Here is a 72,089-nt window from a genome sequence, read left to right on the forward strand (position 1 = left end):
CAAAAGGACCAGAATACCCCCACGGTATTCTGGTGTACATTATTCTAACACTCCCCCTCACGCTGGATTATACAAATATGAAAGAAGGAAGATCCAATGTGGACTAAAGAAAAAAAACTCTCTACTAAAGAAAAACTCTCTCCATAACAATGCTAACACTCCCCCTCAAGTTGGCGCATACAAGGTACTAATGCCCAACTTGAATGAAAAATGGGAAAAATAAATTGTAGCAGAATCCAGCTCCAAAAGGAATGCAGCTCCCAAATAGACCTTCAAGAACTTGAAAAAAAATAGACCTTCAAACTTGGGCAGACTTGATCAATTGTTACCAATCTTCAACAATTGTCTAGGGATGAATCTTTGACTGATAATCTTGAAGGTAAGTAACTAGGGTAGCAAGCAGATGAGTCAGGCAGCAATAAAGATCCAGCAGCGGAAACAACCAAACTGTAGGACCTCATATGGGCAGGCAATAACCAAACATCTTCAAAACTTTTAACACCAGCCTCCCCCTTATGGCAAACGTAACCCAATAACAAGGTAGATACTTATTGGCAATGGTGAAACCTCTGACCTTCTATGTTTTGCACCAAATGTCCTTGCATGTTCTGCTCTCTGCAATGGCTGCAGGTATACTGTATATAATCCCCCCCTCACATGTAGTGCACGTGGACATAAGAGAGATTAGGTTAGAGATAGGGCAAAACATAACATTCCAGAATGGTTAAGTGGCTGCCAAGTGTAATTGGAAAAAGAAGAAATGGTAAAGAAGGGAATACCATTAGCTTCCAAGGGTGTTATGGGTAATGCCAAAGGTATGTTTTGGGAGGTGGTGAAGGAAAAACAGCAGTGGGATAATGGAGTAGGATTAACTTGGGTAACATAGAAAGCTCCAACATTCTTCCATCAATCAAACAAACACTTTGAATGGAAACCCCTACAGGGGAGAACTCCTAACCCCAATATTGAGATCTGAAAAAGATACAAATCTGATTCGAAGTAAGGAAATGCTCCAATTGTCAAGGCTTGTTCAATCTTCAAACAGGGAGGAGCAATTGTGCAAAAGTTTCCATGGTAGAAACTCCCACATGCTAGATAGTACTAAGAAGATATCCGGACAGCAATGAATGGAAGTAGCCTCAACAAAACTGGATCAGATCTGAATCTGTAACAATGCTAGTATGCAAGCTCCAAAGTATGCCGGATATTAACTAGAAAAGCTTCACATAACTGAATAGGTTCGTAGGTGCAGCCAAATAATCGTGGAACACACTCTGGTAATCCTAAATAGGCTGATCTCTAGCGTAGTAGATTCAAGTCTTCAATAATGAGAGAAATTCAATCTCCAATAAGAGGAAACACAGTCACAATTATAGGGCAGCAGTATTCCACATGAAGGCAGCAGTAACACATCAACCAGTCATGCTTACAGAAGCCAATCAATAACACCAGCCAGGTAGGTAGTGAAGCTCATAATAACCAACCAAATAAGATAAATAACCAGACAAATCCATAGGTAGTTGAAGCAGCCAGCCATATAGGAACAAGAAAAACAGCTTGATAATTGAAGAAACCAAGCCAACAGAATGAACTGGAATTTTTTTACTAAAAAACCTGATGTAAGATGCTAAATAATGGGCTGTATACTCCTCTGATGTTGATAAAACTCTCCTAAAAAAATTAGCAACTGTGGACTGCCCTACCCCATAGATTGATTATAGTCAGGGTTTTTTACAAAACCCTGAAAGTGAATATCGATTGTAGGGAAGGGGTCTTCAACAAAGGTAAGGCTGACATGTCAAAGGTGCTTGCTTATTGTAATACTTGCTGACCAAAAACTGGTGAAATGGATCTCCAGTTCGAATGACCAATCTCCTTGGTAATGGAGACTTGATCTTCACATGGGAGAAGTACCTAAAAATCGTAGATAATGAGGGCAGCAGCTATCTTGGGTAGTAGACCTTCTTCAAACCATAAATAGTTGAAGTAGAATGTCCTTTGTGATGGTAGAAACACCAACAAAAAAAATTCCAAATAGCAACAAACAACCCTAACCCAAAATCGATATGGGCAGGGTTTTGAAAAAAACCCTGAAAAGAAGGATCGATTGGGGTTAGGGGTCTTCAAATTCTTGGAAAGAGGCAAAAACTGAGGTCGAGTGTTTTCTGTAGGTGGAGTAATCATCCCTCAAAAAAAGGTAGCAAGCATTCAAACCTGCACCCCTAAGGTCGATTCAATTAGGGTTTTAACAGGGAACCATCAAAGGCAGGGTGAGAAGATTTTGCTGTAGGGACAGATCCAACCATCAGATTGTGTTCAAACTGAGTCGATTAAGGCTTGGATCAAGTGGGAAATATCCATGAAATATTGGCTGCATCTGACAAAGGAAACCCCAACATCGATTGGAGTCAGGGTTTTTCAAAACCTTGACAAGGTGAAATCGATTTGGGGATCTAGGCTGGAAAAAATAATAATTGATGGAGAGAAAGAAAAGAGGGAAGTTAGGTGTAGGAATAGGGTAACAGAGGGCTGAAAAAAGGCTGCATAGGATGTTCCTCTATTAGAGGATCAGGTTTATCGAGATCTGATCTCAAAGAAGGAGGAACCCTAAAATCGCAGAAGAGGCTTCCAGCTGTTTTTTTTAATAAAAAACGATAGGAGAGAAAGGGGGCAGCACTAAATCATCAATATGATGTTTACCTCATTAGTGCTGCCCCTGTTTTTGTGCCGAAAAGGAGAAAAACAGGAGCAGGAAAAAACGAGAAAAAGGGAGAAGAAGAGGAGAGATCGATTGGAAGGAAAGGAGGGAGAAATTAGGGTTAGTCTCTCTAACCTAGATCAGACCAGCTCTGATACCATGTTGGTTGAACCGTGGGTCAGAGAGAGAGAATAAAATAATGGAATTGATTGTATTAATGAGAGAAAGGCCTCCCTATTTATAATAGAGGGGAAGTTACAAATAATAGAAGCTAGGCGATGTGGGACTAAAACCCACATAGCCGACATAAGCTAACACTTAATAACATAAGAATAACCCCAAAAGGATCAGAATACCCCCACGGTATTCTGGTGTACATTATTCTAACAAATCCAAATCTTAGATCTGCTCCACATATGTGACACCAACAGTAGTATCATAATTCCATGTGCAAAAGCCAACACTGAGCTCTTTGATAAATCAAAGGCTGAGAACTGTCACTGGAGATGCTGCTGCATTATATATATATATATATATATAATGTCGAATGGTAATGAGATATACTCGTGTAAAGGAGTAACCTTAAGGACATTAAACATAGTATATATCTAGGTTTTTAATAATAAAATGAGACACAGTCTCAGACCTGGTTTGGCAAGTTCCCAGAACATTCCATTGCCAAACTAGGCCTCAGTAATACGAGGTTTCTTATTTGCATGACTTCCTTCTCTTCCATGTCAAAGATGACAAGATTGAATGAGAGCATATAAAATTCCATACTGTTGGGACCTTTTAGCTCAGCCATGTATACAGTGTTTTCACCCACATCAAGTCAATGGCAATTATGTATGATTTTTTCACTGAACAAAAGCCATTTAGTTTAGTTCCTCTCTCTTCCCCCCCCCCCCCCCCCTTTTAAAGGGTGAGGAGGGGATTTTTTTGTTAGAGAAATATAAGATTATAGGCCCGTGAAATCTGCAACCCGCGCCCTCAGGATAAGAGATGGCATTCTATCAAATGAATGACATATGATACAGGGTGTAGATATTAGTGTTTACATGATTTTGTTACCCTTTTCTTTTAATGCAAGCTTTCCTTTTCCCCAAGGAGAAACTTCATCAGCCACCTCATCAGAGTTTAGAGTTTCCAAATAACCAACTGTGGCATTTTATTAATTAATGCAAACAAGCCATTATACATGTGTCCCTGTAAAGTTTATGCTCTCTTTTCTACGAAAAGAAGCCCCAGAAACAGGGACTTGCCAGTGTTTAGAACATCCAATAACCAGATGGGTGCCATACCAACCCAATTAATATGGTGAAAAGTGTATTTTAAAAGCATCCTTCATCGTCCCCCCCACCTCTGCCCTGAGCAGAAACAATGACTCATATCTACAACCTGATTGAATCAAGTCAGGTCCTATATATAATCTGCCCCACCAAAAGGCACTCATGCTAACGAACTCCAACCCCCCCCCCCCTTCCTTTCCCAGTGGAGCTAGTTCACCTGTATATTAATATAAACAGTAATAACAGCATAAAATCAAACACGAATTTCCATAGGACACAATCTGAAAAACATTATTCTATAGATTCAATTGAGCTACTTCATGAGCATCTCTGTTCCACAATTTACTTAAGACTTAAAAATGCAAGAACTCAACCAAACCTCCTTAAATGTTTAATGTTAGCTTCTTCTCATGGAGGCTCAGGTTCCACCTTCTTTCTTGGAGGTAAGATTGTGGCAGTCAGATTTTTTCTTTGGGAGAATAGTTTGAACGATGGCCTCAATCTCTTCCTTGGCACGTTCAAACACACTTGGACCTTTGACTTCACTAATAGGGGTGTTCTCATCAATGTCATCACTTGTACCATGAGTTTCCTTATGATGGTGAGGTGATCTTTCAGTGTGCACAACTGCTTCAATCTCTTCCTGTGCTCTTTCAATTAAATTGGGTGCCTTTACATTTTTCTCTGCCATTTAAAAACACACAGTAGATTCGAACTTCATTCAACCCTTCAAATGAACAACCAAATAACCAGGTTCCAGATTATTAAGTCATTAAAATAACATCATTAGCACTTTAACTTCAACAAGAAAATTCCAGTGCTGATCAACAATTTTATATCATTCAAGAAGGTTTTTTCTTTAGGGGGGGGTTGTGTGTGTTATTGTTTTCATGATCCTCCCAGCAGGTCCCAGGAAAGGGGTTGTTACAAGCACAGAAAACCTAATAAGCAAAAAAAGGAAAGAGAATAAAAAATAAGAAACCCGATAGCTATGAAACGTTGTTGGAATCCTCATCAGTAACCAACAAATTGCCGGTGACTCGTTTCTAATCCAACTTACAAAAAACCCTTCCCATGTTTCCGTTGTGAACACCCGAAAATGATTAAAAAAAGAAAAATGCATTTGAGAACTAAGGAGATAAGCAAATACCCGACAGAGAATCATTTCCCTCTGGTTTTGGTTCCGCCATTACTTGAGCTCAGTGCGCAGTTCCCACAGAGATTCTCGCTTGCTACAATCTGGTTGTAATCCACGCAACCATACACGTTAAAGGCGATTTATCGGAAGTGGGATATACTATGCTATACAGATGAGATCTCAGCCATCCAAGAAGCATTAGAGAAAAGAGAGATCTCAGCCGTCTGTATCACGACTCCCGCCTGAACGTTACCGTTAGAGCCCAGGGTCTCGAATAGAGTTCGGTTCCTCTACAAGTACGTGAAGGTGCACATACATGTAACCAGGGGTATTTATGAAAACAAAAGGGGCATATGGATGCCACTCAGATGTACGTTCACCAATACGTACATATAGATGATCTATTCTCTAAGCCAGGTTCACATTCACCTACGTGAACATACAACAATGACTCAGCCGTTTAGATGGAATTCACTCTGTGAGACCCACATAGATTGAATTTCATCTGAACGACTTTGAGTTGTTCTCGTACATGAACATGAGCCCAACTCCCATTCCCTCGCAGATAGGTCGTGTTGGGTCAAGTTTTATATCTTGTCCATTCCGGAGTTGTGTAAAAGTGGAAGGATCAAAAGGTCCATTTCTTAATCATGTGTATTCCGGAGTTGTGTATCCTAACATCCCTTTGTCAAAGTGCTTCAACCCTCAGGTCCATTTCTTAATCATGCTTTAAGTGTCCCAAGTCCCAACCTTAACCTAATATTAATCCATTTTATCAAAAGGCCTTGTTCTTGACTTCTTGTCAACCCACTATAACATATCATGTTAATACTCATAAAAAAAATAAAACATATCATGTTAATATAAAAATAACTCTAGATCATATAGAATTTATGTTTTATGAAATATTTTTGGTATAAAATGATAATAAACAAAAAAAAGGCATACCCAGTGCATGAAGCTTTCGTTATTGTAGGGTTTTGTGAGGGTCATAATGTACGAATCGTTATCGTCTACGGTTCCCTAACCAGTGCGATTCCCTAGTTCCTCTCACAAGAGGGGGGTGGGACCCACCCAAGGCACCTGACTGAACACTCTACCCTTGTGGGGTCCACCCTCCTCTTGTGAGAGGCACTAGGGAACCGCACCGGTCAGGAAACCGCATAGGAAAAAAATTCCATAATGTACACAATCTTAACCTTGCTTTCAAGCTTAAATGTATAAATATGCATATAAATCGAAACACTACATTATACATTTCATCAAAGTTTTGGATATTATATATGGGAATAGGGTAATTGGTACACCTTTACTTGAAAGCAAAATTGCAGGCCCTTCAATAACCGTCACATGACATTTTTAAGTGTGGCTGTTTTTTTTATACAAACAAATCCCATTGTCCTCCGCTCAATCCGGCAAGTTTCAACCTAATTTGAGTTTGTCAAATGTCAAAATAATGTGTTGAAAAATCAAGGATTACCAAGAGACTCTAGGGGTGCTTGAAGATATATAGGATTACCAAGAATTACCAATCCATATATCATTTCTTAAAATCCAACAATTAGATTTTTTAGATCACTCTTCCATATGGCAAAAAACACAAGGCGTGATTATCTACTTTTTGGTGAGGGCATTCTTATCTACTTTTAGATTGCATGGACTCTAAAATTTCAAACGTGAATAAGAGAACTTAGGGTCTATCTATCCACAAAATTTTGGCCCATCTGACATGCCTTATAGTAGATCTAGATCCCTATTAAGGCTCCTTAATGTCCATATAAGAAAATCATATCCTTTTCCCAAATTCACTTGTTCTTGCTTTTGTCGCTTTTTGTTTATGTTTTCAGTAACCAAGGTACTTTATATGGTTGAAAGGAAACTTTTTTATGCTCCTCCTATTATCTGTTTTGGAAAAAAATGGTTATTGATCCCATCATGAAAAGGAAAAATATTTAGCAATGTTTAAATAATTATATTTTAGGGCTAAAGATCGCTACCTAGTCGCGTTGCCCTTACACCAACACGGGGGTTTGTAAGAGCACTCACAAAGGTATCAACATTGATGAGATTTTTTTATTTCACAGGGTGAAGTGGTAATTTCACACATTCCTGTGTCTGGATGAGGGGCCATGCAACCTGGGGATCAAAAGAGGGGGAAGTTGGGGGTAAGGAAGAGGGAGGAGATCCCAAGCAAGGAGAGAACAACTGACTCCTTGCATTGATCACTGGCGTTACACCATCTATCCCTTATCCCTTGTGCTGATGTAATATGAAAACCTGCACTGCAGTTGTACGGAAACGAGATTCCTTTGGTCTAATAATGAAGTAAGAGAAAATAAAAATTGGGAGAGGATTATCTAAGCAAGCAGCAAAGAGGATTGCATTAATGAGGTGCAACAATACTGTTTCCTACATAGGAAGGCAACAAAGTCATTTTATGTGTGTGTTAGAGAGAGAGAGTACTTGTGTAGGGATGTCAAACGATCGGTTCGGCTGGGTTTTGGTTTGGGAATGAGTTAGTCTTAAACCAAACTGTTTAGGAACTTTGGTTTTCGACAGGTTTAGTTTCAGTTTATTTTTGTTTTCCAGTATTGGATTAACATCAGTTTAGGTCAGTTTGTTTACCACAGTGAAATCTTACATCCATAACCTGTAGTAAGGAAAGATTCGGTAGTTTTCTTTGATAAAAATGGATAATGTAGAAACATAGAAATATTAGCACAAACTTGATAGCCAGAATTAAGTAAGGTGTACTAGAGTATTTACATAGAAGTTATATGTACAAAATAACCCAAACCCCTATCAAGCTGGTCCGATAAACATCATCAAGACCATATCATCGCAGTATGCCCTTTGATAACTCGTGTAGATTTCAACCATCGGAAAAGATGATGACTAGTATAAACCATTCCTTTAGTTGAAATTAATTTAGGTATTTACTATTTTATAATCCTATCCATAGAGAATTGAAACAAATCATGACCACAGTACATTAGTATACTAATTCCACCATTTGTATGAGCTAATCTATAGTCAGTTTTTCCTTAAGAAGATAATTTTATGTATTTATTAATGAATAGAATTTCTTACAAAGGTTGACCTACTGATCTCCCAAACTGGGAGAAATTACTTGTTAATAAAGGGAGAAATAGACATCTTTCGTCTTTCATCGTTCAATAAATATGAATACAAAAGCTATAGATGAGTATGAATATTATTAAATATGATTATTTTATACTAGGTTTTTATCGGTTCGATTTGGATATCGATCAGTTCGGTGTGGTTTGGTTTTTAGTTGGTTTTGTCATACCCCAATGTAAAATCGATTTCATAAAGATCAATTAGGTTTAATCCAGGTTTTTCGATCAGTCGGTTTGTTCAGTTCAAGCTAGGTTTTAACACCCCTACTAGTGTATGCTCCCATCACAGTTTAGAGAATCTTTTCTCATAATTAAAATTAGGGAAGTAGTTTTCTGTCCGGGCCTACGCCAGCACTCCCATGAATCTATCTCTCTCCTCCTCAAAACAAGGGGCCAGAGGTGTCTTTTCATATGGGGAGGAGAGAGATAGACTCATGGGAGTGCTGGCTTAGGCCACACTCTCGAACAGAGAACTTTCTCCCATAAAATTAACTGGGAAGGTGTTTCTTGCCCGATGGTAGAGTCTACACAAGCAAGCGAGAGCCAATGAAGACCCCTATTGATTCAATCAATAGTAGGCAGAGAAGTCATTTCATGGAGATGGAAAGAAAGAGAGAGGAAATGCTACGCTATCGGGCAGCAAACATTCTCCAAAATTAATTTTAAAACTCACTTAACAGCATAAACAACAAAAGATCAAAAATCAATGGAGTGGAAACCCATCAAACGGTCATCACCTATGTTACAAAGTGAATACTAGAAAAAATAGTGAAAATTAGTAAAAAAAAATTCAAACTAGAGGTGAAGGACGGAGAGGCAGGCTTCATGGAGTTTGGGGTAGCACGTCCCAATACATTGGGTTCCAGCCGTACGTTACCGGATGATTCAAATCGATCAATTTGTATTGTATTTTTAAGGTTCAGAAAGTCTCAAACTGATCCAGAAAATTCTGATAGATTTGCCTTCAAAAAGGAGCGAGGGACTAATGGGCAACCTTAGTCTATATGTTGCTCGTGAATCACCAAGTATCAGTCTCGCAACAGTACTGGCGCAAATTAAAGAATCGGTCCTTCACTTGTTGATCGTTCACGAGTCAAACCCGCTCTCTTGCCATGCCTTTCACTCACTCGCTTGAGTCGGATTCAATCAGTCTTTTTGTTCGGAAGATCATCCTTATATCTAGTCGAGGATTAAGTGCCGTCCTAAAACACTTTGTTTTTATCTTGAAAGATCCATCGAGAGGATCTCTCTCCTCCTCAAAAATAGTGAAATATTCATAAAATCATTTTTTTTTTCTCCCAATCATTAAGGCGCCACTTCAATCTTTAATACTTCCGATATAATAATTTAGTAAGAGAGTCTTGCATAAGAGGAATTTTTATCCTCTCAATTACACTGCCCGTACTTGACGTCAAGTATATCTAATAGAAGGAGGTGGACCCTATGTGGATCCCACCTCGGGTAGTGTATTCGGACAGGGGGTAGGATAGTCATTTCTACCTCCTCTGTTAGATGTACTTGATGTCAAATACGGACAGTGTAATTGAGAGGATAAAGATCCGCATAGGAGTAGCCCAAGAAAAGACTCGTCCAATAATCACATTTTATGAAACTTGAATAATCTTGGAAAATGGAAGTGATTAGAATTATGTTAAATTTAATGAATCCGAATCGAAATTGATGGAGACCAATCAGTCAGCCTCAACATAACCAATAGTAAACATCATAATCGCTCTACAATTTGGATATGTTTGGCCTTTCGTCCAATAATTTGAATTGGAAAAAGTTTTCCTTCATCAATGGAAAAGGATTCATTCATGATCGGGCTCATGGTAATTGGGTTAGAATCGGGTTAAATGGATTTCATAAATGGTCGATTATAAACGGTTAGTTAATGGTCTATCTATGTGGTCCATTTACAACCACACCCGTTACTGACCCTTTCTATAATCGGGTTACCCAGCACTGGGCTGTTTATTAACTGATGGATCTAGTGTTGGTCTTTAGCTTGTCGGGCCTACCAGTGTGGGCTAGCGTTTGACACCCCTAATTACCGAGTATGTAGCAATATATGTCTCAATCTTAATCAAGTGGAAGGGTATCCCCACTCCCTAGTTGTGCATCTCCATCACCTATTAAATGCACAGCATATATAGATAGGTTTCAATTTAACCAGCCAACAGAGGAAAATAGAGGTAACTACAATAGAGGCAAAACGATTTGGTAGTTTAACCATGGATTTAAGTACTGATATCGTATCGACCAATACGTATTGATCAATAAATCCTAAAAAAATGTCACCACTATTTTCTGGCATTGACGGCGTGAGTTGAAGATAGGTAGGCATGCGAGAGTCACAAGGATTCAAGAAATGATAAAATGAATTGAATCTGACTTTTAATAAGGAAAGAGTGGGATCTTTCCAGTGTCTCAGAATGCTCCAATGATTTTAAATTGTAAAATATGCAATGCCAAGAAGAAAAACTTTGAAATCAAATTGCTTCGTTGTAGAAACGTATTTGTTGAAGTCTTTACAATTTACTAACTCCGAATTGATGAGACTTACAACCTGATATTTAAATTATATTATCACTATAATTACTCTACGATCAAATTGCTCACTTGCCAAGAACAAATTTGTTGAAGTCTTCACAATTCTGTCAACCATAAACTGTTGAAACTTACAACTTGATGCTAATCAGATGTCTTTTAAAAAGACATATTGGTGGAGGTATTCTCCAAGCAATAACTCTCTTGAAACATGGGCCAATGAGACATTGGGGTCCGAACCAATTCCAACAAAAACTACATCTAACAAAAAAAAAAGAAGATAAAAGATAAATTGTTTTTTGTGTTGATTTTTTGAGGTTCTTTTGTTGTTGAATTTCTTTTTCATAATTAGGCACTCTTGGTAGTTCCAACAGTTTATGGTAGTTACAAGATTGTTGTGTAACTACCCATTTCCTTAAATGTTGATTATAATTTTTCTATTGATCGTTCATCAATCACTAATCGTTTATCGATCACTGACAATTTTATTAGTCATTGAAATTGATTGATTTTGACTGAAATAATTTCAATCTATCGATGATGTCAGCAACCAATACCAGGTCCATACGATGAACTAAAACCTTGGGTTTAATTAATATAAATGAGGCAAAAAGAAGTAGAGAAATGGGAGCAAAGAAATTGCAGGTTGAGAGCCGTAGATCATACAGTACTCTATTTACGATTTTGGAAAAAAATTAATCATTCGAAAACATTTTTAAAGGGATTTGCGCACGAGGCAAGACTTCAAGACCAAAATGGAGAGATAGTGGTTGACTGTTTGGGTGAACAAACCCAAGTGATCACATATATTAAAGTAATACATATTTTTTTCCCTAATTTTGACTGCCCATCTTTTGATTCAATAGTCTTCTTGCCTAGAGCGTAGGGAATAAGAAGAATTGAAGAACCCTCCACCGTAGATCCTTGACCTTAGAAGTGTTTTGAATTCTTATTATAGAACTTATCTGATTCTAAAGCTTTGAATCATTCAAATCCCTCGTCTGCTTCAAGTTTTTCTAATTTCTATCCGGAAAGTTACCCGAAGCTTACTCTAAACCTTTTTAGTTGAAGATTCTACTATTTTGCTAACTTAATCTTTTTCTGGAAACGTATTTGAAGGTCCACACGTCCAGTGGAATATCTATTTTTCTTTTCCTCCTCGTTTTCTAACATAACTTCTCTTTCCTAATCTTCTGTCACTTTACCTACCTTTATTTCTTTAACTAAAACCATATATATATAATCATATAGACCAGGGAATTGAACTGGTAAGCATCAATAGAAAATTATTTGCTAAGAGGAGATCTCGTGAAGGTTTTTTTAGTTCTATTTGAGTTTTCAGGTAAAAGAAGAACCTTGATCTCCCTCTATTGTTCCATGATTGGATTTTCCAATCTTTTTGGTGTTTGTTGGATGGGTTTTATTTGTTCTTCATTTTGAAATTGATTCTTGTTTGATTAATTGGGTTTTTCTGCTAATACTTACTCTGTTTCCTGCAGTTTTGATCTTTGGAATATGATCTTAAAAAACAGTAATTTCCGTTTGGAAGGCAATGTCGAGAAAGTAACAGTGAGGTCCATAAGCTTTGATGGGAAGGAGAGGAAGATGATCATGAGAACAGTTTCCTTCAAGAAAGAAGAAGATTCAGATACGATTTCGAAACCTGATGGGTCTGATAAGATGGTAATTGAAGAATCAATAAGTTTCAAGAACGGGAAACACGAAAACATGAAATTCGAAGCAACGGTTTCTTTCAAGGATTTAGTTTTAAGAGAGCAAGAATTTGGATTAGGTGCTTCGAGGAGTAATAAAGATAATGACTCTGTTCGAATACAGAAACCAAAGATTTCTGTTCCTGAACAACAACCAACTTTATTTTTTTCTCCAAGGCCGGTAAGCGAGCTTGATGCGGCTGCAGTTAAGCTTCAGAAGGTATATAAGAGTTACAGGACAAGAAGAAATCTTGCAGATTGTGCTGTTTTGGTAGAAGAGCTCTGGTTCGTCTCCTTTCCTTACAAAAATCTGTCTTTTTAAAAAAAAAATTTTATTTCTTTTGAGTTGTTTGGTTAAGTGGGTTGGTTTGACGGATGGGTTGTTGCAGGTGGAAGGCATTAGATTTTGCAGCTCTAAAGCGGAGTTCTGTATCGTTCTTTGACATTAAGAGACCAGAAACTGCTAGTTCACGTTGGGCAAGGGCCAAGACTAGAGTTGCCAAGGTATTAAAAATTGAAAATTTTAAAATTTACAGTTTTAATTTGTTGTTTATTTATATCTTGGGTTCCTTTGATTTGTGGGTTCTGACCGAGAGAAACTGATAGATATGAATTAATAATTCACTGAGTGGTTGTAATTGCAGGTGGGAAAGGGTTTATCTAAAGATGAGAAAGCTCAAAAGCTAGCTTTACAACACTGGCTTGAAGCTGTAAGCGCTTACGTACCTTATCTCTTCAATTATTTGTATATGAGTCATATGACTCGTTGGTAAAACCTGATTTGCGTATTTGACATTTTTGATTTGGTCAGTGGGGCAAAACATCGAACACTTGTCGGTTTTAGTCAGTATTTATCTTACTTACGTTTTGATTCTGACTTCGAGAAACTACAATAGTGTTTTCCCCTTAATACAGATATTCTATGGCGTGCTGTCCTCTCATGCCTGTGCTGCGCAGACACATGGCCACGTGCTATGAACACCTTAACCCGTGCTCAAGTTAGGTGCTCGGACAGAGATAAGGTGGTCAATGCACACCGCCTTTATGTCTGCGCAGACGAACAGCCCGCGCTGTAGATCAAAGATCTGGATCCTTCACCCTTTTTGTTCATTTTTCTTTTCTTGCTTTTGGTGGGGGCATCTTGTCCATTCATGCAATTGACAAGACAAACAAAATCATACCCCAAGACCAATTTGATATAATTCAACTCAACCTTATCGCTACCTCAAACAGAGTTTCTCGTAAATTGACTCTAATTTGTTCATTTTTATTTATTTTTTATTTTTTTAATTCTAATTAATTGTTTATTATGTAGATCGATCCACGCCATCGTTATGGACACAATCTACACTTGTATTACGATGTGTGGTTCAATAGCGAGAGTACCCAACCTTTCTTCTATTGGTACTTGCTACATCTGATCAAAACTCCTTTTCCAATTCCACCCTTATATTGTAATGTTGACTAATGACTTTTCAAATTTTTGGTAAAATATGAAGGTTGGATGTGGGGGATGGGAAAGAAGTAAATTTGGACGAGTGCCCGAGGGTGGATTTACAGAGGCAATGCATCAAATACCTTGGACCCGTAAGTTTTAATAAAATAGAACCTTATTCATTCTCTCTATCGATCTCTCTTAGTTTTTACTGTTTTATTGAGGTGTGTGGGGGTATTTTGAATGAATATTGCAGAAAGAGAGGGAAGCATATGAAGTGATAGTGGAGGGTGGGAAGCTAGTTTACAAACAGGAAGGGACACTTGTGGACACAGATGAGAAGTCTAAGTGGATATTTGTTCTGAGTACAGCGAGGGCATTGTATGTTGGCCGGAAGAAGAAAGGTGTCTTCCAGCATTCCAGCTTTCTAGCTGGAGCAGCTACCACGGCCGCTGGAAGAATGGTAGCCCACAATGGCATTCTTGAGGTAATTAATCAACATTTTACCTCTTCTCCTTTTATTTATTGATGAGGAAAGAATAAAATTTAGGAAAAGGGTTCTGTGGCAAAGTTGCCTTCGGGTTGCGCACCAATCAAGTGCGACAAAATGGTATCATGTATAAGAAAGTAGTAAGATCATTTCATGTGAGGAGGAGAGATCGAAAGAGATAAACACAAAGATGCTAGTGTACCTTACCCTAGCCACTCATAGAATCTTTTCTCTAATTTTTTTTTAAAGAAGTGAAGTACAAGTAAAATCTTACATGAGAAAACAAAATGATGCAAAATAATAAAGGGTTTCATATTGGTTGCGGGATATTTATCCCCTCAATTTGCCTGCCCATCAATTTCCTCAATTCCCTCTAATAAAGGGACAGAAATGACCACCCTAACCCTGCCCGAATACACTGCCTAGATGGGGATCCACCTCCCTCTATTAGAGGGAATTGAGGAAATTGACGGACAGACAAATTGAGGTGATATTTTTCCCTTGATTGTGTGGGGAATCCTGTCGCTAAAACTCAATACATGAGACTATTGTGTACTTAAACCCTTTTCAATTAATATTTCTAAAATAAGGGAAAAGGCTGACCACGTTGTCGGGTTGTCCAGTCATGTGTCTATCTCTCTTCCTCCTCATAGTGAAAAGACCTCTTTTCCTCAGCATTCTTTTTAACTAAGTTATTACATTTTTATATGCAGGCTATATGGCCTTACAGTGGGCACTATCACCCAACAGAGGAGAACTTCAAGGAATTCATTAGCTTCCTCCAAGAAAATCAAGTAGATCTCACCAATGTCAAGGTATATACTCTTTGTTACACTTTTCTTCTTCTCTTTGGATTCATGAGTCCAATATGGAAACTAAAGTTAGGGTTAATAAAAGTCGTTTTTGGATTACGTTGACTTATCGGTCAAAACTTAGAATTCAGAAATGTCCAACCATTACGTACGTTTTAGATTTTCTAAGGTGTTTGTTTACCTTTTTATCTTTTCTTGACTTTTTTTAATGACAGAGGTTCGCAATAGACGACGACAGCCCATCTTTCGTACTTAGAACAAATGACGAAATTAAACCAGAGTCAACGGAAGAGGAGGAGGAGGAGGAGGAGTCCACTAGATCAACCGATGTAACTGGATCTACTACCCAAGAAGAAGAAGAAACGGATGGTGCAGATGCAAGGGCTAGCGAGTTGGAAGTAGGAGTTGAAGTAGGGGAAATAAGAGTGTTCGACTTGAGCAAGCGTTTGTCGTGCAAATGGAGCACTGGAGCCGGGCCACGTATCGGGTGTGTTAGGGACTACCCGGCAGAACTTCAATGCAGGGCATTGGAGCAAGTCAACCTTTCGCCAAGGCTCACACCAGGTCCAGTTGGGGGATGGGGGCCCATTCCTTCCCCAAGGCCCAGCCCAAAGATTCATCTCTCACCAAGGCTTGCCTACATGGGACTCCCCAGCCCATCTCGCCTTCCTATATGCGGGCCCATTCCTTCCCCAAGGCCCAGCCCAAAGGTCGCTCATTAATGTTATATATTATTGGGTCATGGGCTTGGGTCTCTAAGGGCCCATCTCGTCCCCTGATTCTTCACTCATGAGAGACTAGGAGTTCTTCTTCATTAATTTTTTATTCTTTGGATGTTTTTTTTTTTATGGGGATAACAAAGAAATTTTGCCCTTCTAATGTTCCATTTTTACTTTTATTTTTTTGTTCAATTTTTTTTATTGGGCTTTTAACCCATTCTTTCAATCTTTGTTACAGAACTCTTATTGTAATGTAACTCTTGCTATTCTTTTTCTTATGTAATGACAGTAATGTGTCAAGGGCTGCTTTTTCTTTTTTAAGGAAAGTAATTTATCACTAATTTCCTTTTGAAGTAGTTGATGTTATGGAAGTCAAGCACAATAGGATAGGTAGTTCTCTTCTGTTCTAAGGAATAAAGTTGATGGATCTTATGATGATGATCCTCGACGTTGTGTGGTATGAAATCATTTCTTTCAAAAAAGAAAGGACTGAGTTTGCCTCCACCCATTGTGAATGGGATCCCATTTACCACGGGGCGGGAGAGGGTCTGAAAGGGTATCGGGAAGGTATTTTGGAACATTCTAAAACCTTAGGAAGGGTTTTGCTTAGATGGCAATTACCAATACTTCACAATTAAGAGGTCATGAGTTCAACTCTCCTTGGGCCCTAACTATCCATAGGATTGACAATGTGGCCATAATAATAAAATCAAACCTCAAGCCCAACTTATCCGTGTGAGGGAGTGGGTCATGGTCTTTGGATAATGGGCTCAGCTATTCAACTCAAGATAATCAAGCCCAGCCTCTTTTTCCGTTTTGTTGAAATCATCCTTCCATACGGAAGGTACGTTTATTTTTTTTTTTGATGGAAAGAAAAACTAATATTAGTAAGAGAAAGGGCTCACAGAGTTATGGACAGGCCATATATTCATATAATTGCAACATTTGAAAATTATATTAGTGAAGTTATTTGTTGCATCAGCTAGATCAAAGTAATATTTGATTAAGTTCCAGGGGATGCGAGTTGAGGGGGTAGGATGAAATAAGTCAAATACGGAAGGTACGTTTGTCGGTCTATAAATTGTCCTTTATTGACAACCAATCAAACAACCATTCTTTCAAGAATGGCGACCAAAAAGGTTAATTTTTTTGTCACCTACTATAAAAGAGAATCTCTTCATCTACCATGATGTCATTCTTACAAGAATGGCGACCAAAAAGGTTAATTTTTTTGTCACCTACTATAAAAGAGAATCTCTTCATCTACCATGATGTGATTCTATGATTAGATTATTTACTCCCATCCCAATTGTATGAAATTGAAATTTTTTTTTCTACAATCAAAATGTCAGATAGATATCGTGGCTTAAGAGATTTTCTCTTCACCATAAAAAAAGAAAAACTTGATCCTAACAAATGTATCTTGTGAGTATGGGGTCACATATAGGACTATGAGTAGGGGACTGAGACAAAAGTGTGGAAAACAAGTCTCTAGCTGTCCACAAAAAATTATTTGAATTTTTTTGTCACCTACTATAAAAGAGAATCTCTCCATCTACCATGATGTGATTCTATGATTAGATTATTTATTCCCATCGAATGAAATGTCAGATAGATATCGTGGCTTAAGAGATTTTCTCTTCACCATAAATAAAGAAAAACTTGATCATAACAAATGTATCTTGTGAGTATGGGGTCACATATAGGACTATGAGTAGGGGACTGAGACAAAAGTGTGGAAAACAAGTCTGTAGCTGTCCACAAAAAATTATTTGGCCATATCTTTCTTGTCTAAGCTATCTTTCCTTTCCAAAATTCAAGGATTGCTTGCCACAATGGAAGCAACCCTTGTGGGGTGATTGGGGTCTAAAGTAAACTGATAGCATTTGAAAGAATATATTCTTTCCAATCTTATCAATGACAATAATTTTTGATAGGACTAACCTGTTAGTTCATTCATGGATCACCTAGACCCTACCCACAAAGGAAAGGAGATAAGGGCTATAATTGAAAATTAGAAAAAAAAAAAAAAATTTGATTTTTTTCTTTCAATAATCATGGTTTTAAAAAGTGGTATTGGATGAGGGTATGGTCTGGGTCGATATCAATACTTGTCTGATCTTGTATCGTGGAATGGTTCTAGCAGGAGATATGTTACACCCGAGCCCGGATTTATTATTTAATCATATTTTCTTCTCGTGTGACGTGTAGATTCTACTGCCGTGTATGCTGGCAAACTATTTTCACTTGTGGTCAAACCTAGTCACAAGATCGTTGACCATATCACGGACCTGCCTATGGAAGAGAGGTTCCTTAATCGGCAGTGGGGAAGATTTGTCGATGGTGATTTCTTTAGTCATCCTCCTAGCATGAGTCCACAAAGTGAGGAGTACTGAAAAGCATTCCCCGTGTTCCCATAGTTAGATACCTCCTTTGGCAATGAACTTAGTATCGCGATCAGGAAGTTATTTGGGATCACGAAGGACACGTCGTGACGGCCGAGGGGTAAGACTTTAACCTTGTGAATGATACTGTACCTTACCCTAGTTGACCTTGAGGTGTGGGCTAAAGCCCGAATGAATTCAATGTGCTTCTACTTTTACAGCAGCAGCGGACGAACAAGCGGACTCACCAAGACTGAATCCACCCGTTAGTCCGCCTGTGTTGTCTTTGGTCTTTGTGTGTTTTCCTCGCATGGGACCCACACCCTGTACCTCGGGCACTCTAGTTTAGTCTTTTGGACGAGGTTGGCCTCATCCTTGTCTTTGCTTGGTTTATAGGTTGCCATTGGGTGGACCTATTAGTTAAACCAACCTTTTAATGAGTTTTAACTCATTAAGCCTCAAACCAAACAGACCTTAGGGGAGGGGGAAGATTAGTCTTAAAACCAAGATTTAACTCTCAAGCCTTATTACTTCTCTACCTACCCAATACGTTGGAGGCTTGGAGCATTGAAGGCATTGGTGGAGGGAAACTTGAAGGGACTTTGAGAGGCTGTGGAGCTGGAGGTCACCGATTGATCCATCTTTGAGGTCGGCATCTTCACCTTCCTCTCTCTCTCCTCTCTTTTGAAACCTTGGGAATCCCTTGAGATCGATTTCAATGTTGGGGTTTCCCTTGGGAGCTCAACAATACCTAGTTAATGCTCCTTTAGACTTAAATCCCTTTCACCTTAATGCATTTATGGCTTTGATTGACACCTATGCTGTTCAATCATTGGAAACCTAGTTTAGGTTAGGAAGAACCTTGGGAATGGACCTAAATCCCCCAAATCCCCTTATCTTTATGTAGGACTTGATGTATTGCACCTCCAACGAAGGTCTGAGCTCACCTCCCCAATCCCAAGACCTTAATGGATCCATGAAAGAAGGGCTGGAGGTGATGCTCTCCTTTGAACACAGGAACGGCAGCGGACGAATGATCGGACTCACTGTCGTGTATTCGTTCGTTAGTCCGTTCAGCCTATTATGGCTTTCCTCTTGGACGAAGTTACTAGCGGACCCACCTAATTGAATTCGCCTGAAACCTAGAATCCTTAAGTTGCTCTAGGGCGTGTCTTAGGGTTGGAACGGATCTACGAGCGGACTCACGTTCTGCATCCGCCTGTGAGTCCGTTCCATATATTTTCAGGGCATGACCTGGGCGGATCCACGATCGGATTCACCTGTCTGGCTCTGTTCTTGTTGTCTTGGCCCAAATCGTAATTATTTGTTGGGATCTTTTGTGGGTCCCACCTATATGCTCCTAATACTACTTTCACGCATTCTCAGACCTTGGAATCTATACGGGGGTACGTGCACTTAGCCAAACTTCACCAAACAACAAACAAACAATCGGTGAGTGGGCTTTGGGTGATGTTTGGGATTGATATATACGAATATAGAAATGCACTATCTAGATTAATATATTGTTTTCGGTGCTTGCATTCATTCTTGCTATGATGCATCTTGCATATGAAACTTGTGAATATGAAACGATGAGATGTGAGTATGATACATTACAGTGTGATATTTGGGTTACGGTGCCGGTTACACTGGTGCCGGAACCCTGTGACCATTATAATTATGGTATTTACTTGCTTGCCATCCTGGTTTGTATGTGCCGTGCCGTGCTGGTACCCGGGTACTAGATGGAATGGGACGTTGATGCACCCGGAATACCTCTCGGGACGATAGGATTTGCATGTAGTATATCTGTGGTTAGGGTTTATATTCCATTATGCTACGACCCTTGCCAACAGGGGTTTAGGTGTTGGATAGTCTGAGCACCTGTGGTTTGTGGAGGTGGGAGAGGCCAGGATAAGGGTAGTGATGGCTATCGGGGTCTGCCACTGGGTGGTCATGATGGCTTCTACCGGCGCAGGTCCCATGTGATAATTGAGGTTTCACTGGGGCGATAGGATAAGTGACTCTCAGTGTCTCCCGAGTTATCACAGTAGCATATGCCATAACTTAGACTGCTTGTTAGGTGGAAAATATATATTTAACATTTCATGCATTATGGACTATGTGTGATTGTGTGTATGTGCACTCCCCTTTCCCCTCACTGGCTCAGTGGAGCTATCCCCCTGTGTACACAACTTTTTAGGCTTTGATGCAGGTGATGGTTACTTGGCCGGTCTGGATGTACAATCGGCGGATTACGATGGTATTGGAGTAGAGGAACTTGAGTACGTGTCGGAGGAACACGACAATGGTTGCCTCTGTGATGATTGTGCTTATGGACACTGACACTTTCAGGTATACTTCTCTAACTTTTGATTCTTTTGGGGTATTGTGCCCGTTATAGACTCTTTCTGTAATATCTTATTATAGTTTTAAGTAGTTATGTCATGGTCAGCCGACGTCAGTACTACTACTATATTATTACTTAGATGGCTGAATATACTGTAACTGCTTACGTAATTAATGCTTCCGCTCATTGTGACTCTGACAATTATCGAAATTATATTCCTTTTTACTCAATGTATTTATTGGGTGGGCCCTTGGGTGATGATCATGCCCTAGGACATTGTGTCGTTGATCCTGATAGGTACTGGGGTGACGCGTGCATCCCAATCACCCTCTTGACTGTGCTTGTGGCATAAGCTCGGGATAGGGGCGTGACATGATAAATCTATCTAAAATATGATTTTCTAATCAAAATCAAGAGTAAAACCATTCAATCCGGCCCAATAAGACTGATCAGTATCGGTATCAGTATTGGTATCAATCCATTGTAATAGATCATGTTTATAATTGGTTGTTAAGGCGTATTATTATTATTATTTGGATATAAAGGAAATAACATTGCTAAATGTAGCAACTATTATTGATGATGTGAAGTGCCTCTCTACTTCTTTTATTTTGATTTCTGTTCAGTGTATTTCATGGGCTCTGATGTTGTAGCAGATGCCCTGGCCTAGAAGATCCTATCTAGTGTCTATCATGTGTATGAAAAATTGGCCTTCTTCCCTGTCTATCACCAGACTGACAATCTCTCTCACTTAGGGTTTCAAAAACCCTAATTTCATAATTCATGAGAGGGAGAGGGGGAGGGGGGACTGTTAAAATCGTTAGCCTCGTCCCCTCCTCTCTATTTATAGACTAGGTCAGCCACTTATTATGGGCTACCTTGTTGAGGCAATTTGAGATTCTCAATCGCCGTATGATTTAGTTTGGTGAATACCTTTAATGAAAAGTGTCATTGTCAATTTATAAGATGACAAATTTCCTTGTCAATAGCTAGTGTCCTTGTTGCTACATCAGTAGGAAGAGGTAGGATCCCATTGGGATTATATACGGTACATGTAAAATATTAATAGTTAAGTTAATACCATTATCTTCCCAAACAATTCACAATATAATCCTGTTAATTGCATATTAGTCCCTCCACTAAAATAATATCATATAATGGATTATAGGATATGTAATTATATTATTACCAAACGCTAATCAATCAAACATGTCAATGCAGAGATTCTGTGTCAATGATTGGACGAAAGCATTTTATTAAATTATTTAATAGGATAATATTATTGATTAATAATATTAATGTTTAAAACAATTTGCAAACACTTTACAAAAATGTTACGGATCTAGATTTATGTCCAATCACCATAGACTTTCTTTCTCCTCGATATTTCTTAAAGGGCAATGGAAGCGACTTTTTGTTCACGATCAAACACCATGAATTTATTCTGATTTATAGTTTGGAAAAGACATCAACTATTGGTAGCCAAAATCACGATCGTAACCACAATGATAAGGATCTCTCAAGTCAGGGCGATCAAATTCTATAAATGAGAATCTTGCTACTTATCAATTAAACACATGCAAGATTCTTGCATGATCTGTAAATGCACACATTGTATGTGCACTCACACCCGTGTCTTGGAATCTACATTCTAAAGAACGAACAAGATGCCTACTCATATCCCTAGTCAAGTATGCTTTAGATGAAAACCTAAGGACAACCATAACCCATTAATAATCATGAAAAGTAAATGAAATAAATATAAAATATAAATTCTAAGTTTATGGACACATATCCAACAACTTGATCGAGCTCCTCTATGGCTAGGGGTGTCAATTGGTCCGGTTTCTTAACGGTTCCAACCCTAAGGGGTCGAGGACTAACCGCATCATTGAGCTACTCTGTTCCATACTTGAAATCTAGGACCATTAACTAATGGGTGGGCCGGTTAAGTAATTTACTCTATTAATTAATACAAAACAAGAGCTAATATAGATTAGTTATTTGATTTGTTAAAAAAAAAAGTGAAGCATATCTCATGTGATTGAAATTAGTGTCTTATTATAATATTATTAAATATATATAGCATATGTTAAGGAAACTAATGAGTGAGTGAGCCAGTTCCGGTTTCTAAATGGTTCCAAGCAATCCATTTAAAAAAAAAAAAAATTCTTTAACATATGCTACATATATTTAATAATATTATAATAAGACACAAATTTCACTCACATGAGATATTCTTCACTTTTTTTTTTAACAAATCAAAGAACTAGTCTATATTAGCTCTTGTTTTGTATTAATTAATGGAGTAAATTACTTGGACCTCCCGTAACCAAACTACAACTCTAGGAAGCTACTTAGACTTCCAAGTGATCACACTCTTGTCCATCACATATGCACAACGCTCAGCTGTGCCAGCTCAATCCGCGCAGTCCAAATGAGAGCTTGTCCACGTGGTGAGCTTGGGTGCCACGCCAGAAGATGTCTGGCACACCTCTGAGCCGTAGAGGAGCCGGATCCCTAGGCCTACACTAAACCCAATAGTCTAGCCGCCTGCCACTGAGCAAGAAGCTCATCCCCTCCAATTTGTTGGTTTAGGTTCATATGGTTTCATAAAGCAAATGTTAGCAGTAAAAGAGTGTAACCAAGTGATGATATAAGAATGGGTTTTTAACAAATGCCCCCCTTGAAAATGCCCATTTGTCCAAATGCCATCTTACAATTTTTCTAATTGCACATTACCCTGTACTTTCAAAACATTGTAGCACTTTGGTTCAGTCCGTCAATTTGGGAGGTTAGACATTAGTTTCAGGGAATCTAATGACCAAAATGTCCCTCTGATAAAAACTCACCAAAATTAAAGAATAAAATGACCAAATTGCCCTCATCTTCCCCAAATCTTTTAGGGTTTGATATTGAATGTTTTCCCCAAATCGGTTAAGGTTTGAACCCATCTAGAAAGCAAGAGATCAAAAATGACATGTTTGAATGGATCACAAGAATTGCAAGACCAATTGCAGTAATGATCTGCATCGGACCAATTTGCCAGACTTCCAAATGGGTCATGGGTGATTGAATTCCTGAAGGCCTTCAAGGCCTCAATAACTATGATAGAGCTCAACTCTGCACATCGAGCTATAACAAGGAGAGAAGAAACTAAGACTAGGTTCAGAATCCCATACCGGAATGCCATTGCTTCCTCGGATTGGCTGAAACTGAGTTCGAAGGTTAGAACCCACACAGGAGTTTTAAAGGAGGATTCATAGGTGACTTCAACCTAAGTCATCAAAACGCCAAAAAAATCAAATCAGAATCAAAGGAAAGAAGAGGATACACTATTCTTTCTTTCAGGGAAGGAAAATCACCCTAATCTTAAAAGGGTTTTCTGTGCACAAAGTCGCAAACAATGAATTGCAATAATTAAACCAACTTGATCGATCTGGGATAATCAGTCAAAACAAGCGGGTCTGGAAAGAATCTCCTGTGATTTCAAACTTAAAATCATTTTTAGGTTTAAGTTTTCTTGGACCCATTTAGCAGAAGTAGGAGCAACAAGAGAAAAGTAGGGTTTGAGTGAGTGGCATTGTATGGATAGAACCTCATAAACAGTACTGATTAAGGAGGGAAAACCACCCTAATCTCAAAAGGATTCTCTGTGCACAAAGTCACAAAACAAACAAATCTGAAAGAATTGCAATAAATTAAACTAACTTAATCAATCTTGGATAGTCAGTCAAAACAAGCGGTCTGGAAGTAATCTGTTGTGATTTCAATTTCAATTTTATAATCATTTTAGGTTTAAGTTTTCCTGGACCAATTTAGCAGAAGAAGTAGAAGCAAGAGAAAAGTAGGGTTTGGAGTGAGTAGCATAGAATTGCACTGATAGTTACTTGTCAAAGTGTCAACGTGGAATGGATAAAGTCACAATAATCTTGAAAGCAGAAGTTGCAGAAAATGGAAAAAAAGTAAAAAGACAGAATGGATTTCATTTGTGTGGTGAAAACGCAGATCCATTCAAGAGACCAGTTTATTGAGAACTGAAAATTTTTAATGCCAACTTCATCCGTTCTGATCTCTTGCTTTCCAGATGGGTTCAAACCCTAACCGATTGGGGAAAAAAAATTTCAGTTTCAAACCCCTAAAGGATTTGGAGAAGATAAGGGCAATTTGATCATTTTATTCTTTAATTTTGATGGGTTTTTGTTAGAGGGACATTTTGGTCATTAGATTCCCTGAAACTAACGTCTAACATCCCGAATTAACGAACTGGACCAAAGTGCTACAATATTTTGAAAATAGGGCGGAATTGCAATTAGAAAAATTGTAGGGGGGCATTTGTTAAAAATCATATAAGAATTGTAACACATATAAAAGACTCAAAGTTTTTTTTTTTTTTTTTGATGAGAAAGTAGAAAAACTTTAAATTAACCATCAGTATGTACATAGGGGGCACAAGATGATCCTTGCGCAGTTTTAGCTAGGTAGAGAGCTAGTTGGATACATTCAGTATTTTTATAATAGAAGTTAACATTAGATGCTTGGTCTACTATAAACAAGAGGTCTCTAAGCAGCTCCCATGGCCACGGTTGTGTATGTGGTTGGGGATGGCAAAACCTTGGCAATTAGATTGCTGGAACACCAAACTTCCTTAACCTCCAACCCCATCATGTTGGCGTAGATTAGTCCCTTTTTTATACTATGTAATTCAGGTTCCAAAATGTTTCTAGATTTGACATGCCCTGCTTCTAAAAACAACACGCATCCATCTAATATTATAATAAAAGCCCAGCCCGCAATTATCAGTCCAGAACTATTGTGTCCTGCACATATTAACATAGGAAAGTCAAGCACAGGAAACAGTTAGATATGTTGGATATGTAAAGATTCGGGGATTGGGGCATAGAAATTTGGGATGGGATGGAGTGGGGAGATAAATTTAAATAAGAAATCCATTTATTAACTGCTTGTATCACCCAGTGGGGATTAGGTTTTCCTGAGGAATTAACCAACCGGTTCCTTACAGTCCAGATAAAGTAACAAGTTATAATAAAAACACTGAAAAACCATCGTAATGTTGGTCTGTCTAGTAGATGATTGTGAAGGACATCGATACACATGTCCAACAGGCTTGGAAATTGGAGATGTTCCGTTCTCAGGCCTAGAGGTCCAGCAACCCAGATATGTTTAGTCCAATCGCAAGAAAAAAGAAGATGCCATGAGGGTTCAATACAGGTGCCACAAAAAACACAGGGGGAATCGAGTTGGATCCATTTCGAAAGAGTAGCCTTTGTAGGGAGTCCTGCATTTAGCAAACGCCAGAAAAACATCTTAAATTTGGGATGGATTGTGAGTTTCCAAAAGAAAGTCCACCAAGATTTAATGTCAGGGTTGGAAATGATAGCATTAGAATTTAATTCTTTAGCAGCCAGTTTAGTGGTTAGTGCTCCAGTTTTGGACTGAACGCACCACTAGGAATTAGAAGAACCAGAGATAGGCAGCTATCGAATTAAAGAAAGGGACGAACCAGGCAGCACCTAACGCAACGGTTCAAGATTCCAATTAGACTCAGCCATAAAATCAGCAACCCTGGTGGAAAAATTCCTGGAGTTGAGAGGTATAAGTGTTTTAGAAGAGAGACACTCAAGAACCGAGGGTAACCATTTATCGGTCCAGAAAAAAGTTGATTCACCATTCCCAATTTTCCTAATGAGCATGTGGTCAAGAGTTTCAGCAATGCTGTTAATGCTATTCCAGGTCCATGAGCCCTTTCTCAGCCTGGTTCTAGGATAAAAAAAGGATAATTTTGGAAAATATTTGGCTTTGATTATCCTGGACCAAAGCGAGGAATGTTTAGTGAGGAGAAGCCAACCCAGCTTGGTAAGCAGGGCTCTATTATGGTGTTCAGCCTTGCGAAACCCAAGACCCCCCGAGGACTTGGGTCTACAACATTTATTCCAAGAAATCAAGGCCAATTTCCTATTTTGGCTAGTTCCAGATCCTAGCTAGAAACACTGACAAATTGAATCAATGTCCCGACAAGTCTTCAGGGGGAAAAGAAAGCATTGCATTAAATAAGTAGGGGTGGACGCCAGGACCGATTGTAGAAGGACACTGCGCCCAAGAAAAGAAAGAAGGTTGGCTTTCCAGAGGGATAACATTTGTTGTATTCTAGAAACAACAGAACCAAGCTCCTTCACTTTAGACCTGCAGTGGAAAAGGTTAGTACCCAAGTAGACCGACTCTTTGGGCATTTCCTGTATACCAAGGGATAAACAGAGTGAATCCTTGGTTTTCTTTGGCACATTCCGACTGAAATGAATACCACTTTTTTGTAAATTTATTTCCTATCCAGATAAGTCAAAAAATAAGTCAAGAATAGATTTGATAGTTAGAATATCATCATGAGTAGTTCGACAAAAAATAAAAATGTCATCGGCAAATAGAAGATGGGAAATTTCAGGTGGCCCCCTAGCAATTTGGACACCACGGAACATGTTAAGATCCCTATAAGTGGAGAATAGCCTTGACAATACTTCCATCACCAAAAGAAAAAGGTAAGGGCTGAGAGGGCAACCCTGTCGAATTCCCCTGGAAACTCCAAAATGGTTAAAGGGGCTTCCATTCAATTTAATGGAAAAAGTGGGAGTGGAAATAAGTGCCCAAATCAACTCTCCCCACTTCTCACCAAAGCCTAGGAATTTAAAAATAGATTTAATTAGGCTCCATTCCACCCTGTCATAGGCTTTAGACATATCAATTTTTATTGCCACATAACCCCTTTTCCCCTTAGTCTTTTTGAAATAGTGAAAAATTTCTTGCGCAATGCTGATGTTATCAATGATCTGTCGACGGGGGACAAAGGTTGCCTGGAAAGGGGAAATAAAAGACTGTAACGTGTCTTTAAGTCTGTTGGCTAGGAGTTTAGCGAGGACTTTGTAAGCTACATTACACAGGCTAATGGGCCGAAACTCCCCCACAATAGAAGCAGAATCAGATTTGGGAATTAAACAGATAAGGGTATGATTAAGCCTCGGGGGTAAAAAATCAGATTCGAAAAACTGAAGGACCAGGTTACGTAGGTCAAGGTGAACAACCTCCCAAATTTTCTGATAAAAAATAGCTTGAAACCCATCGAAACCAGGAGCTTTTCAAGGTCCAACAGAGAAAATCACTTTCCGAATTTCATCAACGGAAGGAGGAGCACAAAGTGTAGGATTTCCAGCCACGGAGAACTTCGATTGGAATAAGCATTCAACAAATGAAGTATCAAGAGGATTGGAGGTTGTGAAAATCTCCTTTAGATGATTTGAAAAAATTCGAGCCACGGAGAAGACTCAAAGTTACTTCTCAGGACAGCAGTGTTCGTTCTGCACATGAGAAGTCAGGTATAAAGATTCTGGTAAACATGTTTTTGTTTGTTTTTATTGTATGGACGACATGATCATGATTTGCACGAGGCTATTAATTCGGTAGAGTTAGCTTATTATTATCATAATTCCATTAATCTGAATTCTCAAGCAACTGATCGAATCTTTTTTCTTTTCTCTTTTGTCAAACTCACAATAATGAAGAGAGCTTTTTAACAGCTGGAATCCGTAAGATTCTATTCCTTTTTTAATTATTTTGTTTGGATTTACATACTCAACCATGTGCAGCCAAAAACAGCTCCTTTAGATTTAGATTTAGATTTAGATTTGATTAACTAAAATATTTTTAATTTAAGCATGGGACACGTGTCACAAAACATTTGGACACTTTCTTGATTTACCCCCTTAATGGATAATTTTAGTATTCAAAAAAAATCCCCAAGTATATATATGAACTAAAAACTAAAAATGTCACGATTACATTAATGTAAAGGAGAGGGTTCCCCACACAGTGACTGGTGGTGCAGAAAATGATATCATTCACTTGAAAACCACGTGATGGTCGGTGGAGAAGAGACGACAATAAACAAATTCATGTGAGAGAATAATAGTATGTATTTTGGTGTCGTGGGAAACTTTATTCTCTTTTAGCAATTATTAGTATGAATTTGACAATTTTATTTATTTGCAAAGAGCCAAAGGCCCACAAAGATGGTATCCTATACGTAATTCTCTACCTTCTCATGCATGCATTCAACAGTGATTTAATTGTTCCTCGATTATTTTCTTTGGTTCATTGTGACAATGACAGTTTTGCCCTCCTTTGTACAATAGGGGTGTGTCCTTTTTGTACCATATGGATGATGCCAATGATTCTTTACCCTTTACATGTATGACCTATTGCCCATGCAATTGGGGATCCTCATTTTGGTCAACCAGTCGTGGAAGCCTTTCTTTGAGGGGGCGCTCAGGTTTCTGCTATTTCTATTCACTCATTTTCTTTTTTTTTCTCCTGCGTTTTTTTCTCTGCAGAATCCAAAGTTTTGAATTCTGTATTTTTTCACCATCAAATTCCTAAAAATAAGCCTCATCATTCCGGAGATCTTATATGTTGCATGTAGGGTGATGAGTTGATGGAATTTGAGAGTAACCACGTAGGCTTGGTTACCTATTCTGAAATCTAAAGGTTTATTTCTCATAAAAGAAAAAATTCCAAGGTTTAACTTTGATTTAAAAGTATATCTATGTGGATTCTAAAATTAAATATAGGAATTAAAGAGATTAATTATTTATACTCATGGGGTAATTTAAAAGTGAAGATATCTGAATAGTCGGCGAAGAAGAAGAGAGATGAAAGTTTGTTTTACTAGGGGAATCAGAAATAAATATTTAATAAGAGAATATAGGTAAATATAGGTTAAGTTAGGGTACGGGCTGTAATTTCCAACTTTGGATCCTTGCTATTGTAAAGTTAAAAAAAGGATAAATTACATATCACCCCTTGGTTTTCAAATGAAACTCAAATCATCCCCTAGTTTTTGAAAATACTTAAATCACCTCTGTATTAGACCCCAATATGACAAATTAGTCCCTACCATTAGTTTTATGCTATTAAGTGATGATGTCAGCCAGTTATATAAATTTAAATCCCTAAACTACCATTGACATCAAAACATAGATTTTGAAGGGTAGTATTGTAAATCTAATTCTAATGATTTAGTACAAGGTTAAAATAGTCTATTCACACAAATAACTAACAGCAGATTAACACCATTACTGTAGAGGGGATCGGATGAGTATTTTCAAAAAACCAGAGGATGATTTGAGCTTCGTTTGAAAACCAAGGGGTGACGTGTAATTTACCCTTAAAAATAACAACTCTTATAGCATAAGTGAGGTAGGGAGGTAGGAAGAGAATTAGTGATGGGAAGGGACAGAGATCTAGAAGGGGAAAGAGAGAGATTTGAAAGGCATGGGGTTGGAGAGAGAGATAGAAAACTCTATGGTTAGCTTGAATTAATTATTATAATTTTCATTTAATATATAATATTTATATTAAATATATAAATATTAGTGCTAAAACTTATTCTTCTCATTTTTGTGTAAAATAAAATAACATAAAAATTAAAAATAAGGCCAAATCTAGCCGTGGGGATCCCAAGCTGGGCCTTGATTCTCCAAAATCCAGCCCATCTTGGCCTGGTTGCACCCTAGCTCTAATGCAAAATACCATAGATCCAGCCTTAGTTAACGTCCATGTGTGTTCATATGTTCTTGGGGGTGGGGAGAAAATAACAACTTATAATCATAGGGGAAAGAGCGTTGTTGGCCAATGGGATTGTGTGTGCAAGCATCGTCCTGGACGGTATTTCCTCATTTCCATGGAGGCAGCTCAATATTTTCACACTCTTTTGTGTCTAGGTGCAGGAGCTATGCGAGCCACACGACTAGGTAGGGTTATGAATTTTGATCTTTCAAAAAGTTGAAACAAAGGCTACGTTTGGTTGGAAGGGAATTAAAGGGATGGGAAGTGAAATTTTCATACTTAAAAAAAAAAATTTTGTAATCATTACCCCATGTGACTGCATCACTAATACTAAATCATACCATATTTGGTTATTAAATTTCACTTTTCGTTGCATACATTTTTCCCTTTGGTTTAAAATGTAAAATAAAAATTACACGTAAAATGTATCATTACTAAATATGATAAAAAATTTAAGTAATTTATACAATCACATGAGATAATGATTAAATATTTTTTTTTTTTTTAAAGTATGAAAATTTACCTTCCCTTCCCTTCAATTTCCCTTTCAACCAAACGAAACCAAAATTCTAAGTTCAAAGATATTAACTTTTAATTTATCCCAATATTATATGTTCTGACTTGAGTGTGACTATTAATAAACCCCAACTCTCCTACAGTTAACCCCACAGACCTTGGGGGGAGGTCCCCCAAGGTCTGTTGCGAACATAGAGAAAGAATAACAATATTTGTACCTCAACAGGTCCAAATCTGTCGGTTATTTGTCCAGTATTTTGGACATTAAGTACCAACCACTGTTCCTAAAAGTGACCCAACATTTGTTTGTTAGGTGTGCATAATAGATGCCTCAAATTTTGAAGTCCAAATTAATTCAGACTTTTCTGTTATTTTGATTGTCAACTATCCATTAATAGATTTAGAACCTAATAACAAAGAAAATAGATGGGTTCCAGGTCCTTAGAAACCCATTATTTCTTTTTAATTTTCAGCACTGGAATTCCTTCATCATATATGGTTGATTTCGACTCTAAACCAAACTCACTAAAGAGTTCCTGAAATTTCTAAGTCAGGAACAAGTATAATCTAAAGCCATTGAATATTGAAGAAGAGAGAAGAAATCAAAGACGATGGTAAATATATAAGATCGAGTTTTCCTTCACCCACGGTGAATGAGATTCTTTTCACCATAGATCAAGAGAGTGCAGAAAAAGTTATTGGGAGGGCATTTTGGGAACTTACAAAAACCCTAGGAGGGATTTGTGAACCCCCCCCCCCGCCCCCCCAGGATGGTGGGTGAACCATCCTCTATGGGAGAAAGTTTTCTTACATCTTGGTGAAGGAAAAGTATAGTACATTCATTTAGGGTCTTAAATGCTCTATCCCTGATACCCTCTACACATCATCTGAATCCCTTGGTCAAGAAATTCTCCTTTAACCGTGGGTGAAGAAAAACTGCCTCCTATATATTCATTGCAGTTTCCATACTCGCATCTTTGAATAATTTTCTTTAAAGTTCAACAGCCATTTACCTATGTGACCAGATGATGTGGTAATCTAAGCCATTGGTTAGATTGGATCAGCCATGTGTTAATTCTAAAAGTTTTGGTGGAGAGAAAAAGGTAGAATGAAATACAATTTTTCTATTTTGAAATGAAACAAGTATATATGAAATGATAAAAAGATTTGCATGCCGTCTGTGTGCAAATTCTTTTGCATGTCCTCTTGCAAAAAGTTTGGGTCACATAATCTCTCTCTCCTCCAAATATCCCTATTTACGATTCATAATTTGGGCTATTATATGTCTGAATTAATACTTAGGCATCATGGAAAACCCTCTCCCATTATGAAATATTCATAAAAAAAAGTATGGCACAGAGATATATACAACTCTAGAGTGCAATTTCCCACCAATGAGTGGGTGGGTGATCGAATCGTCCTATAATGCGTTTTATAGAGAGAGAGAGTGTGTGTGTGTGTGTGTGGGGTCTATAGATGGAATGTGAGAGGCATGCACATAAATCTGAACACTGCCATCGTGGGATTCTTTTCCAATTGACATTTATGAAATATCTCTTGTTGGTTGCCACTTGCCAACCACTTTTGTTGTAAATGCATGCATAGACCATGAGTTGACGTGGATGAGAAATCATAATTAATCCAGCCACTTTTGCTGTTGGAAATGTAGATTTCAGTTCCTCTGTACTTATCAACAGGTGAACGTACATGTGAGAGCCAACCACTTGTCCATTTTTTGTCATTTATAAGGGGAGGAGGGGTTTCTATGGAAACAAAAATAATGTGTGATTGGCTCTCACATGTACGTGCAAATGATCCATTCTCAGAAATGTATGCATGGGTCATGAGTTGACGTGGATGAAAAATCATTATTAATCTAAACAATTGGATCGTATCTACCATATCAGCCCTCCACGTGTGATGTTATATATAGTAGTTGGAAGACAATTGCTAGTGTAGTTGGTATATATGAAAAAATGTTCTTTGTGTGTGTGGGGGGGGGGGGTGATCGCCCCGCCCCCATGAAAGGCGGAAATCCTGCTCTTGAGGTGCTATCATGAGCACTCTCATTGGCTGCCACACACGTGTGGCCCCTGCGCTCCCCCACAGAGAATGCTCCCCCTTTATATATAGGGAAAAAGAAAACTACCTAGGCATGTGCGCTGTGCTACCCCTATACCCAGACACAGAGGTGGGTGAAATGATTGCCACACACCCGTGGAACGGTGGGTTTTTTTGGGGGAGGTGGTCATTTTGCTCATCCCTATGTCTGGGAGCAAAGGCAACATACCACACACGCCCAAGAAACGTTCTTTTTACCCTGAATTAAATAAATTTATGGGAATAAGACAAGGAGCGATCAAAAGAAGGTTACCACAAATACTCACCAACCCTTAGGTAAATTCTTGACTTTGAGAATGAATGGTGGTAGATTCGTTCAGCTTTCAAAGGAAAGTCTTGTTGTGATTATATAGGGAATATGGTATTCTATGCAATGATGTACCATGTGTGATAATGTGGTACAAGAGGAATCTTAGAAGATGGACAAGTAAGTCTAAGACGACGTACCAACAGATATGGGGCCATTGCTTTTGATATTAGGGGAAAGCTTACTTCATATGTCCCCTCTATCCTTACAATTGTAGGAATTGTCATATTGTTGCATTTCCAAATTTTTATCCAATGCAGTTACTGCACGGTGCAGTACTGCATCGTGAGGTGATTGCAGAGGCCATGTGCACCATGTGGGGCCCGTTGTGCCACATGGTCTTTGCTGTACTGCATCGTGCAATTACAAGAGAGGATAACGATTCCCCCCCTCCAAAAAAACAACCTAATGGCTTGTCTAATTGTAGGCCACTGGTTCCCCCCCCCCCCCCCCATTTTCTTCCTTCTTACTCTTGTTCTCCTACGGGTGTCATTGTATTCTTTGTTCTTTGTTTTTTTTTTATGGAATATTCTTTGTTCTTTGTTGAATACATTATGGGGGAGCGTAGGGACCAGATTTTTTATCCGTCCCTGACTGGTGCGGTTCTTTAGTGCCTCTCACAAGAGGAGGGTGGACCTGTCCGTGCATGCTGGTTGTACGTGCGTCATGTGTCCCTAAGAATGTACAAACCTATAGGACTCAACAAACCCATTAAAAGGCAAAGGAACTTCTCTGAGAGCCTTCACAGACCTTACCACCAAGTCTGATTGGGCACATCATTTGCTGCTGATGTTGCTGGTACACTACCTTCATTAAATTTACATTACTCTCCGTCGTTACAAACTGTCTGATCTCCCAGACAGAGAAAAAGAGAGAGAAAATATGGGTCGTCACTCATGCTGCAACAGACAACAGGTGAGGAGGGGACTGTGGTCACCTGAGGAAGATGAGAAACTCATTAATTACATTTCCACTTATGGCCATGGTTGCTGGAGCTCAGTTCCCAGGCTTGCAGGTAAAACTAAAATCCAGATCCTCTATGGGGCGCGTTGCCCGTAGCAGCCTGAGGGGCACAGACTGAGCCACATGCGCAAAGACCGTCTTACCGCTGCCTAAATGCCTTGTCTGAGCAAGGGTAAGGTGGTCATTGTGCATGCGGCCCAGTCTGCACCGCACAGACTGCTATGGGCGCGCAGCTGCGCCGTAGACTATCTGAATTGAAAATCTCAAGATAATTGCACAACTTCTCTCTCTCTCTCTCATTAATATCTTTTCTTTTATTGGTGCAGGGTTGCAAAGATGTGGAAAGAGTTGCAGACTAAGATGGATTAATTACCTTAGACCTGATTTAAAACGAGGCAACTTCTCTCTGGAAGAGGTTTCCCTTATCATTAAACTCCATAGAGTTCTTGGTAACAGGTAACCAATTAACCCAAATATACTACTACTTACTACTTACTTACTTAGACTAGTACCTTAATTAATAGAAGTAATTAATTAAACTACGTACGTACAGATGGTCTCAGATAGCCAAGCACTTGCCAGGAAGAACTGATAATGAAGTGAAGAACTTTTGGAACTCAAGCATAAAGAAGAATCTCTTCTCTCATGCTGTTTCTGAACTAGCTGCTGCCACCATTAATCATCCTGCAGATATCTCCAACCATCAATATTATTCAGGTTTCAACCAGACTGAAGCATTATTGCCAATGACTACTACTACTCTCAACCCTAATAATAACTTCCTCATCAATACCCAACAACAACAACAACAACAATATTTTCTTCAACTTCCCAATCCTGAAGAAGTTGATTCTATTGGAATGACACCCACAATGCTGCAGAATGTAACTCCTTATTGTGACCCAATATGGTCGTCTTTCATCAATTATCAACCTTTACAGACTCAGGAGGTGATGCCTGAGATGCCAAAGCTGTGCGAGATGTTGGACATGGACATGGACATGGATGAATGTACTACTGGTTTGTTATCATTATCATCATCATCATCATCTTCTTCTTCTGAAGTTGATCATCACCCAATAACTACTACGGCTAGCCTTCCAATAAGTTTGATATCTGAGTCATCGTCTTATCCATATGTACCAACCCCCAATCAAATGGAATATATTAATGTAGCGACTGCTCTCATGCCATCATCCTCGTCCTCTTATGTACCATTATGTGGGCATGCATCTTGGTATGGACCCTAATCTGCAACCTTCTGCAACCTGGTATTACTCCATAGACCTAATTGTTGGCTTGGGTTGGTACGTACTTGGTATTTTGTTCTCTCTCAGCTGTACGTTGGTGGGTCCCTCCCTCACATGGACCCCATATATATTTGGAGGCTACATATATAGCCATTTAGGCTTTCTTGTTTCTTCTATAATAAGTTGCTGAAGCTGCAGACATGTCATGCATAGTCCCGTGCTTGCTTTCCTCTATGTAATTCACAGTATTACTCCAGTTGTCTTCAGTGCTTGAAGTTGGTAATAAATTTCGAGTTCATCATGGTTCTTATTATTATTATTTTTTAAATTTTATTATTGAATATTATCTTGAATTTAGTGGATTTTTTTTGAGTGATTTTGTTTCATCAATTCAACAAAAGAACTAGGGGTGTCAAAAAAACCTGGCCATCCAAGCCCGCCCTTAGTCTGGATCGGGCCTAGGTTGAGGTATATATATATATACTAGTAAATATGCACGTGTGAGCATTTGTTATATGGCGAGAGAGAGAGAGAGAGAGAGAGAGAGAGAGAGAGGACATGCATTTGTTATATGGCACAGAGAGAGAGAGAGAGAGAGAGAGAGAGAGAGGAATGCAATTGGATCCAATGAACCACCACATGAGAGAAAGAGAATATATGTGTGTATGAAAGAGAGAAAGAGAGGGATATTCCGTAGACCTAATAATTATTAGCTTGGGTTGGTACGTACTTGGTATTTTGTTCTCTCTCAGCTGTACGTTGCTGTGCAAATTTGTACGTGTATGGTCTCATTAAATGGAGTATTATTAAAAGGACATGCATGGATTCCGATTGATATATAGAATGGGTTCCTCCCTCACATGGACCCCATATATATTTGGAGGCTACATATATAGCCATTTAGGCTTTCTTGTTTCTTCTATAATAAGTTGCTAAAGCTGCCGACATGTCATGCATAGTCCCGTGCTTGCTTTCCTCTATGTAATTCACAGTATTACTCCAGTTGTCTTCACTGCTTGTAGTTGGTAATAAATTTCGAGTTCATCATGGTTCTGGGCATCCCTATTTTGAAAAAAAAAAAAAATTAAATGGACAAAGGCTATTACCAGCAATTTTGGTTGGTAAATAAAATGATTTACGGATTTCGTACTGTTATAAACTTTGGAATGTCAATTAAAACCTTTTGTAACATTAATGCAGTAATTATCTTTAATGGTTTATACCCGACATCCACAAACGTCGGTTTCAAGGTTGTTTTGGGATGGTTTCTTTACATCCAGTTTAAACTTTAAAGTTGATTAAGGGACTAATCAAGAAAAAAAGGTGCTGAGAGAAAGAGACAAACAACCAATAAACGTGTCTTAAATAGATACTTAGCGTGATTTTAACTCTTCTCTTTAGCTTTTTCGAATGGAAACAAACAGGACCTAAAGAAATATTCTCTTACCTTTGCTCCTTCGTTTCTGTGGGAGAAGAATTTTTATCCTCTGAAGTGCGGTGCATTGCTTAGTGCACCTTTAAAGTGCATCCGACGATGTACAAGAACATATTCTTGGACTTTTATCCTCTCAAGTGCAGTGACCACCGTCATATGCACTTTAAATGTGCACTGGGCAATGCACCGCACTTGAGAGGATGAAAATCAGTGGGAGAATGTAGACATGCAAATGGGCTAGCAACCCTCTGCCTGAGTTGCTGATAGGTTGTATTATTGTATACCTTTTATGAAAGCACTACAAGTCTAAAAGAGGGTACAAAGTACTACGGCCCACATAGAATTAACTGGGTCATCTAGCCCAAACCTCGTCTTCTGAATTCAGCCCACTTGGTTCAAATTCTTGTCAGGCTAGGTTAGCCAGGGCTTTCTTTGAACCCTGCCCAAACAAAATATGGGCTGGCCCAAAGATACACAATGTATAATAGCTTCTTATTTGGGCTAGCCTAAGCCCAGCTTAGGCCTAGCCTTATTTTTTTGCTAAAGATCAGCAATGTGTATATTAATTGAAAAAGGAAACTACAATATAGATGCGTACAGACTGTCCAATCAATAAGACCCTATTACTCCAGAATAGAGTCCAAACCCAAGCCCCAACCGATGATACTAAGTGAATCTATAAGAAGAGTGGCCTATGGCGTCCCAGTAGACATTTTGTGCAAATGAAATTTGGGGCGTCATTCCATTCGCTAGATAATTTTGTCCTAGCTGTGTGGTTTGATAAAGCGTCAGCAGCCGCATTTACCTTGCGGTAACAGTGGGTAATGCGCCATTGAATGGTGTCTAAGAAGGTGGAAGCTGACCACCACTTCTGCTTGAAAGCCCGCGGTATCTTGCGAGCCAGAATGGAGGATACCACTGCGCCTGAGTCACTCTCGATCCAGAATTTTGAGATATTAAGGTTTCGCGCCTGTGTTACACCGGTAAAGAAAGCCGCTACTCCACCATGTAGTTAGAACCCACTCCCTGGTAAGACGCAAAGCTTCTAGCTATTGATCCCATATTGTCCCTGATTAGTCCACCCGCCTCTGAGTCACCCGGGTTACCCAGTGATGAACCATCGATGTTTAGCTTCCACCACCCCATTGGGGGCTGCCTCCATTTTACTTCCCGAATTATTCTCTTTGGGGGCTTGCAAATGTCGATGTGTAGTCTTCTAGCTAACAGTAGGTCGCGGACCATCTTTACTGGAACCTGTTTAATATGGGAACAATCTGTAATAGCTCTGATGCACGAGTTCAAAACTTGCTTAGGTGAGTGGTTCAGGTTATCAAATGTTCTCCTGTTACGCTCCATCCATATCTGCTGGCAGGTTATAATCAGTAGGACCCCCCAAGCTTTGGGTAATGTAACTACCTTGGACTTTCTTCGCCACCAGGAAAAGAGTAGCTCGATGGATGGGAACCCACCCCAATTTTCCTCGAAAAGGCCAAGGACCTCTCTCGAGCGGTGCCTTAGCACCCTCAAACCTGATCTTCGGTCGAGCAGTGCCTTATCACCCTCAAACCTGATCTTCGGTCGAGCGGTGCCTTATCACCCTCAAACCTGATCTTTGGTCGAGCGGTGCCTTATCACTCTCAAACTTAATCTTCGATCGAGCGGTGCTTTATAACCCTCAAACCTGATCTTCAGTCGAGCGGTGCCTTATCACTCTCAAACTTAATCTTTGATTGAGCGATGCCTTATCACCCTCAAACCTGATCTTCGATCCAGCGGTGCCTTATCACCCTCAAACCTGATCTTCGGTCGAGCGGTGCCTTATCACCCTCAAACTTGATCTTCGATCGAGTGGTGCCTTATCACCCTCAAACCTGATCTTCGATCGAGCTGTGCCTTATCATTCTCAAATCTAATCCCCGGTCGAGCGGTGCCTTATCACCCTCAAACCTAATCCCCGGTCGAGCAGTGCCTTATCACCCTCAAAACTTTATCCCCAGTGAAATTCCTCAAACTTGATTTTTGGTCAAACGGTGCCTTATTACCCTCAAAACTTGATCGAGCGGTGCTCACATAATAAAGATTTGGTTTTTCTCGAGTTTTTCTTTTGAGGTTTATCGAAGGATTTCATCGTGATTAACCGTCTATTTTTAGCAACTCTGTCGCCTTTGAGCAAAGCGTCAGCAGTACATGCTCTTGGAGATAAAATTAGTTGGTCTTTTATCTTTACCCTTCGGCTGTTGGCACAGGCCTCGGCCAAAGAAGGGCAAACTGTAGACGCTGAATTTTGTCACCCCCCGACGATGATGACAACTGGACACAGACAGACATCAGTATCTCTCTCAAGAAGGACTCTTGTCCCTACATCTGAACCAAATCACCCTAACATCCCTAAAATGACTTATCAGACCCTTTTACTAAACGCTGAAGGAGGTACTGCTCACCCTCCCCCACCACGGCGGTCCCACTAGCCGGTTAGCGGGCTGTGGGGGTCTAGGGGGCAGGCCTAGACCCAACAAAGAGTAAAAAAGGAGAAGAAAACCCAAAAATACCAAGCCCATGGGCCTAGACAAGGCCCAAAATCAAGGAAAAGTGACACTGTGCTCCCACGGCACCAGTGTACTTTTTCCACGACGCTACGGAGGGGTGTGACATTAGCCTACTGACGTCACCCACGGTGCCGTGGAAAAGTCCCCCACGGCGTCATGGACATCTCCACGGCATGGTGGAGGACAGACCCTCCCCTATAAATAGGAGGGTCCCCCTCCCTCTAAAATAAACTTTTCTCGAGTGGGGAGACCCTCCAGGGCTTGTTTTGCCTCCTTTTCACCCTCTTTTTCTCCCGTCTTTCCCTCATGAGTATGTGAGTGAGTGGAGTTCTTCGACGTGGGTAGATCCTTCGGTTACCCATCCAAGCATAGAGCGATTCTGCTCTTAGGTATTGTTATCCCGTCAGTGTACGGATAACGAAAAACCCCCTTCACAGCCATTATTTTGTCTGTATACAGATAACGAGAATCTCTTATGTAGCCGTTACTCTGCCCGAAGTCTGAGTGACAAAACTCATCTTGTATAGCCTCATTCTGTCCGACAAGAGAGAGACAAGCCAATCGTCTGTCTCCACCTGAGCTGTGGGACATCACATATTTCACCCTCGATGAGCTTTCATTTATTTCTTGTATTTCTAGACAGGTATCTGTCTCTTTCCCTCTCATTATTTTTGGCATAATGTAGACAATTAAAGCAACTCGTTTAGTGTACATAATAAATGATTTTTTCTTTCTTTATCAAGATTAGTGCATCATAACTTAGCCTTACATGTTAGTATAGGATATATTATTAAGGGAGAATATTCAAAAATCAGCATCTAGTGGAAAGATCGATTTATCCGGGCGAGGTGGGTGCCTAACACCATCCCACCCTCGTAACTTAATTACTTACCCTGAATCTCTGACCAGACCATATGGAATCACGTAGCCCTTTCCGCTAACCCCGGATGGGGCTACACCCATTGGGTCCTAGGCCCTAATCTAGGTGGCGACTTCATTTTTTTATAAAGCATGATCCCAATCCCCATGATGATATATCGGAACGATACGTCGTTATTCATCAAAGATAATCCTTGTCGCCAAGAGGCAGAGGAACCCTCGTCCCGAGGACCACGGTACTTACAAAGGTGCTCAAGAGAGTACTCCTTGTCTTCTTGTATCAATTGAGGGGTGTGTTGTGAATAATCTTCTTGTAGAGGGTGTACTTGCAATTTGCTTAGTGAGGGAGAGGTTATGGGTTCAAATCCCTCCTTTCTCATCTTTTTGTCTCTTTCTTCTTTTTTCTTTCTTTTTGTAGATATATAGACTTTTGCCTTCATTCCACTTTTCACTTTTTGCTTTTCACCTTCTCTCTCTCTCTTTCTGACTTTTTCTTCTTCCACTTCTTACTTAAGTCTTGGCTTTTGTGTCTCTTGATTGTGCCCCCCAAATGTTTGATCTTTTGCCACAATGAGGTTTACCTTGCTTGTCTCAAGCCTTCTTGATTCTTCTTAGACACTTAGCCTTGTTTTTGTGCTTGCCTGGTGTAGTGCCCATAGTCTTGCTCATTGCACTACGTGTTGCTTGCTTGTGCCTACCATTTTCTTGGGTACGTGCTACTCGTGGGTGGCTAAGCCGTTTTTGTGCCCGCGATTCGAGCCTTGGAAGGTGATGATCCAGGCGATTGATCCGCGCCCCATGGTCGGCTTCCATCGATCCGTGCCTGGGGTTGGCGCCCTTTGATTCGTGCCCAAGGGTTGGCATCCAGCGATCCACTCCCAGGGGTTGGCTTCCTCGATCCGCGCCTGGGGTTAACTTCCTTCGATTCCCGCTCAGGGGTTGGCGTCCTTCAATCCGTGCCTAGGGGTTGGTAGCGTCCATCGATCCGTGCCCAGGGGTTGACCGTCCATCGATCCATGCCCAGGGGTTGATCGTCCATTGACCCGTGCCTGGTGATTCGGGCCTAGCCACCTCGATCCGTGCCTGCTTGTGGCCTTGGTGCGTGTCGCCCTTCTTTTCTCTTTTTCTTTTTCTTTTTTTTGATTGGTTCTGCATTGGTGGTTGCAGGTTTTCTCCTTTCTCTTCTTCGCGGTTGCTTGGTCTTGGGAGGTCTTCATGATGAGTAAGTAACCTGTTGTCTTCCTTGTCTGTTCATGTCTTCCTTTGACGACTCCGATCCAACTTTGGTTGGAGTTGGATCTATGGAGGCATCTTCTTTGGTGTCATCTTCCCCCATGGATACTTCTGCTTCCTTGCCTTCCCCCATTGCTAGTGATGGGGAAGAGGCTTCTGGAGATTCTTCTCCTAGTAGAGGTCGTTAGGCCTCCCGAGCTTCCACTTCTGTTGGCGACCCTAGGAGCAAGTTGGACCATATTGCTAGCATCTTGACTTCTTCAGACTTGGTGTCCCTCCGCCAGGAGTTCCATATACCCCCTGAGGTCTTGCTTCGTGTCCCTGGACCGGATGACCGTGCTTACTCCCACCGAGGAGATGAGGTCTGCTTGTACCGCATTTTCTTTGTTTATGGTCTTTATTTCCCTATCTCCCGCTTTGTGGAGCTTGTGTTGGAGCATTGGTGCCTTACCCCCGGGCAGGTGTTGCCCAACTCTTGGAGGGTCATACTGGGCTTCTATGTGTTCTTCTCCCAGATGGGGCGTGCTGCCACTGTTCCCTTATTCTCTTACTTTTACGTGTTGAAGAAGGGGGAAGGCGGGTGTTACCACTTCGCCCGTCGTCTCCCTAGGGGATCTCTTGCCATGCTCGATCCTCTGGTGGGGATCACATGTTCGGTGAAGTACTGGAGGGATCGCTTCTTCTTTGCCACGGTCCCCCACTGTGCCTTGCGGTCTACCTGGGAGGTTATTGATATCAAGAGGGTGAACCGCCCTCTTGAGTTGAGCGACTTTGAGCGTGACTCCCTCCAGCGATGTCAGGGATGCGACCCATTTGATGTCCATCAGTTAGATTCTGAGGCTTTCTTATGTCTTTGGAAGTTGAGTCCTGGTAAGATACTTGACTTCTTTGATATTTACTTATGTACTTTCCTTCTATGTATTCCTGTTTTGACCTACCTTGTGTCCCTGATTGAATGTTGTTGTGCAGTGGACATCAGGCCGGATCTTAGCATCTTTCGCTCCAACCTACAGAAGAGGAGTGCTCAGGCTGTTGCTTCTGGGGGTGGTTCTTCTTGTGTAGTACCCCCCCAGCTTCTTCTTCTCCTCTTGTGATCACTGGGACCAAGAGGAATGGGGGTCCTGATCCCCCCAACTCGGTGAGGACTGGGCTACCTGTTATTCTTCCACGGACGTCTCCTCCTGCTTCCTTCCCCGGGTCCGCTGCTCTACCCCCTTCTAAGGGGAAAGAGGTGGCCTCTGCTCCTGTTGGCACTGCCGTCGATCTGCCGACCTCTTCTCCTTTATTGTTGGCTTGGGATCTTCTGGAGGGAGCAATCTTGGCCACTCGTGGTGTGAGTTGAGAGTGGTTGGACTTGGGTAGGCTTCCCGCAGAGCGTTCAGCCCTCCGGGGGATCAGTGACGCCACGCTCTCGCAGAGTCTCTATCAGGACATGGCTTTTGTGAGTTATTCTTCTCATTCTCTTTATGTCATTGCTTCTCTTATACTTGGGATGTTTATTGTCTGCCCTGTTGCTTGTAGGTCCAGCACTGTGCTACTGAGGCTGTGCTTCGACTGGAGGGTCATGCTTTTTATGAGCTTCAGATAAAGCGTGCACTGTAGAACGTGGAGAGGGAGGTCCAGGGGCTTAGGGCTGTCCGCGAGGAGGCTGTAGCACGTGAGCGGGGGTTTTGGAGGAACTCGAGGTGGCTACCGTTGTAGCGGCTCAGAGTTCTTCTAGAGTTCAGGCCTTGGAGGAGGAGCTCTGCACTTTGAGGCAGGGGTATGAGGTGGAGTTGTCTGAGGCTGGGGAGCGGGCAGTAGCGGCATACCAGCGGTATCCCGAGATCACTGCATACTTTTATTAGTACAACCAGGAGATATACGATGGAGGCATCAGGGACTTTGCGGTTCGCATCCTAGAGAGGACCCCTGATTATGATTTCTCGGGGTTCCCAGAGGTTACCACATTGCTTTCTGAGACTGCTGTAGTGGCTCGTGTTCCTCCCAAGGATGGCGCTATGGCGACAGAGGAGGGTGCTTCTCCTCCTGCTGATGCTGATTTGATGTCTCCTTCTGGATCAGAGGCTGCTCCTCCATTGGATGCCCCATGATTTCATAGATGTTCTTTCTGATTGTTGATTTATTGGATGATAACTTTTTGGATGAGAACTTTTGGATTGGGGTGCTTATTTTTTGTCTTTTATATGTACTTGACTTTTTCTTCTGGTGATGTTGATATGACATGCATTTAATCCTTGTTGCTTTGATGGTTCTCGTATCTGTGCAACCCCATGTCGTTGGCGGTCCCTAGGGATGTCTTGTCTCGATGGTCCATGGACCTTGGTGGCATAACGCCTTGGTGGTATAGCCCCTGGGTGGCACAACGCCTTAGGTATAAAGCCTCGATGGCATAATGCCTTGGTGGCATAACGCCTTAGGCATAAAGCCTCGATGGCATAACCCCTTGGTGGCATAATGCCTTAGGCATAAAGCCTCAGTGGCATAACGCCTTGGTGGCATCACGCCTTAGGCATAAAACCTCGGTGGTATAACGCCTTGGTGGCATAACGCCTTAGCCATAAAGCCTCGGTGGCATAACGCCTTAGGCATAAAGCCTCGGTGGCATAACGCCTTAGGCATAAAGCCTCGGTGGCATAACGCCTTGGTATAGTGGCAGTGATTCGATTGATTGGTAGAAGAAGACAAGTATTCCGTAAACACCTCTTTATTTTGAATGAAAATTTTCAAATTATCTTGAAACAGTTGATGCCATCTACCGCTCATCGCTATTGCTTGATGTCATCTCATCGCATCAAGCATCGCTACTACTTGATCGCTATCACGATGGTGCTGTCGCTTCTACTGGTAATACTTCTTCAGGTGTTCTGAGTTCCAGGTGCGGTCTACCTTCTTGCCCCCCAGAGTTTTCAAGCGGTATGTCCCTGGACGTATCTGCTTGGAAACTATAAGGGTCCTTCCCAATTTGCTGATAGCTTCCCTTCTTTTCTTGGCTATGATGCACTTGCCCTTCTTAGGACTAGGTCTCCCTGATAGAATAACCGTTCATGTACCCTGGCATTGTAGTACTTGGCTGTTCGTTGTTGGTAGGCCACGTTCCTCAATAGTGCCTTCTCTTGTACCTCATCCAGGAAGTCTAGGTTTGCTCGAAGTCCATCTGTGTAAGTTCTTTCATTGAAGTGTAGTACTCTATGGGACATGGCGAGGACCTCTACCGGTACCAATGCTTCTGTTCCATATGCCAGGCGGAATGGGCTTTCTCCTGTGGGTGTCCTTACTATGGTGCGGTATGCCCACAAAACACTCAGTAATTCTTCAACCCACTTCCCTTTGGCTCCTTTCAGTCTTTTCTTTATTCCGTCCAGCAGGGTTATGTTGGTGACCTCCACCTGACCATTGGCCTGTGGGTAGGCTACCGAAATAGGTCGATAGTCAATGTTGTAGCTCTGACAGAAGGTACTGAACTTGGGGTTGTTGAATTGCTTCCCATTGTCGGAGACTATGATTTTTGCCACGTCGAACCTATAGATGATGTCGTCACGGACGAACTTCTCCATTTTATTTTCTATGATCTTAGCCAATGGTTTGGCCTCTACTCATTTGGTGAAGTAGTCGATGGCAACCACTAAGTACTTGCGGTTGCCTGATGCTACTGTGAAGTCCCCTAAGATGTCGACCCCCCACATGGCAAAGGGAATGGGGTTGAGGATCAATGTCAGCTTGGTGGCGGGTAGATGGGGTACTGGGGTGAACAACTGACATTGCTCGCAGGCCTTGACGTACTGTATGGCTTCCTCTTACATTCTTGGCCAGTAGAGCCCCTGACAGAGGATTTTATAGGCTAGATGTCTTCCTCCCATGTGATTTCCACAGATCCCCTCATGTACCTCTGCTAGGGCATATTAGGCTCCCTTGGGTCCTAGGCACCGAAGTAGCGGTGCCGTGGCCCCCCTCTTGTATAGCACCCCATCCAGGACGGTGTACTTTGCAGCTCTCATCCTTATCTTCCTTGCCTCGATCTTATCTTCTGGTAAGGGGTCGTTCTGCAGGTAGTCGAGTATAGGGTCCATCCAGCTAGGCCCTTCCTCGATCTCATTGACCAACTTCTCCTGGTATGCCGGTTCATGCAATATTTCCACATACACTGCACTGGCTAGGTTCTTGAGTTCATCATTGGCTAGCCCAGACAGTGCATCTGCAGTAGCATTCTTGATCCTGGGTACTCGAACCATCTCGAACTTCATAAACTGCCTGATCAATTCCTGAGCATACGCTAGGTATGATGCCATGCGCTCATCTTTCGCCTCATACTCTCCGTTCACTTGGTTCACTACAAGCTGGGAGTCATTCCAGATGGATAGATGTGTGACTTGGATTGCTTTGGCCACCCAGAGTCTAGCCAACAGTGCTTTGTACTCTGCTTCATTGTTAGATGCTAGGAAGGCGAACCGAAGAGCATATTGTATTCAGAATCCTTCGGGGCTGGTAAGTATGAAACCAACTCCACTTCCTATGGCATTACTCAAACCATCCACAAACATCTCCCATGATCCTCGATCTTGCTCCTCTGGTTCCTGTTCTTTTGTCTCATTCTTAGGCAGGGTACACTCAGCTACAAAGTCTGCCAGAGTTTGGTCTTTAATGGCTGCCCTGGGTTGGAACTTGATGTCGTGTTCACTCAACTCGACCACCCAGGCGATCAATCGTTCGGAGACGTCTGGCTTGTGCAATACCTTCTTTAGTGGTAGGTTGGTGAGGACTGTGATGGTATGGGCCTGGATGTATGGTTTGAGTTTCCTTGCTACGATTACCAGTGCGTAGGCTACCTTCTCTATTCTTGTGTACCTGGTCTCTGCATCAATTAAGACATGACTCACATAGTAGATGGGCCTTTGTATTTTGCCCTCTTCTTTTAGCAGCACTGTACTCACTGCGATGGGGGTCGCTGCCAAGTAGATATGTAATTCTTCATTGGGCTCTAGGTGCCCAAGTAATGGTGGGTTCTGGAGGTATATCTACAATTCTTCAAATGCTTTTTAGCACTCCTCTGTCCATGCAAAGTCTTTAGGACTTCGGAGGTTCTTCAGCATCTTGAAGAATGGCAGGCACTTCTCTCTGGATCGTGATATGAACCTTGATAGGGCGGCGATCCTTCCATTCAACCTCTGTACCTCTCTGACTGTCCTCGGGGGTGCCATCTCTTGGATATCCTTGATCTTGGAGGGGTTGGCCTCTATTCCTCGTACTGAGACCATGAACCCTAGGAATTTTTTGGACGTTACTCCGAAAGCACACTTCGCAGGGTTGAGTTTCATCTGGTTCCTTCTCAGTATGGTAAATACTTCTTCCAGGTCGACCAGGTGTTGATGAGCTTGGACGCTTTTTATGAGCATGTCATCCACGTATACTTCCATGTTGCACCCAATCTATTCCTCAAATATCTTGTTGACCATCCTTTGGTAGGTGGCCCCCGCATTTTTTAGTCCGAATGACATGACACGGTAGCAGTAATTCTCCTTGTCCGTTTGGAAGGCGGTGTAAGACTCGTCATCCTCATGCATGAGGATCTAGTTGTAACCGGAGTCGGCGTCCATGAAATTCAGCATCTCATGTCCTGCAATTGCATCGATCAACAGATCGATCCTGGGTAGTGAGTACTCATCCTTGGGACATGCCTTGTTCAAGTCAGTGTAGTCGACGTACATCCTCCACTTCCTGTTAGGCTTGGGTACCATGACCACGTTTGCGAGCCAGGTAGGTAACTTTTCTTCTTTGATGAACCCTGCTTGGCTTAACTTCTCGACCTCTTCTTTGATGGCTGCCTGTCGGTCGAGGGTGAAATTACTTCTCTTCTGTTGGACTGGCTTCTTGGTTGGGTCTACATGTAGTCGGTGCTCTGCTATGGATCTGGGTATGCCTGGCATGTCTGCAGTCAACCATGCGAAGACATCCATGTTTGTCTGGAGGAGGTGCCCCAGTTCTTCTTTCTGCTCATTGCTCAATAATGAGCCAACCTGCACGACCTTGGAAGGGTCGCCTTTGCTGAGTGGCCAGGGGATGAGGTCCTCCACCGGTCTTCCTCTCTTCTCTGTCAATTCATCTCTTTAGTCACTGACCAGGTTCTCTATACATAGTGCGATCCCTCGTGTGTTGCCATTGCTCTTCTTCACAAAGGTGGCATAACATTCTCTGGCCTTCTTCTGATCACCTCATACTTTACCCACTCCATTGTCAGTGGGGAACTTCATCTTCAGGTGGAGTGGAGACATCACACCTCTAAGGCTATCAGGGAAGGTTGCCCTAGGAGGCCATTGAACGACACCACAGACCTGACGACCATGAAGTTCACCATGATGGTTACCTATCGAGGGTGCTCTCCGAAGGTGACAGGCAGCTCTATGGTACCTCTGATGGAGGCTGTGGCACCTGAGAATCCATGGAGGTAGGTGGGCTCTAGCTTGAGTTGATCGTCTCCAAATTTGAACTTACGGTAGGCTTCCAGTGAGAGTACATCCATGGATGCCCCTGTATCTATCAGCATCCTGTGCACGGGTTGGTTGGCTATCTCCACCTGTACTACCAGGGCATCCTCATGTGGAAAGCTCACACCTTCTAAGTCATCATCCGAGAAGGAGATCACCGTCTCGATCTTTGCTATCTTGCTTGGCTTCTCTGCTACTCCCACGAACCTGGCATGGGCTTTAGCCTTTCTGATAGATTCTTACCCCAGTCCTCCAAGTATGGTGAGGATAGGGGCTCCCTTAGTGCCGCTTGGTTCTGGTGCTTCTCTCCTCTCTCCTACGTGATCTCTCTCTCTATCCTGATCCGCTCTTCCTTCTTCTCTCCTTGGTCCTTCTCTTTCTCGATCATGTCCTTGATCACCCTGGCTTGACCGACCATTACGCCTTCCTCTCACGTACTTGTTCAAACTCCCTGCTTTCCCAAGGCCTTCTATCTCCCGCTTCAGTTGGTAACATTGTTCTGTGTCATGCCCATAGTCCTTGTGGAAGAGGCAGTACTTGTGAGGGTTATGCTTCTCAAGTCCTGCCAACATGGGTCATGGCCATTTGATTAGGTCAAGGTCTTATATCTGTAGGAGGATCTATGACCTAGTGGTGTTAAGGGCTGTGAAATCTGGGCTGCTTTCCCTCTCACCTATCTTTGGTCGATGATTACTTCTTCTCGATGGGCGATCGCCTTTCTCTTGTCGTCGCTCAGTCCTTGATCTTTTATTCTCCTTGCGGTCATCTGGTGCTGACCTCTTGTGGTCTTGGGTCTTGCCATCAATGGCCTTCGTCCTTGACTGCACTATTTTGGCCATGTTGGCGAACTCATTATATCTCTCCAGGAGCTCTTTCATGGTCTTGGTCTCATGACGTGCCAAGTCCTTGATTAGTTTCATGTCTCTGATGCCCCCTGCTAGGGCTGCATGCTGGGTCTGATCATCTAGGTCGCAGATTTCCAGGGATTCCTTGGTGAACCTGCTGACATACTCCCTGAGGGACTCCCTAGGATTTTGAATCACATTCAGTAGGTTGATCGTGGTCTTCTTCTGCTTGACGCTGCTCTGGAAATAGGTCACAAACTGTTCATATAGCTCTGCAAATGATCCGATCGACCGTGGTCGTAGTCTGGAAAACCATGAGGTCGCCGCACCCTTAAGGGATGCAGGGAATTCTCGACAGGACACCACGTTCGATCCACCATATAGTGTCATCATGCCATTGAAATAGTTGATATGGTCGTTAGGGTCGGTGGTTCCACTGTAGAGTTCAAAGGTGGGTAGCCTGAACCTGGATGGCAGTCAGGCTACCATGATCTCTTCTGAGAAGGGGTGTTGTCCAGGGATTGAGTGTGTCTCACCCTTGGTTTGCTTCTTCAACCCTTCCAGTTTCTCGTCCAACTCTCAGAGTCTCTTATCTAAGTCTTCATCCCGTGCTTGTTCCCCACGCCTTGCTGGTTGTTCGCTGCGAGCTCGTTCACGTCCTCTCCTAGAGGTCCCCTCTCGCCTTGACTGTTGGCAGGACGGTGAAGGGTCATGCTGTGATGAATCTTACCTCGAACGCGAGGGGCTCTCTTCACGGTAAGTCCGACTTCGCTCTGGTACATGACTTCCTTCTAGTTGGCCATCAAACATCGACCTTCGAATGAACCCTTCAGGGTTAGGTACCACAGATCGGTGTGATGGTGTTCTCCCCCGGTCCGACCGTGCTGGGAGGTCCGCCATTCTCTTTGGATGTTGGGAGAGTTCTCCCTGTTGCCTAGTGTGCCTCTCAGACCTATCACCCCTAGGAGGTGATCTCCTAGGGCTTTGCTCCCGCCTCTGCTCCCGCCTACGACGGTGGGTCACCGCCTTCTGCCTGAGGTATTCGTGAAAGAGTCGTTGGTCGTTGAGGATCTGACACTACAGGTCGTTGATCTGACCCATAGTGGCTGGTGCATTAGGATCAGGTATTAGCTCCACGGGGGCTTCAATGGCTACTTCCGGGTTGAGGTTGACTCCCCCAACCTGCTGGTTCTCTGGGACCTCCCTCTCCTGAGAGACACGATCTGTAGTTCTGCGATGTGAACTCTCTAGAGGAGGTGATCCGTTCCCCTCCCTCGGGGCATTGTTGGTAGAGGGAGCGATCTTCCTGCGTGCCATGGTTGATCAGATATGGAAACAAGCTAGTAGAAGTGATGGCTAGCGTCGTTCCCACAGACGGTGCCAATCTGTTGAAAAAAAAAAAATTAAATGGACAAAGGCTATTACCAGCAATTTTGGTTGGTAAATAAAATGATTTATGGATTTCGTACTGTTATAAACTTTGGAATGTCAATTAAAACCTTTTGTAACATTAATGTAGTAATTATCTTTAATGATTTATACCCGACATCCACAAACGTCGGTTTGAAGGTTGTTTTGGGATGGTTTCTTTACATCCAGTTTAAACTTTAAAGTTGATTAAGGGACTAATCAAGAAATAAAGGTGCTGAGAGAAAGAGACAAACAACCAATAAACGTGTCTTAAATAGATACTTAGCTTGATTTTAACTCCTCTCTTTAGGTTTTTCGAATGGAAACAAACAGGACCTAAAGAAATACTCTCTTCCCTCTGCTCCTTCGTTTCTATGGGAGAAGAAATTTTATCCTCTCAAGTGTAGTGCACTGCTTAGTGCACCTTTAAAGTGCATCCAACGGTGGCCAAGAACATATTCTTGAATTTTTATCCTCTCAAGTGCTGTGGCCACTGTCATATGCACTTTAAACGTGCACCGGGCAATGCACCGCACTTCAGAGGATAAAAATCCGTGGCCCATGGGAGAATGTAGACATGCAAATGGGCTTTGCATCCCTAGATGGGCTAGCAACCCTCTGCCTGAGTTGCTGATGATAGGTTGTATTATTGTATACCTTTTACGAAAGCACTACAAGTCTAAAAGAGGGTACAAAGTACTAAGGCCCACATAGAATTAACTGGGTCAGCTAGCCCAAACCTCGTCTTCTGAATTCAGCCCACTTGGTTCAAATTCTTGTCGAGCTAGGTTAGCTAGGGCTTTCTTTGAACCCTGCCCAAACAAAATATGGGCTGGCCCAAAGATACACATTGTAATAGCTTCTTATTTGGGACAGCCTAAGCCCAGCCTAGGCCTAGCCTAACTTAACTAAAATAAGCTGAATTTAGAGCAAGGTCCAGCCTAAGTTTGAAATATCCTTCCTCAGAACTTCTCCTATGATCATTTTAGGTCTACCCCTCACTCTTTTAGTTTTTTCAATTGGGATTATATCACTTCACCTTACTGGGGCATCCCTAAGCCTTCGTTGAACGTAACCAAACCACCTCAAAACGACTCTCTTGAAGCTTGTCATTGATTAAGGCAATTTTCAAATCAGTTCTAATACGTTCGTTCCTTATTAATGTTGTAATTTCCACTGATGTCGCTCTCCATTGGTGTGCTCTCCTATGCTAATTGTTCAGAGAACTCTCTTCCTTTTCCAAGATTAGATTTCTCACTTCTACATATGATGTGATTCTATTTGACAATCATAAGGTAGGCTTGAGCTTAAATTAGCCTCAAAACAGGAGATTTGAGTTGAGCATATGGCTTAGGTATGATGAGTAAAACTCAACTCAACTCAGTTTTATCTCAACTAAATGGAGTCAGCTACATGATCTTTTTTTCTCTAATCAATTCTATTCAAAGATGTATTTGTTACTAGTTATAAACTATGTACTTCTTTCCTCACTACTTCTCTCAATATTATTTTAGTCTAGAAAGAGTACTAACCTGAATTTCTTACTGCACATTTGGCTGGGCTAATCACAGCTCAGCCCAAGTCCGTTCTTAACATTTTGCTGAGATTATGCTGACTTGCTCGGATTTATGATTTATCAATTTCCTCTTACTTCCATTATTTTTCCCTTCTATTGTCCATCTTGTTCTAGCGGAAGGTACATCACCAATTTGACATGGCACATGGTAGAACTGGCGCCCACCTAGAGAATCCACCTACCAAAGAATTTTTTTCTTGTACGGTTCCCTGACTGGTGCGGTTCCCTAGTTCCTCTCACAAGAAGAGGGTGGACCCCACCTGGGTAGACTGTTCGATCAGGTGCCCCGGGTGGGTCCCACCCCCCTCTTATGAGAGGAACTAGGGAATTGCCCCGGTCAAGAACTGTAGATAATAATTGTCCCCTACCAAATGGGTCCGAGTAGGAATTTCGCTTCCCAAAAGAAAAGGTAAGCGATAAAAAAGATCGTGATGGAATCAAGAAACCGGTGGTGGAAAGAGATGAACTGATTCCAGCTTTGCATAAAGATAATATGTATAAACCCTAAGGGGTTAGAACAGCTGGCTTGGAGGGGACATGAGAATCTGCCTCAGGAAGCGAGGTCTCGTGATCAAACCCTATTGCTTGCATAATTTCTTGGGGCCACTCACCTGAGGCTCACTAGGGCCCAAAAGCTCCCAATATATATACATTTCTATACGACAATTGATGCCGTAAGCCATGCTATCATCATCATATATGACTTTTTATTACAACAACAATTAAAAACCGTAAATTTAGAATCTCGATATAATCATATCCATCAAATAAGAATCCTTTCCACTCCGAAGTTGGTTGTTACGGTGGATCACACCTTTTATTCCAATCTGACGGTGATTATACTTTAGATGCGATCTTAAGTGAGGCCCACCTTCTTCAGGTTCTCTGTTCCATCGTCTCTCATCCGCTCATGTCTGTAGCTAATGAGTGATGGGAGCTTTGGATACTTTTCCTCCACCCTTCCTTTCCCTACTGTCCCTTCTATCTCTACTGACTTTCTTGAAGGCATCCAAGCTTCACTATGAATCTATGTCTCTTTCTCTTTACTAGTTTTTCTATCTTCTTTCTTATCTGCGTTTTCGTGGTTGATCTCTGATATTCTCAAGCTCTCTAATGGCATTTTCGTGCTTGATCTCTGGTGTACTATCGTTCTCTTTCGTTGCTCATGTAATCTTGTACGACCTTGTCCGACTCAAACGATGATAGTGGCAGCAGCAGCATCTGTTTCATCTCCCAAATCGAGACACTCTCTTCAGAGACCTACGCTGACGTCGCAGCCCTGAGACACCTATCTGAAAACCTAGAATCCATATTCAGATCGGATTTTGAATTTTGGAGCGATGCGAAGATCGTCGTCGTTGGGGACCGTCAAGTGCCCGTCCATCGCTGTATTTTATCGGCTCGAAGCCCCTTCTTTAGGAAATTCTTCAGTTCTCCCAATAGAGGGGTAGGCGGAAAGTTCGAATTGAAGGAATTGATCGAAGATTTCAAAGTGGGTTTTGATGCTTTGATCGCTGTTTTAGGTTATCTGTATAGTGGTAAGGTTAAGCCCTTACTCAAAGATGTTTATGTATGCGTAGACGAAGATTGCTCGCATATTGGCTGCCGACCAGCGATCGATTTCATGGTGGAGGTGTTATATGCCTCTTTCACTTTCCAGATTTTTGAACTGGTGGCTCTGTATCAGGTATAAGCAATTCTTAATTCCCTCTTCATTTCTCAGTCTCTTCAAAGTTCTCATGTGTCTTTCTATGGCTAATGAGCTTACACAGAAATTATTTTGTCGTTGAAGTGACAGGCATTGACCTTGTCCATATATTACTAGCCCTCCCCTTTCAATATCAGTAAAGATGTTTATGTATGCATAGACGAAGATTGTTCGCATATTGGCTGCCGACCAGGGATCGATTTCATGGTGGAGGTGTTATATGCCTCTTTCACTTTCCAGATTTCTGAACTGGTGGCTCTGTATCAGGTATAAGCAATTCTTAATTCCCTCTTCATTTCTCAGTCTCTTCAAAGTTCTCATGTGTCTTTCTATGGCTAATGAGCTTCAAATTACACAGAAATTATTTTGTCGTTGAAGTGACAGGCATTGACCTTGTCCATATATTACTAGCCCTCCCATTTCAATATCAGTTCTGAAATTTTTTCTGTCCTCATAGTGCAAAACAAGCACTTTTGTAAATAATGGACGCCTCTGATAGAAAACCGGGGAAGGTTTTTCTCCAGGTCTACCTCTTGCAATAGTTAAAGAGTATTGAAGAAGATCCCAAAGGCTGCTACTTTTGTTTCAATGGAAATTATTCTACAGGAATTGTCTTCAAAGTTGTTAGTCCATTGGAGTGTGTGGAATGTTGTTATTTTTGACAACGTATTTGGTCATAGTGGTGTTGTGGCAGTAGCTATTGGTGGTTTGAAAGAGCTGAAATGGTCAAACAGTTACCTACACAGCTATAAGGGTATTTTGATCATTTGGCAGGGTTACAAGGATACCCACACTTGAAGAACACCATTTAACAGCATATTAAGTCCTTATATAGTGTTTGTGAAAGGGGCGAAGTAGCAAGTGAAGGTTTCATACTGTTAAAGTTGTGATTTCACAGGTTCATGCAATAGCAGTGGCTTTAAGGTCATTTTTTGAAGGCTTAATTGAAATTATGGGTGAAGTGGTCTTCATGAGAAATTAATTTCGTCAAGTCGCGGTTCCAACGTAACTGGTCTCGCATCATTTAAGTGTTGGACGAGAAAGTTATAGATATTTTCGTGTCAATGCGCAAAAACAGAGCAAATCTGGAATAGGCAAAAGTTTATATACTTAGCCAAAATTTTTGGCTTATTTTTAAGTGCTATACTGTAGATAAACATTCTCCATTGTTTTTTTAGAACTCCAGAATCTCCTCGAGTGTCGGATCAGTATCTTGCATTAGATTTGGTTCATTAAAAGAAAAAGAAAGAAAAAGAAAAAAAGGAAGAAATAAAGGAAATAACTAAGGTGTAGTGAAGTGTGATGTTGGCATAACATCACCCCATTTCTTATGAAGTAAGAAAGTGTGAAAATATTTGACGCATTTTTCCTTTTGTGTACGGTTTGTCATGAAGAATCTCTTTATTTACGAATTTGCCATTGGTTACCAATTTTTGGAGCATTCAACTTTGGAAGGCCGTATCTTGGCCATCCGATGTCCAAATGGGACGAAGTTTTTTTTTTAAATTGGGTATTTTTTCAAGAGGAAGCCATTGGAAGGAGTTGCAGCATCGTTTGAGCACAGAAAGTTGATGATATCACTATTTTATGTTCGATGACTCTGTATTGAAGATGGTTTGAGCAGTGGAGCGTACACAGACATGATTTCTATGCATCAGAGGCTTCATGGTTATTGGGATTACTTTGTAAGAGGTAATCTAATTCTGTAAGACCCTATTTTTTTTTATGTTCTAAGTTGTTTACTCTGTTGGAACCCTAGACTGTGTGAAAACCCTAATATTGGGTCTTGTATTAGGGGATTTTACATTCTTGTACTCTCAATTGATGGATTGTAATACCATTCAAGTTGAGGCTTGATAGGACAAGGGGTTGTTGCCCTCATTTGTGTTGTTGCACAAATCGAAGCAGGGATTATAGTTCCTGGGCTATTGTTGCAGTCAAAAATTTGAGTAGCGTATTGAGTAATATACAAAACCCTGGGTAGGGTATTGCTCCGTGGACGTAGGCAGTTTGGTCGAACCTCATAAATTTGGTGTCTTGTCTACTTTAATTACTTTCCATTGCATATATTGGAGTGTGTTTGATCTGCAGAGTGGGGTGCACTGTCTAGTAGACTTGGCCACACAGTGGTTGCGAGGTGGACGTGCATGTGTGTTGTGGTTATTGATAATTACGGGATTGCCCCGGCCAATCAGGTTTGGTTGAAGTCTTCTGCATCAACGTCAATATAGGGTTGGAATTTAGAAATTATTTTTGAAGAACACTGATTCACCCCCCTCTCAGTGTCAACCTGGGATCAACAAAAGCCAAAAAGAAATCTTGTAGGATTAAAATTAACAGAAATTGTTGTACTGAAATGCAATAAAAGTTATTTTATTTTGTTCTTTCATGTTATTCTGCATGAAAAGTTCTTGTATCATGGAGGAGATGGAACTGTCATCGATTGATGACTTTATCCCCATCACATGGTTGGATTCTATTTTCAATCAACCATGCCCAAATATGCTTCCTTGTTATGTTTGAAACTTTAAAAAATTAAGAATTTTCGTGTAGTAGATTTGAATCTAGAATGAAATAGAACTGAGAAATGCACTAAAGAGCAAACAGACTCGGTCAGAAAGACACTTATATATTCACTAACTAAGACACTTTCTTCATTGGGCGAACAAACTAATCAAGAAGAAGAAGACGAGAGCTTGCTGAAATGACGAGATAATGTGAACTATGGAATCGACAGTTTCTTTTATTCGCTGAAAAACACACCAAAATAGACTTATTTCTAAGTATTTTCCTAGCTTCTATAATGTTTTACAATTCCTAATTAACATTTTTTGACAGTTGAACTGGGCCATCTTACTCTGTCCACTTCTACTGACACGTTATTTTTAGATGCCATTATTTATTGTACATGAACAAATCTCTATTTTTTTTTCCTTCCAACCTACGATCTGGAAAGATGAATAAACAACCTTTTTTATTTGATTGTAGAGGCACCTGCATGACATTCTTGACAAGGTAGCAATAGATGACTTATTGGTGATATTATCTGTTGCAAAGCTTGTGAGAGGTTGCGGAAGAAGTGTGTTGATATTGTAGTTAAGTCCGATATTGATATCATAACTCTTGAAAAAGCATTGCCCCATGAACAAAACAAAACAAATATTAAAAAAATTGTGTTTTGAAAAATAATCTTTTCTTTTTATTTATTAAAAACAGGAGGGGATTCAAGGGGAGTGCATGCAGCCCATTAGAGCAGGCCGCATGCACTCCCTATGAAGCCCATAGGCCTAAGGCTGCAAGCTACAGCCCACGACAAGACGATGCGCAAAGGCCGCAGCTCGCGAGCAACAGCCCTCCCATGATAAAAAAAGTTTTAAATAAAAATTAATTATCATCCCCCCTTGGATACAATGTTTCAATAATTGAAAATAACAAATTAAAGCCAAATCCATTATCACATGGGCAAGTTGTTATACTAACAACCTTGTAACTACCCAAGTGCACATGGGAAGGTTGTTATAACAACCATAATTTAACCACCCATGTGTAAACTTACATCCCACTCATGATAATTATATTAACCATTAATTATCTAATATTCATGGGTGTGAAAGGTGGCTCTAATACCACACTGTAGGCTAAACTATGGTCCATGGGATCATTATGGTTCACCATGACAAACCAATATACTACAAAATTAGGGTGTTGCACGCCCTGGGTTATCCCATGGTGTCCCATGGGTGCCCCATTTAAATTTTAGGGTTTTCCATGGTTGCCCATGGGAACCTTGGTACATCCTTGTTAGGGTTTCTCCTTCTCTCATGTGTCCCACGCAATTATGGAACGCATTAGGGACGGAGAAAATCATCTCTAATCCATTACATGGCAAAAGGGATCCATCCCATACTCGAATGCGCAGTGGAAATAAAATGATTCGAGTTTCTTTCGCATCCCATAAATATTAATAATTAATAACTGAAGGAATCAATCAAGAATTGCTAACCTGGTGAGCCTCAAGTATTGCTCCTCCAATAGACAATGGTTCTTCCTCGAGTGAGCACTCCAAGTAAACAGATCTAAACCTCCCAATGGCACTACCAAGGTTCTTCAAGCCAATCCCAAATGCTTTCAAATTCTTCAGCACAGATCTGGGTTTTTAAAACCCTAACTCTCAAACACAGATGAGAGAAACTAGAAGAAGAAGGAGAGAGATCACAAGAGGGAGAGAGAGTGACCAAAATGCAGGAGAGGGGGTCAGGCTGAAAATGTAGACCAGTGCCCCTCTCTGAGTTTTTGGTCCCCTATAAATAGGCCTAGGGTTTTCTAAAAATCCTGAATGGATAAGAATTAATCCCAGTGAGAGTCTATCTCTCTCTCTTTCTCAGTTTGACAGTTTTGTTTAAACTCAAAGTGCTTCTAAAAGGGGAAGAAGCAGAATCTAATAGGAAAAGTATTAATTAGTTACTTTATTTAATATTTATGGATAATTATAATTAGCACCATATCCATTAATTAAATAAAGAACCAATTAAAATAGCAAATTCTAAATAACTCCCTATATGATAACAAATTATCATATACAACCCCCCCACTTATCAACACCATCAATATAGAATCTAGGGCATGTACACAAGTACTGCCAAACCCCAATCCATAGCATATATCCATATAAAGTGTTTGTGCATCTGATCGGGTCCTGTAAAACTCGATAAAACACTTTGTTCAAATAATTATATATAATCTATCATTTTATGTAAAATAGATTTTTGCAAAACCATTTCCAAAACGGCACTGGATCCAGATTCTGCCGACCATACACAGACAGTCTCAATCTTGGTGATCCCCAATCGGGCAGTGGTGACCATGTTGGATAACTCCTTCATTCACAAAGTGTTCACGCATTCCCAGAACACTGGCTTTGACTCGTTTGAGTCTCAGTCATTGATGAACCAAAGAATGCGATCACACTTTGCAACGACAGGGTTCCCTCAGGCAAAGGGTGTCACGCCCCCATCCCAACAAGGAATATAATATCATATAAAGGGTGACTAGGACGACGCGTGTCATCCTACTAAACCGCCCGGATCACGACACAGTGTCCCAACGCACGATCATATCCAATATTAACACAATGTAACATTAGAATGCGAGAAAAGAGGAATATTACATTCCAATGATCGTAGTATTGCGAAGCGTATAAATCGAATAGTTACAAGATGTTCAAAGCTAGATGATAAATACGAGAATTAGTTACATTTCCAATGATCATCTAATAACTATCAAAAATGGTATTACATAAGTATTTCACCATAGGCCTTAGCCTCAAAAGTAATCAAAAGGGGATCGAGTCCCCGAATATCCTCACGGCCCGTAGGCACAATCATCGCAAGGACACCCGCCGCCATGTTCCTCAAACACGGCCTCCGGTTCCTCCTCACCGATCTCATCGTATCCCGAGGGCTGAACTCCAAGTCCCGCGAGATATCCGTCACTGCACCATAATCTAAAAAAATGTGCGCACGAGGGGGTTAGCTCCTGAGCGCAGTGAGGGGATGGGAATGCACAAACACGCAATTCACATAGTCCAATGATGCATGCACATGTTAAGTCCATTTTTCCACCTAACAAACAACTAAGTCAATGGCATATGCTATCGTGTGACAACTGGGAGACATCGTGGGTCACTTAACTTATCGCCACAATGAAACCTCAATTGTCACGTGGGACCTACGCCGATCGAAGCCTCCAAGACCACTCTGGCAGGACCCCTCGATAACCAATACTACCATGATGGCCTCTCCCACCTCCACAGAATCCGGTGTGCGATTACCCAACACCTAAACCCCTGTTGGTAAGGGTCGTAGCATAAGGGTGTGAAATCCTAGCCACAATATACTACATGCAAGTCCTATCGTCCCGAGAGGTAATCCGGCGCATCAACTTTTCATCCGGTTTAGTGCCGGTTACGCACACAAGACGCATACAGATTCAACATGACATTCAACATAATTTCTTCATAAATGTTTATAGAGTTCGGAGAATCACGGCATCCACCGGCACCGACCCATCAAGATACAACATTACCAATCAACATTATAACAAATAGATATAAAATTATGCAATATGCGCAAACATGCTTATTAATTATAATGAGTACATAATATATAGTGCAATAATAATAACAAACCCAAACAACCAAACCCACTCACAACGTATACGCCAAGCACCCAGTTTATCGCTTGTCGCCTCGATCAAGCAATAAGCCACAAAAGTGAATATTTTAACCTATACAAAGAGTGGAATAAGGTTAAACGAGCGAAGGAACGGATCCCCAAAAGATCTCCCATAAACACTTAAGTATAAGGTTTCGGAGACGAAGTGGTTGCAGGAGTGGTTTCATGCCCAAATTCGCAACCACATGTAAATCCTAGGAAACCGGGACGAGCTTTTAGTCAAGGTCGGATGCGGATGTGGTTTCTAAAAACTGAATCCAAGTGTAAATCGAGCTTCACAGGGGCTCAGACAATTTTTGTCAAGGTCGGATGCAGATGTGGTTTCGAAAAACGAATCGAGTGTAAATCCGACCTTCACAGAATCCTTCTCGGAAGGTAGTTTCGGGGGGTTTCTTGCAGTCTGAAATCACATGTAACCCTCACACCTTCGGTCCAAAATCCGAAGGATTCCCCTCCAAGGACCCCATTTCAAGTGGTTTTTAAAGCACAAGGACTTCTAGAAAACTCTATCCTAAGCTCCTTAGGGTCCAACCTTAAATCTCCCAATTGGCAATGAGAACCCTCACATTAGAGCTCATAATGGAGTGAACTAACTCCACCATAGCTTGGCTTTAAAGCTCCATCTACTCCCTAGGTTCCAAGAGAGATCTAGGTCAATCTCTCCCATTACCCAACCCCTTTTTGAAACCCAAAATAGAAGAAGGAAGAAGCTTACCTACCCCCAAGATGAAAGCTCCACGATTTCCGGCCCAAGAGATGGGGTCTCCACCTTTCTCCAAGCCTCTCTCTCCTTCCTCTTTCTCTTCCTCTCCTCTTTCTCTCCTCTTTCTCTCCTCCACGATTTAGGGTAGAAGAGGATGTTGAAGAAGAAGTGATGTTCTCTCTCTCCCTCATGGACTCATTTATAACAATTGGGTCTATGGGTACCCTTAGTCAAATGGGTCATGAGGCCTAATGGGTCAACCCATTAGTCCTATGTGGGTAAATGGATGGAATAACCCATCATTGGGTCAATAGGTTATATGGGCCTGCCCACAACCTCAATTAGGGAAAAGCCCATTCTTAGATGGGTTTAAGTCCCCAATGTACTTCCTAAAGGTACGTGGGACCCGAACTTAAATTATTCCCTTCTCTCATGAAATAGCTCGGCGTGTTCAAGCCCGGACCCGCATTTCGAGGTTACCAAGGGAAGAATAATTAATAAGTCTTGAGGCTAGAACTTACTTTTCCCCTGTCATGGTTTATTACCCATGACCCGAACAGCTTCGCCACGGCAATGCTAAGCTCATCACCGAACGAAATATCCAATCGAGGTGACGGTCCAGGATGCTCTCTCTCGAACTCCTCGCTTCCCGGGCTGGTACTTGGAGGGTAGTCACAAGTCGCGTCCACGAACTTTCCCCATCGGCGGTTGAGGAATCTTTCCTCCACAGGCAAACCCGTCTGCGTGGTCAACGATTTTGTAGCTAGGTTTGACCATCATGGAGAACAGTCACCAAAGATACAGCAACATCTACATGCGTATCTACTCACGAGAAGAAATGATATTTAATTATATCCGGTCGGGTATAACAAAGGGTATCGGTGACACATGTTTATCCCTTCCTACACTGGCAATAATACATGAGGGAATCGATAAAGTACATTTTTTCCAATGCACACATTAAACATGCAAGCACTCGCATTCGTACCTCGATATCACATGTCTAGGCATACCCAATGCGACGACCATATGATAAGGGTGCCCACCCAAACCCTAGTCGTGACTACCATTTTAAGTAAAACTTACGGACACATAATGTTCAAAAAGTTTATATCGCATGTGATAATATTAAACTAAAATGTGTAAAAGTTCAATACAAAGGTGAATCGGGTTGAACCGAATCGGACCGAACTGGGTTTGATGGACAGACACTTGTCCAATAATCTCCCACTTGTACATCGAAGCCAATTCCTCATACATTTTAAACTCATGCCCTCCGTGTGTTTCTCAAACACTCTTGGAGACAAACCCTTTATCATGGCATCGGACACATTTTAAGTTGTGTCTACTTTGGAGATACTCACGTCGCCTGTGGATAATCTCTCGATGAGGTGATACTTCAGCACGTGCTTGTTCCTTTGATGAGTCCTAGGCTCCTTAGCTTGTGCAATGGCCCCTCTATTCTGACATAATAGGGGAATGGGGCTCTTGACAAGGTCAAGGACTATCTCCAAAACTGATAGGAATTTTCTCAGCCAAACACCTTCCTTTGCTGCATCACAAGCTGCAAGGTATTCTGCTTCGATAGTGGAATTGGCTGTAGACTTCTGTTTCGTACTCCGCCACACAATAACACCTCCACCCATTAGATATACCATCCTGGACGTGGATTTTTGTCATCCTTGTCGTTTAGAAATTTGAGTCTATGTATCCCAAGACCGACAACCGATCGGATCCAAAACCAAGAAATATTCCTTAGTTCTTCTCGGATACTTAAGGATATTCTTAACAACATTCAATGCTCGCGTCCAGGGTTAGATTGATAACGACTTATCATACCAATCGCATAGCAAATGTTCGGCCTCGTACACAACATAGCATACATAAGACTCCCCTACAATTGAAGCATATGGAATCCTCTTCATCTCTTCAATGTCAGTCAGAGATTGAGGACATTGAGATCGGAAAGATCGACTCAATGTCGGAAGGGAACACTTCCCCTCTTGGAGTTCTCGATGCTAAACTGGCCAAGACTTTGTCTATATAGGTACCCTGTGACAAGCCTTGCATCCTTTTTTGGCAAACTCTCACGAGTTTGATCCCAAGGATATAGCTAGCTTCACCAAGGTCTTTCATTGAAAATGTTATGGATAACCACTGTTTTACTGATGAAAGAAATCCTACATCGTTACCAATTAGCAATATGTCATCTATGTACAAAATAAGAAAACATACTACCCTCCCACTGATCTTCTTGTAAACACATGGTTCATCCATGTTTTGATCAAAATCAAACGATTTGATTGATTGATCAAACCTGATGTTCCAGCTCCCGGAAGCTCGCTTGATCCATAAATGGACCTCTGTAATTTGCATACCTTCGTTGTTCCTCCAAGGAAGAGAACCCCTCTGGCTGTTTCATGTAGATTTCTCTCTTGAAGGACCCCATTCAAATGCACTGCACATCCATCTGCCGGATCTCATAATCAAAGTGTGTAGCCAATAACATCTTGATGGATTTCATCATCTCCACTAGTTAAAAGGTTTTCTCATAGTCTATACCCTCTTTCGGGTATAGCCCTTTACCACCGTCTTGCTTTGAATCTTTCGACCTTTTCATCTGCGCCCTTCTTCCTCTTGAAGATCCATTTGTATCTAATCGGCTTGATGCCATGTGGTGGATAGACTAGAGTCCAGACCTTATTGGAATGCATCGAATCGATTTCGAGCGCATTGCCCCTGTACCACCTAGTGCCATCAACATCCTTAAGAGCCTCCGTAGTTTGTCATCGATCATCATCCGATTCAACCGATACCATTTGGAACTCTTTCTACTGCTTTCCTCTTGCTAGAAGAGTAAGCCTGGTGGGTGGTCTAATAGTCCTCCAACTAGGCCGAGGTTCTTCAGTGTGTTGGTATTTAAGCGGGTATATTAATTGGTCTCACTTCTAGAAGTGACGCTTTTCGAGCCATCTCGATAGCACTTTAATGACTACTGGTTCTGGACCTCCGGGTCATCATTTCTTCCTCCAAAAATATGACGTGTTTACTTACAATGACCTTTTGGTCAACCGGGTCATTGCGTCGTTCGGATACACCATTTTGTTGTGGTGTGCCTGGATTAGTTAGTTAACTAACTATCCCTTGTGATACGAGATATTCTTTAAATTCATCCGATAGATACTCCCCTCCATGATCTGATTGTAAGGACTTAACTCGTTTATCGAGCTGTCTTTTGACCTAGGCTTGGAATTCTTTGAATTTATCAAAGGCCTTCGATTTCCTACGTATTAAGTATATGTATCCATATCTAGAGTAATCATCGGTGAATGTGATAAAGTACTCATACCCATACCTTGCTTGTATGTTCATGGGTCCACACACATCAGTGTGAATCAACTCCAACAGAACTGTGGCTCTTGCACCTTTATTGCTAAAGGGTTTCTTGGTCATTTTGCCCTGAAGGCATGACTCACATGTGGGGAATGGTTCCACCCTCAAACTCTCTAAGGGCCCATCCTTCACCAATCTACTAATTCGGTCCAAGTTAATGTGCCCTAATCTCAGATGCCACAGGTATGTTGAGTTCATTGGAGCTGCTTTCCGTTTCAAATCAACATTTGAAACAACATTCGTTCTAATAGGGCAATCTAGAAAGTACAAACCACTTTACATATATTCGGAGCCACAAAGGAATTATTAAAACGAATAATCAATTTAGTATTAAAGGAGAAGCTATACCCGTCCAAAACAAGTTTTGAAACTGAAATAATCTTCCTCTTAAAAGAGGGTACATAGTAGCAATCCTTTAAAACTAAACAAGCATAACTAAAATTTAAAATAAAAGTCCCCACAGCCATTGCCATGGTCTCAACTCCAGTGCCCATCCGAAGACGCACCTCATTTCTTTTCAGGTTTCTTGTCTCCTTGAACCTCTGCAAATCATTGCAAATGTGAACAGTGGAACCACTATCCACCAACCAAGAATTGGTCGGTTCAAAAGACAAATTAGACTCATAAAGAACGTGAACATCACATGTACCTTCTTTAGCAGCCTTTTTTTCATCCGGCTTCTTGTCTTTCAAAGTTACCAGGCAAGCATAACAGTTCCTTTTCTAGTGACCCTCCTTCTTGCAATAGAAACACTTGCCTTTGCCTTTATTGCCAAACCTCCCACCCTTGGGTTTCAGGGTCTTTCCCTTACTTCCCTTTTTCTTTTTCTTCCCATTTGAAGAAGGCTTCACATCAGTTGCATTGACCTCAGTCTTATCCTTTTTCAAGGAAGTCTCCGCCTCTACCAATGCGTTAGCAAGCTCGATGAGCTCCATCTCCTTATCGGACATCTTATAAGACATCTTAAAGGATGCACAGGCAGGAGTGAGTGACGCTAAGATCACATCGGTCTTGTATCACAAGCTGAAATCAGTCCCCATGGATTCTAGTTTTTCAAATAGATTGATCATCTTCATTACATGATCCATCACTGAAGTCCCTTGAAACATCTTGGTGTTGTGGATTTGACTCACCACATTAGAATGGGCATGTGTCAACTGCCTATTAAACAATTCAGTAAGCTTACCCCAACAATGCATATATCCTTGACCAAGTCCATAACTGATTTTTTCAACGATCCTAGGATATAAAGTGATGCCTTGGAATCCCTCATGAGAAAATCCTACATCTCTTCATTTGCCTCAAAATCATTTGGGTCGGGTTGAGGGGGAACTTGTTCATCTAGAACTGTATACAATCCTTTAGCAGTCAGAAGCAACTTAATGCTCCTGTACCAATCGACATAGTTCGTACCATTAAGTTTGTATTCGCTAATAAGTGTTAACATGTTGGAATTAACGGCAGCCATTGTAAATTGATCTACACATGTACAAGTAAAAAACATATGCTTATCAACAACCATTGAAATTAATAAATTGAGCACATACACATCAATGGTCTTTCATGATTTGGGTTTTCCTCATAACCCAAAAGATGAATTGGATACCTACAACCCTTGTATGCATAACTTACCCTGTTGGGAGTCATTATACACACCGTGGTAGTGTGGACTAAGCTATCCGCCTTATGGGCTTCTAATATTTTTTGCCACCTGGGTGTCATGTCCAGATCCAGTCGGCTGACATACACCCAAGTCATGTACTTACCTATTGCATTAGTTAGAATCATAGAATCATGAAAAATGACCCACTGTCGTAGTGTCCTCTCACTATCTATACCCTAATGTATCTAAATAGAGGTAAATATAGATAAATGTGTGACAGAGGTCATGACAATATCATGTGGACTTATGCGGGATCATGTCACATATTTTCTACATTTATCTTCAATAGGAGGCCATGGACTTGTCTATCAATTAAGACTAGTCCATATCATACATGTATTATGATCAAAGAGGGATTAATCAACTCTCACAAATCATGAATAGATTTAAACAACATAATTAATCAAAATTAATTAAAAGTGATTATAAGATGGTAGCATTTTTATCAGAAGTAATTAAAGAACCCACCCAATAAAAATAAAACTAATAACTTGGGTGCATCAAACATGCCATGGATGTCACGCCTCGATCATCTCCTCCGCCCGATAACGTCTTCAAAGTAGGTGATTTGTATCTCCATAAGCTTTGAGCGCCACATGTGGATCACCATCATCATTCCCTGGGAGTCCTAGCTCCTCTAAAATTATAATGGAAACCTAGGAAAAATTCTATACACTTTTCTTTCCATAATAATAAAGAAACCCCGCATGGAGAAACCAACCCACCATTTGGACTGCCCATGGGGTGGAGTACATTTGTTTAAAAAAAGGATAGGCGGAGAGAGAGAAAGAGAGAGAAGCATCACATCCACCTATAACCCCACGTATCACATACAAAACAATCCATCCATTTTATTAGAATGCCATTCCCATAATCACATCATAATATAATTTCATGCATGGGCATCATTAAAGCAAGTAAACCAAAAAGAACATGGATTTCTTCAATCATTGAACCGCCACATCATATATGATAACATGTATCCAAGCCCATAAATTAAAATCACATTTTAATTGCAAGTGAGTGGAGGGAGAGAATCCCTTCACCCATCTTCTTCCTCCAAAAAACAAAACAAATATTAAAAAAATTCTGTTTTAAAAAATAATCCTTTTTTTTATTTATTAAAAACAGGAGGGGATTCAAGGGGAGTGCATGCAGCCCATTAGAGCAGGCCGCAGGCACTCCCTGCGCAGCCTATAGGCCCAAGGCCTGCTTCCCATAGGCTACAGCCCACGGATAGCAGCTCTGCCACAGCCCATGCTTTAGGCAAGCTTGTCGGCCCATAAATAGCAGCCAAATAAGGGGGATGCGCACAAGGGCAGTGGTAAGGGGGAGGGCACGCACAGAGGCTTGGCAGCGTGCGCTCCCTCCCCACATATAACTATGATTAAAAAAAAATTTAAATAAAAATTAATTATCATCCCCACTTGGATACAATGTTTCAATAATTCAAAATAACAAATTAAAACCAAATCCATCATCACATGGGCAAGTTGTTACACTAACAACCTTGTAACTACCCATGTGCACATGGGAAGGTTGTTACAACAACCATAATTTAACCACCCATGTGCAAACTTGCATTCCACTCATGATAATTATATTAACCATTAATTATCTAATATTCATGGGTGGGAAAGGTGGCTCTGATGCCACACTGTAGGCAAAACTACAATCCATGGAATCATTATGGTTCACCATGATAAACCAATATACTACAAAATTAGGGTGTTGCACGCCCTGGGTTATCCCATGGTGTTCCATGGGTGCCCCATTTAAATTTTAGGGTTGCCCATGGGAACCTTGGTGCATCCCTGTTAGGGTTTCTCCTTCCCTCATGTGTCCCACGCAATTATGGAATGCATTAGGGACGGAGAAAATCATCTTTAATCCATCACATGACAAGAGGGATCCATCCCATACTCGAATGCGCTGTGGAAATAAATTGATTTGAGTTTCTTTCGCATCCCATAAATATTAATAATTAATAACTAAAAGATTCAATCAAGAATTGCTAACCTGGTGAGCCTCAATTGTTGCTCCTCCAATAGACAATGGTTCTTCCTCCAGTGAGCGCTCCAAGTAAACAGATTTGAACCTCCAAATGGCGCTACCAAGGTTCTTCAAGACAATCCCAGATGCTCTCAAATTCTTCAGCATGGATCTGGGTTTCTAAAACCCTAACTCTCAAACACAGATGAGAGAAACTAGAAGAAGAAGGAGAGAGATCACAAGAGGTAGAGAGACTGACCAAAACGCAGGAGAGGGGGTCAGGCTGAAAACGCAGACTAGTGCCCCTCTCTGCATTTTTGGTCCCCTATAAATAGGCCTAGGGTTTTCTAAAAACCCTGAATGGATAAGAATTAATCCTAGTGAGAGTCTGTCTCTCTCTCTCTCTCTCTCTCTCTCTCTCTCTCTCTCAGTTTGGTTGTTCTGTTTAAACTCAAAGTACTTCTAAAAGGGGAAGAACCAGAATTTAATAGGAAAAATATTAATTAGTTACTTTATTTAATATTTATGGATAATTATAATTAGCACCATATCCATTAATTAAATAAAGAACCAATCAAAATAGCAAGTTCTAAATAACTCCATATATGGTAACAAATTATCATATACAACCCCCCACTAATCAACACCATCATTATGGAATCTAGGGCATGTACACAAGTATTGCCAAACCCCAATCCATAGTACATGTCCATATAAAGTGTTTGTGCATCTGATCGAGTCCCACAAAACTCGATAAAACACTTTGTTCAAATAATTATATATAATCTATCATTTTATGTAAAATAGATTTTTGCAAAACCATTTTCAAAACGGCACTGGATCTAGATTCTGATCCAACCATACACAGACAGTCTCAATCTTGGTGTTCCCCAATCGGGCAGTGGTGACCATGTTGGATAACTCCTTCATTCACAAAGTGTTCACGCATTCCCAGAACACCGGCTTTGACTCGCTTGAGTCTCAGTCATTGATGAACCAAAGAATGCGATCACACTTTGCAACGACAGGGTTCCCTCTGGCAAAGGGTGTCAGGGACACATGTTTATCCCTTCCTACATCTGGCAGTAATACATGAGAGAATCGATAAAGTAGACTCTTCACCAATGCACACATCAAACAAAGAGAGCACTTGCATTCGTACCCTGACATCACATGTCTAGGTATACCCAATGCGACGATCATATGATAAGGGTGCCTAGCCCAAACCCTAGTCGTGACTACCATTTTAAGTAAAACTGACGGACACTTAATGCTCAAAAAGTTTATATTGCATATGATAATATTAAACTAAAATGTATAAAAGTTCAATACAAAGGTGAACCGGGTTGAACCGGACCGAACCAGGTTTGATGGACACATACTTGTCCAACAATAGTATCTCTTCTAACAAAAGGAGCACAACCATCTGATCTTACTCCTGATGGAAGAAAAGTACTTCAAATCTTGAAGAGGCTAACCAAATCTGTGGATTACAATAGATCTACTGAAGAAGGAAAAGCTTCTCCTAAGGATTGACTGTGCATAGAGATATTGGAGCAAGTTGGGAGAAGAGATCTAGTACTTGGAGCAGCTTCTGTTTCTCTTGCAATGGCAGGCGATGATCTATGAATGAAATTGTTATACCTTGAAAATAGAGGTGAGCTGTCACTATGGCTTCCATATATCTTTTCTTTAGCTCTGCATATCCCCTTGGTAGTTAGGTTTTAGATGATATCTGTGGTTGCTGCCTGGAATTATTTTATTTTCAATCCCAATAATATTTGTATGGAGAAGTTAGGCTTGAAAACAGATTAAGGCCATTTTAGGTAGGTATGAAATGATACCATTCCTAGGGTGAAGTTCAATAGATGTAGAATTAAGGTCATTTAGGGCATGCATAAAACGAAGAAGCCATTTCTAGGTTGAAGTTCTCCAAAGCAGGTACTTAAAGAGCCTTTTCTAGGTCTGCTTGCTATTTTTAGCCACGTGGAGTGCTGATGTCGCCTTTCATAGTAACCACTAAGGTAGATTGGAGCTCTCTGATTGATCAATTTTCGAATTTCATGGTATATAATGCATTTGATTTCCCCACCCCAATGGTTTCAACTGTAAAATCATTTATTCTGCCACATGGCAAAATGCAATTCGACTGAAACTTTCAAATGAATGGAGAATGATATGATAACCTGTACACAAAATTTGAGCACCAACTAAGCCACCACATGACAATTCTAGCCGCGTTAGAAAAGTTTCTTTAATCAGCCAACCTAGAGTGTTAGTACAATTTCTATTATTTATTCATATTCAGGTGATGAATGGAGATGAGTCCACATTGGGTGAAAGTCACGTCCCATCTGCTATTGCGAACCCTATTGGGGCCACTTGGTTCCAGATGACAATCTATTACTCAACTTTTAACTCTTTAATAAATTTGGTATTGAGGGACCCACACCCCAGCTCCTTCTAATCAAAATTTTAGTTTTTGACACCTTTTAATTGTCCCTTGTCTTATTTTCAAAAGGATTTTCAAAACTAAGTTGGAACTTGGAAGTGATATATCATTATGTCATTATCAAAAGGTGTCATTGTCAGTTCCTTTTATACCAAAAGCCAAAAAAGTAAGGTTACAAATTATTTGACACCTAGTGGGGTGTCAATAAGAAAATCAATTAATTGTATTTCATGAATTAGATATATGAAACAAGTGTTGATGTCTCATGGAGCCTTTTAAATGTTTCTCCTTAGATACCCTTATAAATCAAGCACTGAGCAGCATATTATTTAATTTTTCTTAACATGTTATCTAGTCATAATTACAACAACAACAACTCAGCCTTATCCCAACTAAATGGGGGCAGCCTAAGCCTGCTCGATTACACTACCTGGATGGGGTCCACCTCCCTCTATTAGGGGGAATTGAGGAAATTGACGGGCAGACAAATTGAGGTGATATTTTTCCATTGATTGTGTGGGGAATCCTGTCCCTAAAAATCAATACATGAGATTATTGTTTACTTAAACCCTTTTCGACTAATATTTCTAAAATAAGGGAAAAGGCTGACCACGTTGTTGGGTTGCCCAGTCATGTGTCCATCTCTCTTCCTCCTCATAGTGAAAAGACCTCTTTTCCTCACCATTGTTTTTAACTAAGTTATTACATTTTTATATGCAGGCTATATGGCCTTACAGTGGGCACTATTACCCAACAGAGGAGAACTTCAAGGAATTCATTAGCTTCCTCCAAGAAAATCAAGTAGATCTCACCAATGTCAAGGTATATAGTTATATACCTTAGAACAGATGACGGAATTAAACCAGAGTCAACAGAAGAGGAGGAGGAGTCCACTACATCAACGGATGTAACTGGATCTACTACCCAAGAAGAAGAAGAAACGGATGGTGAAGATGCAAGGGCTAGCGAGTTGGAAGTAGGAGTTGAAGTAGGGGAAGTAAGAGTGTTCGACCTGAGCAAGCGTTTGTCGTGCAAATGGAGCACTGGAGCCGGGCCACGTATCGGGTGTGTTAGGGACTACCCGGCAGAACTTCAATGCAGGGCATTGGAGCAAGTCAACCTTTCGCCAAGGTTCACACCAGGTCCAGTTGGGGGATGGGGGTCCATTCCTTCCCCCAGGCCCAGCCCAAAGATTCATCTCTCACCAAGGCTTGCCTACATGGGACTCCCCAGCCCATCTCGCCTTCCTATATCGGGGCCCATTCCTTCCCCAAGGCCCAGCCCAAAGGTCGCTCATTAATGTTATATATTATTGGGTCATGGGCTTGGGTCTCTAAGGGCCCATCTCGTGCCCTGATTCTTCACTCATGAGAGACTAGGAGTTCTTCTTCATTAATTTTTTATTCTTTGGATGTTTTTTTTTTATGGGGATAACAAAGAAATTTTTCCCTTCTAATGTTCCATTTTTACTTTTATTTTTTTGTTCAAATTTTTTTTATTGGGCTTTTAACCCATTCTTTCAATCTTTGTTACAGAACTCTTATTGTAATGTAACTCTTGCTGTTCTTTTTCTTATGTAATGACAGTAATGTGTCAAGGACTGCTTTTTCTTTTTTAAGGAAAGTAATTTATCACTAATTTCCTCTTGAAGTAGTTGATGTTATGGAAGTCAAGCACAATAGGATAGGTAGTTCTCTTCTGTTCTAAGGAATAAAGTTGATGGATCTTATGATGATGATTCTCGACGTTGTGTGGTATGAAATCATTTCTTTCAAAAAAGAAACGACCAAGTTTGCCTCCACCCACTGTGAATGGGATCCCATTCACCGCGGAGTGGGAGAGGGTTTGAAAAGGTATTGGGAGGGTATTTTGGAACATACCAAAACCCTAGGAAAGGTTTTGCTTAGTTGGCAATTACCAACACTTCACAATTAAGAGGTCATGAGTTCAACTCTCCTTGGGCCCTAACTATCCATAGGATCGACAATGTGGCCATAATAATAAAATCAAGCCTCAAGCCCAACTTATCCGT

At 41.0% G+C, this 72,089-nt stretch overlaps 3 protein-coding genes across 3 annotated transcripts; 2 read left to right on the top strand and 1 right to left on the bottom strand.

Moving 5' to 3' along the window:
- Nucleotides 1-4,392: 4,392 nt before the first annotated feature.
- Nucleotides 4,393-5,237, bottom strand: LOC122656158. The gene is made up of 2 exons (XM_043850614.1): nt 5,138-5,237; nt 4,393-4,671 (listed from the first exon to the last, which is right to left on the bottom strand). Exons 1-2 carry the CDS (start codon nt 5,175-5,177, stop codon nt 4,406-4,408), a joined length of 306 nt encoding a protein of 101 aa, XP_043706549.1. The 5' UTR covers nt 5,178-5,237; the 3' UTR covers nt 4,393-4,405.
- A 7,089-nt stretch (nt 5,238-12,326) lies between these two features.
- LOC122656446 (IQ domain-containing protein IQM1-like) lies at nt 12,327-16,037 on the top strand. Its single transcript, XM_043850964.1, has 8 exons — nt 12,327-12,812; nt 12,917-13,031; nt 13,172-13,237; nt 13,843-13,931; nt 14,027-14,114; nt 14,219-14,449; nt 15,166-15,267; nt 15,480-16,037. Exons 1-8 carry the CDS (start codon nt 12,331-12,333, stop codon nt 15,984-15,986), a joined length of 1,680 nt encoding a protein of 559 aa, XP_043706899.1. The 5' UTR covers nt 12,327-12,330; the 3' UTR covers nt 15,987-16,037.
- An 18,132-nt stretch (nt 16,038-34,169) lies between these two features.
- LOC122655054 (transcription factor MYB26-like) lies at nt 34,170-41,586 on the top strand. Its single transcript, XM_043849301.1, has 4 exons — nt 34,170-34,309; nt 34,584-34,713; nt 34,811-35,494; nt 41,535-41,586. The coding sequence occupies exons 1-4, from the start codon at nt 34,177-34,179 to the stop codon at nt 41,584-41,586; spliced, it is 999 nt and encodes a 332-aa protein (XP_043705236.1). The 5' UTR covers nt 34,170-34,176.
- Nucleotides 41,587-72,089: the final 30,503 nt, after the last annotated feature.

The sequence above is a fragment of the Telopea speciosissima genome, chromosome 3, assembly GCF_018873765.1.
Source record: "Telopea speciosissima isolate NSW1024214 ecotype Mountain lineage chromosome 3, Tspe_v1, whole genome shotgun sequence".
Classification (NCBI taxonomy): Eukaryota; Viridiplantae; Streptophyta; class Magnoliopsida; order Proteales; family Proteaceae; genus Telopea; species Telopea speciosissima.

Excerpts from the sequence above, each read along its gene's own strand:
- LOC122656446 (XM_043850964.1), top strand. The coding sequence starts at position 12,331 with ATGATCTTAAAAAACAGTAATTTCCGTTTGGAAGGCAATGTCGAGAAA. Across the intron at positions 12,813-12,916 it reads GTTTTGGTAGAAGAGCTCTG|GTGGAAGGCATTAGATTTTG; the intron begins GTTCGTCTCCTT and ends GGGTTGTTGCAG. Across the intron at positions 13,032-13,171 it reads CCAAGACTAGAGTTGCCAAG|GTGGGAAAGGGTTTATCTAA; the intron begins GTATTAAAAATT and ends TTGTAATTGCAG.
- LOC122656158 (XM_043850614.1), bottom strand. The coding sequence starts at position 5,177 with ATGGCGGAACCAAAACCAGAGGGAAATGATTCTCTGTCGG. Across the intron at positions 4,672-5,137 it reads GGGAAATGATTCTCTGTCGG|AGAAAAATGTAAAGGCACCC; the intron begins GTATTTGCTTAT and ends TTTAAATGGCAG.
- LOC122655054 (XM_043849301.1), top strand. The coding sequence starts at position 34,177 with ATGGGTCGTCACTCATGCTGCAACAGACAACAGGTGAGGAGGGGACTG. Across the intron at positions 34,310-34,583 it reads CTCAGTTCCCAGGCTTGCAG|GGTTGCAAAGATGTGGAAAG; the intron begins GTAAAACTAAAA and ends TTATTGGTGCAG. Across the intron at positions 35,495-41,534 it reads TTATGTGGGCATGCATCTTG|GTTTTCTCCTTTCTCTTCTT; the intron begins GTATGGACCCTA and ends TGGTGGTTGCAG.